We start from the raw sequence: 72,089 nt of genomic DNA, 5'->3' as shown, positions 1-72,089 counted from the left end.
GCCTCTACCGTCTAACCTCAAGCCACCGAAGCTTGACCTAAAACCTTTGCCCTCTAATTTGAAATACGTATATTTAGGTCAAGATGAGACATACCCAATGGTGATCTCTGCCCACCTGGAGAAAGAACAGGAGAGTATGCTCATTTCTACTCTCATTGAGCATAAAGGAGCCTTAGGATGGACGATAGCGGACCTCAAGGGAATCGACCCCTCGATTTGTACTCACCACATATATCTTGAGGATAATACGAAGACCACTCGGCAATCATAATGTAGACTAAATCCAAACATGAGGGAAGTGGTTAAGGCCGAGATTCTTAAACTATTAGATGTGGGTATCATATACCCCATATCTGATAGTCAATGGGTGAGTCCAACTCAGGTGGTTTCTAAGAAGTTCGGGATCACCATCATAGCCAATGCCAATAATGAACTCGTGTCAATTAGAGTTACTACTGGTTGGAGAATGTGCATTAACTACAGGAAGCTGAATATCGTCACGAGGAAGGACTACTTTCCTTTACCCTTCATTGATCAAATCTTGAAAAGGCTAGCAGGTCATTCCTATTACTGTTTCCTTGACGGGTATTCAGGCTACAATCAGATTGAAATCGCCCCTGAAGATTAGGAAAAGACCACATTTACATGTCCCTACGGCACCTTTGCCTACAGAAGAATGCCATTCGGATTATGTAATGCCCCTGCCACCTTTCAGCGATGTATGATGAGTATCTTTTCTGACATGGTGGGGAAATATCTAGAGGTCTTCTGGACGATTTCTCTGTTTTCGGTTCATCTTTCAGCGAGTGCTTAGAGAGTCTTAAATGTGTGCTAAAAAGATGTGAAGAAAAGAACTTGGTACTTAATTGGGAGAAGTGTCATTTCATGGTTCATAAGGAAATTGTCCTTGGACATATTATCTCGTCCAAAGGAATTGAGGTGGATAAGGCAAAAATCGATCTTATCTCTAACCTACCTCCACCCAAGAACATTAGAGACGTGCGATCCTTCTTAGGACACGCAGGATTTTACAGGCACTTCATAAAGGACTTTAGTCTCCTCTCTCGTCCTTTATATAATCTACTTCAAAAGGATGCACCATACGAGTGGACTGAACCATGTCAGGAACCTTTCACTGAGCTTAAGGGCATGTTGACTAGTACACCCATCAAACAACCACCCGACTGAGGCATTCCTTTTGAACTTATGTGCGACGCGTCTGATTATGCTCTTGGGGCGGTTCTAAGCCAGCGAAAAGATAAGAAACCCTACATTATTCATTATGCGAGTAAGACTCTAAATCCTGCCCAAGTGAACTACTCGACTACGGAAAAGGAACTCTTAGCCGTAGTGTTCGCTTTGGACAAATTTCGGTCTGACTTGATTGGATCCAAGATCATTATTTACACTGATCACGCAGCGCTCAAGTATCTTCTGTCTAAGAATGATGCTAAGCCCCGTCTGATACGATGGATCCTCCTACTCCAAGAATTTGACCTAAAAATAAAAGATAAAAAGGGAGTAGAGAACGTAGTGGCTGACCATCTTTCTCGCCTTAATCCCTCTGATTCCCTTGAAACGATACATATCAATGATATGTTCCCTGATGAATAATTGTTCAGAGTCTCCCATTCACCTTGGTTCGCTGATATTGCTAATTATCTTGCCACAGGTTCCATACCGACACATTGGACTGCGTAAGATAAGAAGAAATTTTTCACCGAGGTGCACAACTTTTTCTGGGATGATCCATATTAATTTAAATATTGCCCAGACCAAATCTTAAGAAGATGTGTGCCAGACATTGAGCATCAGAGTGTCATCTCTTTTTATCATTCATAGGCCTGTGGTGGTCACTTTTCTGCCAAAAAGACCACAGCCAAGATTTTGCAGTGTGGCTTTTACTGGCCCACTATGTTCAGGGATACTCATGAGTTTTGCAAAGCTTGTGAGTGTTGTCAGAAATTGGGAGCGTTGTCCCGTCGAAATATAATGCCCTTGAATCTCATTCTTTTCATCGAGGCATTTGATTGCTGGGGCATTGATTTCATGGGACCATTCCCCAAATCTTTTGGAAATCTATATATTTTGCTCGCTGTAGACTATGTCACTAAATGGGTTGAAGCAATTCCATGTTAGATAATGATCATCGCACGGTCATTAAATTTCTAAAAGAGAACATCATTTCCCGATTCGGAACGCCTCGAGCTATCATTAGTGATGGGAGCTCACACTTTTGTAATAGACCATTCGAAAGCTTAATGAAGAAATACAGTATCTCTCACAAGGTGAGCACCCCATACCATCCACAGACAAGCAGACAAGCTGAGATTTCCATTAGGGAGATCAAACATATCGTAGAGAAAACGGTTAACCCTGATCGTAAGGATTGGTCAACCCGATTGACCGATGCCTTATGGGCATTCCGTACTGCATTTAAAACCCCTATTGGAACGTCTCCCTTTAGACTTGTCTATGGGAAGGCTTGTCACTTGCCTGTGGAGTTGGAACATAAAGCGTACTGGGCGATCAAAAATCTGAATTTCAATCTGGACAACGCTGGCTCGCTATGCAAACTTCAGTTGAATAAACTCGAAGAAATCCGGAACGATACATACGAGAACTCGAGAATTTATAAGGATAGAATGAAGGCGTTTCATGACCAACGTATTCTACGGAAATCATTCACACCTAGTCAGAAAGTTCTTTTATATAATTCTCGATTACATCTCTTTCCAGGTAAGCTTCGATCTCGTTGGACTAGCCCTTACATTGTGGTCACTGCGTATCCTCATGGGGCCGTTGAGATAAGAGATCCTGACAATGGCAAGGAGTTTAAAGCAAATGGACATCGCTTAAAGCCATTTGTCAAGAAATTTGATTCAGAGAACATGTCCATACCTCTGACTCATCCTGTTTACCATGATTGATTTCCTAGTCTGATGGAGGTATAGGTAGGTTTTCTGTTTTCATAAGATTAGAGTAGTTTGCTTTATGCTGTTCTAGGCTAATTTGCTTTCTACATTGTTTTAGGATAGTTTTCTTTTGTTGGTTTCTCTCTTGTGTTGACTTGCTTTCATACTAAGATCTTTGTGTAAAAGCTTCTTGAATCCCTCGTCCAGGTATAATCTTCCCATCACTTCTCATTTACTTTCATTGTCGCATGTACATGGCGAGCATATCTTTTATATTGAGGGCAATGTAGATTTTTAGTTAGGGGTGGGAGATTAGGTTACCTAATCAGTGTTTTCTTGGTCTTAAGCAGAAATTGTGAAAATTTTTAAATTTTTCTGGAATTTCGTATGAATTCGAAGTGATTTTTGACGACCATCTTTGATTTAGACTTACAAGATACAGGATGTTGGTGATTTATGTCTCTTGGATTTAGTTGTTTGATAGATTTCACGGTTGAGAGCGACTTATCAATCCATGATTAGAAGTTTTAAACATTGATTGAATCATAATTTTACATGTCACATCTCGCTTACACATTAAGATTTCAGTCGATATTGAAGGATTAACTTGATAATCATTAAACATGAAAGGAACCAACCTGAGAAAATTGAATGGATTGGGTGTACGATCTTCACCATAGGTTTACTCCCTATAAGTGAGGATTCGATTCCCCATGGATGATATGTGAAAAGGGTTGGGTGTACAGTCTTCACCATAGGTTTGATCCCTATAAGTAAGGATTTGATTTCCCTTCTCGGCGTTACTTTTAATGGAAAAATCAAAAGCTGGAAGAATGAAAAGAAGAACTGTAAGGCAAGTTCTGGTTTAGGCTTTGATTGTCCTGAATGCTCTCTTGATCATCAATGTTATCATGGAACTTGACGATTGGATCTCTTAATGATGGTAAGTCGGGTTTACACTATACACCCATGGAACTCAATGTTTAGAATAGTTTCTAATTAATGGATTAATACTCTGAGCCTGACTATGGAATCTACCATGCGCTTAAGTCCAGGAGAAGGTAAGGCTCAACATTCATGAATCTTATACCTCTAGGATCTGAATTGTTTTTCAAAAATCACTCGAGTTCATAGGAATTGTCCTGTAATTCTCAACTTATTTTTCGCATAATTTGCTCGGGACTAGCAAAATGCTGGTTGGGGGTTGTGTTGAGGGTCAAATATTGCATATCAGACCCCAGTTATTGCCAGATTTTATGAACATGGTACTGTTTAACGGTCCAATTTAATCGTGTTTGTGATGCAAGGTACATTTGCAAGCTTGGATCGAAAAAGGATGCAAAAAGCATGGACTTAATGCTCAAGCATCACCAAGGCAATGGACCAGACTCCAGGGACCGAGATTGAAGAGTTTACACACCAGGAATCTAAGAAAGTCAAGCTGTTCACGTTAAAGAGGCCTGAAAAGTGTCCTAAATGTAAGATCATAGGGTTCTCACCATCCGTTCGGCTCAAGATTTTATATATGGCCTGAGGACCATAAATTAACCATAAATGTCAAATTTTAACCGTTGGATCCTTGCATAAATGGCCCAACGGACAGATCAGCCCCTAAAATCCTGAATTGGGGCCCACCTGATATCTGGATATGCCACAAAGTTGGTCTCAACCCCTTATATACAATGGGAAAGTGGATGGACGGAGCAGATGCCTCACAAACATCTCCGGGGGACCCACATGTACAGTGCGTGTGCAAGGTGTACACGTGCACCAGCCGTGCACCATTACAGCCATAGTCGGTCAGCGCACCCTGACCGACTCCTTCCAAATTAGAAAACGCAACAGCGTTTACGCTGTCCGACGTCGGGTCTGCCCACTGGGCCCCACTCATCATGTAAAGTAAAGATCTGGACCGTCCATTAGATTTATAAAATCCATATGATTCAATCCTAGGTGACAGAATTTTAGAAAATAGCGTGGATCGGATTTCAACCGTCCAAACGTAAGACGGATGGCAGCGTAAAAAACCTCATGGTCCACACTGAAATCATTTAGGTCTTGGCCTGTCTGGAGGGTTTTCCGTCCTAAAGACAATGGATGACATGGATTTTCCATGAAATGTTTTCATGGGGTCCACCAAACATTACAGGGCGAACGTGGAACCTCTGTTTTCACGACAGAGGCTGCGGGTGAGCGCTGTGGGCCCCGCTCATCATCCGTATAGTTAATCAGAGCCGACTATCGTGTATAGGGTCTCGATCTTAGTCAAATGTTATTGATCTTGTGCATTCATGCACGCACACGTGCTAATTTTAACGGTCACAAACGGACAGCCCTGCGCCAATTGCAGCGTTATTACTACCTTTGGCTGCGTCAATAACATTACAAAATCAGCCATCTCTGGTCGAAATTTCGAGGGGAAGCGGGTGAACGGAGTGAATCTCCTGTCTGAGCTCAAGAATTGTCCCCACCAAGGTTCAGTGCAAGAATGACTTGCGTAAGAAGGTTCTGCTGCGTAAAACTTCCACATGGAATGCAGAAATTCCAGCCACCGCCTCTGGTACTTGACCGCCCCTGCTGCTTATAAGAGAGAGAAGGAGAGAACGTGGGAGGCATTCAATTTGCGGGGATTTAATCCATCAGTCGACTGGGGAACGTCAGTAACAAAGAGAGAGACAGGGAGTAGTTTCGTTTATTTGTTTTATTTGTAGTTTTTTCTATCATGGTTTTCCTGAGATCTGGTCCAATCATGTTAGGCTAGACCTCTTAGCTAGGGCTAAGAGGTGAAGCTTGTAGCGTGATGGGAGAATTTATGTGTGTGCCTTTTGTTTAGATTGAATGGATTTTGATTTAGTTTTATTATGGGAATATTTTTAGTTTTTAATGGTCTGTTGTGACTGAAATTACAATAGGTCTGCGATGGCTTTAAGTATTTGTTTTTCCTTATTTTGATTATGACGTCAGGAAGCCCTGTTGTTCGCTATCGTCTCCTGGGTATGGTTGGATGTCGGTACCCTTCCTAACCTTCATATCATGTTATTTGGTTGGTAATTAGTTTAAGTTCTGTTGTTGCCATCGTCTCCTGGGCATGGTTTGGTGATGGAATCTATTCTAATTCATATAACTTTCATCTTTTTAAAAACTATATCGACGGAAGTTCAGTCTAATTTTCATGGTTACACCCTTCAACTGGACGAAGATGGACTCCAAGTCCAGTTGAGTTTCTGATGCAGGCAGAAGATCTCCCTGATCTCTACAAGTGGATTCTCTGAATCCCTAGTTTCCTTCCTCTGAATTTCTTAAGTTTTAGATCAGTATTTCACTATTATTCCTCAAAATCATTCGATTTAGATTTCATCTTAATCTAGTTCTAGTTCTAGTGAGTTTCAGATTACGTACAGGTTTCAGTCCCTTGGGATTCGACCTCGGTCTTACCGAGTTTATTACTAAATCACAACCCTATACTTGGGGAGTGAACAGCTACTAAAAAATTATATCAAACACTTTAACTTCGAATCGCTTTAAGTCCGAAAACATTCGAACGAAATCACACTTAACTTAATCATACAAAGCGTTAGAGATAAGCCGTTTCTGGCATCCTTGGATAAGAACTCGCCTACTATTCTGAAAGAATTCATGGATCGGTTGGATAAGTATGCGGACGTCGAAGAAACCCGAATCCTGCTTGAGGCCGCTCAAAACGTGAAGATTCCGGCTAAAGAGTTAGCCAAGAAAGAAGTTGACTCGACTAGTGGAAAGAAGCGTAAAGAGGATCGGTCTCACGATGAATGTAGATTGGGTAAGCAACCTGACCACAAATTCTCAGTGTACACCCTGCTCAATAAATCAAAGGAGCAGGTTTTGATGTAGATCAAGGGCGAAAGGTTCGTCAACTAGCCAGATAGACTCCGAAGCAATCCGAACTGACGAAATAAGAACAAATACTACCATTACCATCGCGATCATGGGTATAATACGAGTGACTGCTATCACTTGAAGGAAGAAATCGAGAGACTCATCCGAGAAGGTCATCTCAGAGAGCATGTCAAGAGAACCGGGACAATGGAAGAACGTTCAGGTGACAACTGACCAACGGAGGAAATCCGGACCTTTATCAATGGTCCCCAAGGCGGGGGTTAATCAAACAATGCTCGGAAAAATCACGCCAGGAACATCAGCCGACCTGAGTCTGAAATCCTGATTTTAGCTCGGCCTTCGAAAGAGAGGAAAAAGGAAAGGTACTGTATATCATTTACCGATGAAGATGCTCAGGGTATTCATCATCCGCATGATGACGCATTAGTCGTCACCGTCACTATAGCAAACCGCAAGGTGTTCCGCATTCTCGTTGATACGGGTTGTCCGTAGATGTACTATTTACTCAAGCACTCGATAAAATGGGCCCCGAACGATCGGCACTACGGCCAGTTCACATCCCATTAATCGGATTCTCGGGTGGACAAATCCTTCTTGAAGGAGTCATCTCATTACCACTCACTGTTGGAAATTCTGCACATCAGGCAACAGTAATGATCGACTTTCTGATAGTCGACCAAACATCCGTCTACAACGCTATACTCGGTCGACCCTCTCTATGCCTTCTCTAAGCTGTAGTGTCGACGTACCATCTCTCCATGAAATTTTCGACTAAGTCGGGAGTAAGAGTCGTCAAAGGTGACCAACAGGACGCAAGGTGCTGCTATGCGACGGTCGTAAAAGCTCCAGCCGAGGTAACCACGATTAAATCGTAGGACCCTCTGGCCGACACCCACGAGCGAGGACAACCAGTAGAAGACCTAATCCCAATACCTTTGGTCGAGACAGACGAATCCAAGACAATTCAGATTGGCTCGTCCCTACAGTCACCCCTGAAAGATAAGTTGATATCCCTACTCCGACGATACGCTGATGTATTTGCATGGAGCCATGAAGATATGCCTGGGATTGATCCCTCAGTGATGACTCATCGCCTCAACATCGATCCGACCTACTGACTGATCTGACAGAAGTGACGACCACTCGGCCCCGAAAGGTACGCTATCATCGAAAAAGAGGTTAGCAAGCTCCTAAAGGCTAAATTCATCGAGGAGATATACTATCCGGAGTGAGTAGTTAATGTCGTACTCGTTAAGAAAGCCAACGGGAAGTGGCGAGTCTGTATTGACTATACCGACTTAAACAAAGCCTGCCCGAAGGACAACTTCCCTCTTCCAAGGATCGATCAATTGGTGGATAGCACGACAGGACATGAACTTCTTAGTTTATAGATGCTTATTCTGGATACAATCAAATTGTAATGCATCAGTCAGATAAATCTAAGACTACCTTTATCACTGACAAAGGTCTTTACTGTTACCGTGTGATGCCATTTGATCTAAAAAATGTAGGAGCGACCTACTAACGATTAATAAATAAAATATTTGCTCGGCAGATTGGCGGGACCATTGAAGTATACATTGATGGCATGCTCGTTAAAAGTATACATGCGGCCGATCATATTGTCGACTTAGAAGAGATGTTTCTTATCCTTCGTAAATACAAGATGAAGTTAAACTCGAGCAAGTGTACCTTTGGGGTAAGCTCAGGTAAATTTTCTGGATTCCTGGTCAGCCAGCGAGGGATAGAAGCAAATCCGGAGAAAATCAAAGTATGACTAGACATGAAATCCCCGAAAATGATCAAAGACGTACAAAGACTAATTGGATGAGTAGCCGTACTCAACCACTTCCTTTTCCGAGCTACCGATAAGTGTCTTCCGTTCTTCAAACAACTGAAGGGAAGACAAACGGTAGATTGGACGGAAGTGTATGAAGCAGTGTTCCATCAGTTGAAGTCGTATCTTGGATCTCCACCTCTCTTATCAAAACCCGAGCCTGGGGAAGCCTTACTGTTGTACCTGATGGTCTCTGACGCAGCCGTAAGCTCGGCTTTGATACGCGAGCATGAAGGAAAGCAGTTGCTGGTGTATTACGTCAGTAAAGCATTACTACCAGCAGAAATCAGATATCCGCCTCCGGAGAAGGTGGCCCTAGTCTTAGTAGTCTCCTCACGATGACTTCAGCCTTACTTTCAAGCTTACACTATCATCGTCGTGATTGACCTCCCACTGTGTCAGATCTTACATAAACCGAAAGCTTTCAGTCGACTAATTAAATGGGTGATCGAGCTTAGTGAATTCGACATTCAATACAAGCCGAGTATGGCAGTTAAAGGACAGGTTGTGGCCGACTTCGTCGCTGAAGTTACACTACAAATCGATTCACCTACCGAGCTTGCAGATGAGCCAACCAACCAGTTGACGACTGCTTCTCCCAAATCATCGCCCGACCCAACCCCCTAAAAGCTTTATATTGATAGCTCATCCAACTCTAAAGCAAGTGGGGCAAGAGTCACCTGGAAACTCCTGATTAAACCTACATGCAATATGCCTTAAGACTTGGATTTCAAACCTCGAACAATATAGCAGAATACGAAGCCTTGTTGCTCGGCCTCTGACTAACAGCCAGTCTGGGTGTTACTCATCTCAACGTATTCAGCAACTCGCAGTTGGTCGTCAATCAGGTTACTAGCGTGTATCAAACACGTAAAGAGCAACTAAAAGCATACATGAAGAAAGTTAAAGAGTTGATCAACGGTTTTTAACTATATATTTTCATTCAGATCCCTCGAACAGAAAACGTTAAAGCTGACTTATTGGCGAAACCTGCCTCTGCCGACGAAGATGATATAGCCAGGTTCATTCCAATCGAGTACGTCGCTAAGCTGAGTATCGACGACCCGCTTAGCTCAACCGTACACTCAATCGATTCAGAACCCACTTAGCTCAACCCGATCGTCTAATATCTTGACATTAGAAAGTTGTCCGAGGATCATACCAAGGCCCGACGGTTGAAGATCTGCGCCTCTTGCTACACCATACTTAACGGGGTGTTGTATAAGAAAGGATTTTTCACTCCTTTGTTACGCTGCCTAAATCATGATGAGGCTAATTATGTACTGTGAGAGATCCATAAAGGGATTTGCGAAAATCACTTGGGAGGATGATCGCTCACACATAAGGTCTTACGACAAGGGTATTACTGGCCGACCATTCAGCATGACGCACGCAAGCTCGTCCAAAGTTACGACAAATGCCAACGATTCACGGCCGTTCCAAGGTAGCCACCCTATGAGTTGACTCCTATGGCGGGTCCTTGGCCCTTCACGCAGTGGGGAATCGACATCATTGGACCACTCCCTTTGGAGAAAGGTCAAACCAAGTTTACCGTTGTTGCGGTGGATTACTTCACAAAGTGGGCCGAAGCCGAGCCATTGGCTAGGATAACCGAACAAAAGATCATAAATTTCATCTGGAAAAACATCATCTGCCGATTCGGGATACCTCGAACCATTATTACTGACAACGAGAAGCAGTTCGACAACAGACAGTATTGAGAGATGTGCGACAATCTCAGAATAAGGAATGTCTACTCGTATCCCCATCATCCTCAAATGAATGGGCAGGTCGAGGCAGTCAACAAAATCATCAAACAGCATCTCTGAACCAAACTCGATCGAGCTAAGGGAGCGTGGGCCGACGAACTTCCTAAAATACTATGGGCGTACCGAACTACCGCTGGAACGGCTACGGGAGAGACTCCTTTCTCCCTTGCATATGGATCAAAAGTCGTCACTTCGGTCGAGATCGGACTACGCTCGGGTCAGTTCGTTTAACGAACAAGACAACGTAGAACTGCTAGCTCTCCGACTTGACTTCTTTGAAGAGCAAAGGGAAAGGGCTCAGCTACAAACGATGGCTCGGCAACGATAAGTAGCTCAATTCTATAATGCCCGAGTCAAGGTTAGACGCTCTCGAGTGGGAGACATGATCCTCCGAAAAACGTTCCTGAACACTAAGGAAGTTAGCGCGGGCACATTGGGACCCAATTGGGAAGGACCCTGTGTTGTCTCATGCAACATCTGACCCGGAACGTATCGGCTAGAAGATCTAACAGGGCAATTACTCCCCCATCCTTGGAATGTTAAGCATCTAAAACTCTATTATCCCTAGGTTTGCCATTAAGCAATTGAAAAAATTCGATTGAGCAAAGAATGAAAAACATGTAAACTGAGTCAAATAATGAGAAAACCAAGTATATTCATTCATCAGTATGAGTTTTACATCGGATTATATTAGTTTCTACTTTTGAATTACATTGACAAAGTGATAAGGATAATGCAGAAAAGGGTCGGGGAAAATAAGCGATGTCCCCCCTCCCTTAGTTGCAGATGCTCTCGAGCCCCGCTTGAAGCTTGGTGTACTTAAAGTGCCTGAAACTTGGTGTGCTTAAAGTTCTTGACACGCTTTGCAATCCAAAATTAGCTTCAAGGTTCACCAAGAGCTAACACAAGAGGTGGCTCGGGTTTAACTGCCGCCGCCACTCGGAGCAGCCTCAGAAGCACCCTCAGGATCAGCCGCCGCCACATAAGCAGACCCAGCTGCCTCGGCCTCCAGACCTTCATACCCAGAGTCAATTTCATCAAATCCCAAAAGATCAAGGTCGGGGAAAGACTGCTTCATCAGGTCCATGCACTTGATGTAATCATCCTGATACAAGTGGTCCCGCTCCTCCAAATACTCTCGAGACTCGAGAAAGGCCCCTACGGCTGGACCTTGGCCTGCTCGATGATAGCCTTAGTTTAGGTCTTGAGCTGAGATAACTTCTCCTCGAAAGAAGCCAGGGCCTGGCGATTCCGCCGACTCTCTTCCTAGGCCTCTTGCAATTGTGAGGCCAAGCGAGCACCCTCGGCTCTGGCTTCATCAACAACCTTCCTAGCGAGCCCTAAGTCGCCAGTCATTATATTGAGTCGAGTCACGGCAGCAGCAAGTTGTGCTTCCGCCTCCCCTGCCCGTTTCTGAGCATCAGTCAGATCTGAGCTAGCCCTGAGCGTAGAAGGAGCGAACTACAAAAGGAAAACGTAAGGTCAGATCAAGTTTGAGGAAATCGACAGAACAAGCGTGAAGTTCAATTCTTACCTCGAGAAGCATCTTCGCTATATGAGAGAGAGTCTGCCTCGGGGAAGCTTTAAAGAGGGCAGCGAAGTCATTTTCGCTCCCATGGAAAATTGCCTAGGGGATCATGTTATTCACAGCTCGTTGGAAGACCGACATCTCCTGTTGAATCATCTCCCCTGCTCCCCTCTCTACTCCAGAACCTACTCGGCAACAGGTCCTGGCTCAAGAGCCATATGAGACTCGGGAGCCACTGCATTCGCCACTTCCGCCCCTTCCTCCGAGTCAAGGACTATCACGGTCGGGATGGCCGGGGCGGCTTGCCCCTTAGCCTTCGAAACCGTCTTCAGCCTCTTTGGGTGTAACGTCTCGAAAAAATCCGAACAAGGACCGGAGTACCACCTCAGGCAGAAATCACCCGGGACCAAAACCTTTAGAAATTAGGCTAGTATTAACAAGTGTTAAACTAGTGTGCTTGTGAAATTAACACTAATCACTTTAAATATGATCTGCATGACCCAAACCGTGCAGTATCATCGACGCTACATTACCCTGAAATCTAGAATCCATCTCAAAACCCAGTTGCTCTCGGGAGCATCTTGAAACTTCGTATCGGACCTGGACTACACGTCGAAAGTTCGATAACCGCAAAACTGTACAGTTATGACCACATAACTGGACTTGACAACCCTCTTGGAAATCAAGTCTTAATTGTGTCTATAAATACACAACTTGAGCCCGGAGCGAAGTGTGTGAGAAACGTGAAAATATTTAGAAATAAAATCTGAATTTAAGTAATCTGAGTCGTGTCGCTTGCGGGCCAAATATAAGGATTTAGACCGTCAGAATCTGACCCAAATACACCCTCGGATCAGGAGAAATGTCCCACACATGTCAGTATACTTGTGACCCTGATCGAGTGACCATGACCGTTAACTGACACGGGTCCGCCACGGTCGATCTGAAAACCCGATCGGAACGAAAACTCAGCCTGACTTAGATCCATGGTCAGGGCGCTTAAGTCCGACCGCACGTGGAAAAGAGGCCACCAGAAGTGCTCCGTTAGGCTGAAACAGACGCCCTTTGGATATAACCTAAGTATACCTTAGCCTTGGGGCCATTCCCATCAAACCTGGGCCTATATAAGGACCTTAAACACTCTCTCCCATATTCCATACGAATTTGAGAAACCCTAGGAGAGAGAGGAGAGAAAAGAGAAGGGAAAAGAAAGAAAGTGAGAGTGAGAGTTGGAGATTCTTCTTGGGATTCGATCCCGCTACTCCACACACTCAACCGTCATTCCTGTATCGCTATAGGCGATTCCGACTCCGTACTTAGGTAAGAAAACCTAACCCTAACTTGTCTTAGGATTTTTGATTAGCGTAATAGATGAATTAGCTAACCTATTCCCTGTTATAGGTTATTGTGGTGCCGTAGACAAGACTTAGGTTTTAAAATTGAGTTCGCTATGAGTCTACCGGCGAAAGGTGCAGACTATAAACGTATAGGTTATGGTTTTCAAGGCTTTCAATGTCAATTAATGATTTATGACTTACTTGAATTGCTACCACATGCTTAGACACAATGTTTCCCGCACTTTACACATATATATGAACTGTTGGATATAGTGTATTCTTGTGTTTGTTTAAATGTCTGAATGAATATGGAATTATGACTAGTATTTGTTATGATGAATATTTGGTAATACATGATCGTTGTATGTGTTGCACCTCCTATGCGAAAGGATTTGCTATAATATACGTTTTAAGTAAATTAATCTAGGTATGTTGTAATATGTAGTAGTCTAAGTGTTTGTAGAATATCTGAATGATCAGGCATGTAGTAATTGTACTTTACATGGGTGTTGAGATGAAATTCTCAACTACATTAATGATGTATATGATTTCCTCCATGTAACTCATATTCTTTGTCTGTTTTATTTAGGGACTGCATATGTTTGAATTTATGTTTAAGTTGAGATCCATCAAATGCTCACATACTTGTATGATTAGAATTAGGCATTCATTACCGCTCTGATTATCTTATATGATTATCTGTTAAAATTGAATGTGTTTGGGACTACGGTATAGTCCACGCAATCGGTAACAAGCACTAAATAGGTGGCTTATGTTGTTTCGTCACATAGGACGTGATCGATGAATCCGAGCCGTACTTGGGATGTCGGTAGTGGTTAGGCCACACGGAGTGCTTATGCACTTCATGTCGATCAACTCAACGTGCGCTCGTACTAGTCGAGCTCATCAAGTAACCCGATTGACCGATGTATGTTCACCATATATGGACGCTACTGCTTGAATCTAAGGTACCAAACTCACCAGTAAAAATTCCTTTAATCTTGGTACCTCAATCCGCTAAGACTCATGAGCCGGGCATGGTGGTATGGGACATCGTGGTCGAGCTGTCGGCCTACGCTGGTCTGATTATCCTCCCCGTAGTGTCCAGTGAGCAACACAGCCTCGTGAGCCGAATACGGTGGTATAGGACACTGTATTCGAGCTGTCGCCCTGCACTGATAAGGTGACGAGCCCTTTGTAGTGACCTCGAGCGTATCCTAAGACTGCGTAGAGACGTCGAGCCCTTATATAGCAACAAGAGTACATACTAGACCTGCACTGATAAGGTGACGAGCCCTTTGTAGCGACCTAGAACAGTAACATCGTATGAGATTTACTAGGATTAACGACCCTAGAATGGATCATCGTTTGGGAATTGATATAAGGGAGGTCCCTTAGCTTCCCAATCCTGCTGTATGAAAAGGACTAATAAGAACTTGGTAATCACGATCATGCACCGCACTGCATGTGCCGTTTGGCGTTGGGCAGAGCACTGAGGAAGTGACTGACATACGCGACCGTTAAATGAAGATCGCAGAGGAAGTGCAGACGAGGGCATGCATCATTTATACATACCATTCCTGCATTAATCAGAGTACTTAGGGATGTTTGATTGTATTGCTTTATCATTACTGCTTGACTGAATTGATAACACGTTAACATTTGCTTTATTGTTCCACTGAGTTGATCACTCACTCCCACGTTACGGGATGGTATTTTAAACACCAACCAGACTCTGTCTTAGATGTAGATGGAGACCCGACTGATGAGGCAGAGGCAGACTCCGCAGACAATGAGGATGCTTTCTCATATATGCAATATTCTGGCGGGTTTACATAGACCGATCTGATTGGCGGGGCTTCAGGGTTATACTTGTAGTGGACTATTACATTTTGACATTTTGTATTTTGAAACAATACATGTAATTATTGACCTGGTAATGTATACATACTTTGGGGACTTATACTGATTTGTAAAGTTATACATATTTAAATCAGTCTTCTGCTTACGTATTATAACTGTCCATGGATTATGTTTTGCTGATTTGTCTTAATCTTATTCATGTTTTATGCACTACTACAGACAACATTTAATCATCATTAAATATGTTGCATAAGTGATGCGTTGGAACTCGGGAGTTGGACTTCTACTCGACCCCCGATTTTCAGGGCGTTACATTGGGGGCCGAGGCTCTGACCTCGGAGGGGCCTTCTTGGAATGTGGACGAAAGAAAGGCCGGGCCTTAGCCATCTCTGCACCAAAAGCAGGACGAGTTAAACAAAATTCAAAGGGAATACGACAGGATAGCCAGAAATTACCTGTTAAGGCCGAGTCCAAACCCGAATAAAAAATATGCTCCGGTTGGAGAAGTCTCTTCCAAGACCGTTGCTCCGGACTCAGCGCCTTCAAATCTTTAATCCGAGCTAAAGCACCGACTCCGAGTTTCGGCCTTCGGTTGGGGATATTTGCAAAACGCATTCAGTCAGACTCAAAGACATAGTAGTGTGAGAAGATAAAGAAAAGAGCATACACCGAGTCACCTGCTTGGGAGAACACCCGAAGAACATGAGATTCGATGGGCCCTGGCTCGGAAGTCTCCCAACGGTCACACACCCAGAACCATCTATCTCTTCAGTGCTTGTTGGAGGTAGGATGGTCGGTTATCAAAGGTTCACTCTTATTATGCCAAGCACACATGAAGTACTAGCTAGGCTGCTGTGGGTTCGGCCATACTTGAAACAGATGGAGAAATTCTTCGACAGTCAGTGGGGGCTGCTCTGTCTCAACTCACAACACCGAGCATCCAAACAAGTTCCTCCACCCGTTCGGAACTATCTGCCCGGGTGCTATCCAGAGTTGGGAAAGCAGATCCCGAGCTATCCCCTGAAGGAGCAAACGCAAGCCACACTGCAAAGCGACTTGAAAAATAGCAATCATCCCAATAGGAGGGCGATCGGGTAACTCACTCGAAAGAGGGAGGCGAATAATGACCGAGTCCGGGACATGGTACCCGGCCTTAATTTTGTCCAGATCCGCCTCAGTTAAAACTGAGGGAACATGACCCTTTCGCTCATCTCCAACCTCCCCTCCCTCGGCCGTCAACTCAACAGCCTTTGCCAATCTCTAGGTAGAGATCAACTCACTGACCCCTTCGGCCGCCTCATCCGCTTCCTCTGTTTCTTTCCCAGGAGGATTAGGCCTGCTAGGGGCAGTCGCCAACGATGCCCCTCCGTGAGAGGGACCAACAGAGACAGGACGCTCTGCCGAAAATCCAGCCATCCTTTTGGAATGCTGGAAAGCTGCATTGGCGCCTACAGTCATCTCCGTCAGCAACGAAGGTGATTCCAAAACGTCCCAAAGACGTCTCGTTTCACCTTCATCAATGGAAGCTCCCTCCCGGGGGCTCTGAGAACCTTGCACTGCTGCTGTAATTGAAAGCAAAAGGGAGGGAGAGAGTTAAAAACTCACCAGAGACAGCGAGAAAGAGGAGGACGTGGAAGCAGAAATCGAAAACGGAAGGCGAAAATGGCGGAGAATGCGAAAATAGTGAAAATGAAAATCGAGGAAGAGGAAAACATGCGTGCAAAAATGGGAGAAGAGCGTCCTGCTCCCCCTTTTATAGCCCTGCCACGTGGCAGGGGCATTTAAGGAGGAGTCGAATCGACGGCCGCTTCGACTCCCCCGCCCGACACGTGGCGCGCTTCGAATGACGCGAGCGCCGCCCTCACCACATGTCTGGCGCTCATAAGCAGGAAAGGCGTTCCGACGACTGCCCGTTTGTGTGGCCTCGATCAATAAATCGGCGCGTGTTCTGGATGATACAGGACTACTGCGAGCATTAAATGATCCATCATAAAGTCGGTCCCAGCTCAAGCCAACTCAACGACTCTCTACTCCTTAGCGTCAACAAAGTTGATGCAAGGAGTAGGAGGTTTACTATTGAGGAAAAATAGGACAAGTCTAGGGACTCGGTTATGGAATGGACCAACTCTACTGACATCACCCAGGATCCCGAGGCAACAAGCCTGACCAAGGCAAGTATACCAAATGCCTAAAGGAGAGACTTAGCTCGGATTGTAGAAAAGTGAATCTCAACCGAGACTTACAAAGTCTAGAGCCATAAGGTAAAATATACGAGATACATAAAGTTGACTCGGCAAACGAGGCAGCGACATCCAAAGAGGCCGATTAAGGCCCAAAGCTCAGAAGCCATCCGATTGACCATAAAACTGACCCATCTTTAGGTCAGTTATAGAGTCGGCTATCGAATTAAGAGAGTACTCTGATTACGAATCAATTTCATCTCATCCGACAGAAGGCAAGAAGCTCTACCCTTTATGGCCAGTCCGAGACTCACACATCAGTAGAGTCAGCCCAGCCCGATCTAAACAAGGTAGAAACAGTGCGAAGTGTAATACCTTCTCAGAATATCTTCCTGAAAATTTAGTAAATGGATCCCCGATCTCGAAGATCTCGGAATCGGCTGGAATCTAAAACGGATTGACACCAAATCTCCAAGATATCAGGAGAAGAATCCTGACATGATGGGATCCTCCCCTTCCTATAAATACAGGAGATCTTCAAGGTGAAAGGTATGCAAAAACTCTCTCAAAAATCCTCTTATACGATCCAGTTCCTGACTTTACCATTGGAGGGTCTCCGGTTCTAGTTAGGGTCTCATTTATCTCCTCCTTGTGCAGGTGAAGAGATGGAAGAGGACTTACCAGTTTTTTGCATATATATATATATATATATATATATATATATATATATATATATATTGCTGAAATCGGATGGCTGAATTCCAAGTTCTAAGGCAGCGTCAATTTAGTACTATCAGGTCTCATTCAAAGGTAAGACTGACCATAAGATCTCTGATCCATAGGGTTCCTTCGGATCCACAGTCAGATCCCAACCTGTGGGCCCCACACGACTTTCTTGTAATATAGTCCGGCAGTACACCGGACTGAAGCTTGGCCCAACTCAGCTCAGTTTGGCTAGCTTACTACCCAGATCGAAATCTGCTCAGCTCGGTTCCTGGGTCTAACTGGGCAGCTCAGCTCGGCCCGGCACTATCAGTGTCTCTAGCCAATTCAAAACAACTTTGAACCAGGCTTGGGTTATATCTTTGGAGTCGACTTCAAATTCAAGCCTGTAAGCTGTGTTGGAGTTTGGGTTTTATAATTTTTAATATATAATTTATAATTTAGTTAAATATATATAAAATATTTATACTTGTTGAACTCGATCAAAGTTGAATGGATTCGAACCAAGACAAGTTTGAGTCAAGTTTTGAGATAAGTCAAGTCCAGTTTAGTCTAGTTCCGACTTGGCTTGAAATGTTCCCAGGCTTAAAAATCATCTTAACTTGGCTCGAACCCAATTCCAAGCCGAGTCGAGTTAAGCATTTTCAGCCCAAGTTGAGCGAGTTAACTTAGTTCGTATACATATCTAGTAGGCAATAACCACCGACATTTTCCAACGTAGAAATGATGGGAAGTTGGACCTTTTCCTTTCTGGAGTTCAACGGTGGCTATTTCATATTTCCAAGTCAAGCCACGGTTATGAGCACTTTCCTATAATCCTCCAGCTCATACGACCGAGAAATGCTATTGATTTTCTGATCAACGGCAAATGATCTAACCAGCTTTTTCCTCATGTGTGCGTCAAAACCATGCCATTTATCAGGTGGGACCCTCTGGAAACATGTTCTGTTTCAAAAATCACGTTGGTTCACTGGTCAATTGAGACGAGTGTTCGAGAAGAATGGACGGTTAGTAAAACACCGTTGGTATGTTTCACCAAAACATGTGGCTTACCTGATCACTTAAAAGAAAGAATTTTTTCCTGTGGAGTTTTATTTGTGAGTCGCACATGATGAATGGTCCAGATCTTGCATGTATGTGAAAGGTTATCTCTTGCGTGGCATCTTTAGTCTTTCCTCGTGCAAATGGCATTTGCATTTCTTTGCAAAACATTCAAACAGGTACTGGAATTTTTCTTCATGTTATCATCTCTAGAAGAATATGACAGAGTACTAATTCTCTGTACATTATCATGATGTAAATTCCTATGTGGGGCCCAAGTTAGCCAGACTACGATCAATCAGACCTCTTCTTAAGAAGAATCCACCGTAGATTTCACATAACCTGAAAACAAGCATCATTAGATGATCACAACCATACAAATAATGGCATGTAAAATGGACGGTAAGCTTAGAAACCTTCTTACCATTCACTTTGCAGTCGATTATCTGAATGGCGTTGATTTCCATTTCAGGCTGATCTTAGGGCCATGAGCAATCCAAGGTGGATCCATCCAATCAACGGTCGATAATGGTAATAGATGGGCCCCACTAGGGCCCCACGTGTAAATTCCCATTGAAATTACGTGCTGAGTATTCGTACCGAATCAGACATCTCATATTCAGGTTGGAAAAGGGATAGCGCACTTTTGGAACTCTTGATTTCTCTTTCTAAGCATTTGGACCAAACCAACTAAACAAATCTCAACATACACGCAGCCATGTAGGACGATCAGAACCGTACATTTTCCTTAGCCCTCTTCATTAGACAAAAATCCCATTAATGGAACCATCCTAACCGTTTAACTAACGAACCGCAATTGCATGATTAAAACGCAAGGAATGCTACCTGCAGGTGAGCATTTTCAAGCGTGTAATAATTTTTGTTTTAAAAGCGTCTGTAATCCATGATGTTAATCAGGTGGGGCCCATGGCAAGTGCTTTTTATCCGAAAAAAAGACGGTCCACTCATTTATTTTTTACACATCTCGACTTCTAATAATTTTACTGGCCATAATTTTAATTATTACCACATTTTATTTATGGGCCCATCTGATGAACGGACTTGATCTTACATAAGCATGACAAGTTGATATCTGTATGGCGCTTGTATTTTGCTCTGGTTATAATGCGCATTCCACTCGGAATAAAGAAAGATAGTTTTCGTCGGTCGCTGATTTCAATGATGCGTTACGTAGGCCACGGACAAACGGAAGCGGATTAGGTGCGGCCCCGGCCTAACCCAAGACGGTGCGGCCCTTACAGTGGGGCCCACCTTGATGTATTTATGATAAATCCATGTCGTCCATCCTCTTTTACATATCACTTTATAGTATTATCCAAAAAATGAAGCAGATAGAAATCTCAGGTGTACCATATTATAGGAAAAGGTGTTTATTAAATTACTACCATTGAAACTTCCTAGGCCCATCTAATGTTTCCATAATTTTTATTTACCATATAATCTTTTGATGAGGTTTTAAAAAAAAAAAAAAAAGCTGGATGAAGGATATAGAAAAAAATTTCAGCTTGATCCAAAAAATCTGTGGTCCATGAAATTTTTTTAACGTAAATCACCACTTTTTCCTATGGTACGGTCCACCTGAGATTTAAATCTGTCTAGGTTTTGAGCTGATCCCTTAAAATGATCTATAAAAAATGGATGGACGGCGTAGATGTAGAATACACACACCAAGGTGGGCCCTATGGTAAAGGCCCCACCGTGTCAAGTGAGTCTGGGTCACACATAATCCGCTTCCAGACAAACACCGGCATCTCCAGGGCTGAAAGTCGGGCGGGTTCAACCGACCAACCCACTTACCGACATGACATTGCACTGGGCTCTGGCAGGACTGAGCTCTGGCAAGATGTATTAGTACAGTCTCGAACTTGGCCTGTACAAACACCAACTCCATAAAACTTGGGTTGGGCTCAGGTTGAGGCCTTGAGTTGCCCGGCCTAGCCGAACCCCTTTGATATATAAGTTATATATTATAATTGAGTGTGGATTGTCTACGTTGGCCGGCATAGGAAATTTTAGTGCCATTAATTAAGTATTATTAGTCAATGTCATTTTCAACGACTCAAGGTAACAAGATATGTTGAATTTCTCTCTCAAAATAGATTGGGTGCTACATAACACACGGCTTTTAAAGGAGGAGTTGTCTTATAAAGTTTTTTATAATCAATAAAATCATAGATATAAAAAATAAAACGTGTATTGAAAATATAATAAACCAATATAATAACAAAAATATTAGTATATATATATATATATTCACCCAACCGAGCCCGCTTGGGTTTGGCTTGGGTTGAGAATTCCCAACCCAAGGTCAGGCCGGGTTGAGTTAAGGTTGAGGTATATGAATCTTGGGTTGGGCTAGGGTTGAGCACCAACTTGACCTAACCTGCCCGACTTTCAACCCTAGGCATATCTTGGACGCCACCTACTGGTGCAATACCCGAGCACTCTTGTTTACGTGTCCGATGGACATAGCCCACTCACAAATTTACACACATACTTTTGGTTTTTGGTTTCTTTTTCTAAATTTGAACCCTAAGTTTTAAAACTTAATAATAAAATAAAATTTTACATTAGTAGAACCCAACAACGTTAGAAAAGAGAGTCTAAGTGAAACTTAATTACTAAAAAGATATGCAAGATTTAGGCATAAAATTATTTTTTCCATATATGTGTGTGTGTGTGTGTGGCAAATTCAATGTGTTGGTGTGCTACAATTGAATGTGCGTCTCAATTCAAACTGAACAATTATGATCCCAAGCCCCAAGATAGATAGATACAATGAAAATTAATCATATATGACTAATTTATAATAAGATGAGTCGCATATGAAGCCACTTGCATAGTGTTATGTAAGATAATTAGGCGGTAGTCAAAGAATGGGGCATCTTCTGAAAATGGGCCACACATTTGCCTTCTGTACAAAAGGATTTTTTCTCTTCAGTACAGACAAAACAAAAAAAAAAATCTTACAATCGGTTGTAGAGAACAACTACAAAACACCTTTCTAAAAAAGAAAACTTTACTTGATACTTGAACTAAATCCATCGTATGAGTGTAGACTTAGATTACAACTAAAGTTAACGACTACTTGATTATTGTTACGAATTATACTAAGGAATGTAAATGATAGGTAAAGGTAAATGATTACACTGCAGAATATAAATGGGGATAAAGGTAAAGGATTACACTAAGAAATGTAAATGACTGATAATTGAAAGATAGATTTGATTTGGTTTGGTTGGTATGAGATGATTTCTTCTATTGAATTTCCTTGCTATTTATAGCCTTAAACCGATCATCTGAATGCTTCCCACGTTCTGACAATTACTATAATTGTTTCAGCACTACTGACATTCTGAATAGTTCTCACATTTTAATAGTTGTTATAACCATTTTAGCACCACTGACCTTTTGAAGCCTTCCCTCTAAATCTGTCACATGTCCTAGTAACCGCTTCAGGCTTCCTTACTGACTCCATCGCATTCCACTTGGTTGCTCGGTCGACCTCCTTGATGACTCTCAATCGCTTGATTTTCTTTTGAATTCATTTTAACTATTTTATGTCTTGTTATCCTATTAGGCATAATTCCGTAAAAAACACTCAAAGTATCCTTAAAGATCTTTAGCATGTCATATCTTTCTCTTACTATAACATGTGTCATTTCCATTTGAATTTCCCAAGAATCGTTAAGAATAGAGTATAACATTTTCCTCTACAACGTTTCACCTTGTGTAAAAGGTGAACGTGATATTAATTCATTGTTTGACACAATAAATGTGATTGTTCGGTCTTGTAAAAACATCAATTTTGGCCATCTTGGTCGAACTCAATCATCCTGATCGAAAAATATCAAAGTCAGCCAACTTGACCGAACTTGGCCATCTTAGTTGAAAAACAGTAAATTCGGTCATTCAATCTTAGTCGAAAAATGGCAAATTCGGTCGTCTTGGTCGAATTTGGCCATCATGATCGAGAAACGACAAATTTGGCTATCTTAGTTGAACTCGACCATCAGGATCGAAAAACAGAAATTCGGTCATCCTAGTCGAACTCGACCATTTTGATCGAGAAACGACAAATTCAGTTATCTTGCTCGAACTTAGTCGTCATGATCGACGAACGAAAAAATCAGTTGTCCTGTTCAAACTCGGTTATCTTGATCGAGAAACAGCAAATTCGATTGTCTAGGTCACACTCGATCATCCTGTTCGAAAAATGAAAAATTCGGTTGAAACAATGGAGATTGTCGATCAGTCCATTCCGAATATAGCTTATGGTAGATTAGGATAATAATACGTTTAAGGACTTGGCCTATTACTTCCTAAATCATTTGAATAATTTGGTCACAATTCAAATAACGTAATTCAGCCATTGGCGGTGGTTAAAGGCTTCTCTAGTTTTGTCTTGCATGATACGGTGGATTCTCAAGGAGGGGTTGTTCCTGGGTATATCCTGGTTTCCCTCTTCGGGAACAACATTCCTGACCTCCCTCTTTGGTCACTTGAACTTGGCAGATAATAGAGCATTCCGTCCATCCTAAATTAAAATAGGAGGTGTGTTCTACTGTAAGGGAGGTATCAATGGTGGTTGAGCCATGTTATCGACAAAACTTTCTTCGGCATTATATTGTGTTGTTGTGGGTGCTCTTCCGGTAATGATGGTTATCAATCGATGCATGGCCTCGGTCTGGTTAGTCATTCATCTATTAACATTCTCAATTTGAACATGAAATTTCTCCTCTTAAGCATATACCAACTCTACTTGTGCTCTCCCATATTCCTGAACATGATGAATACTCGGTTGCACATCCCAAAGTCTGACCGTTTTTTCTTTAAGAGATGGGGTCTGAAAAGTCGATGCCCCTTCCTGATTGACGAGAGTGAGTGTTAGACTAGTGTTCAGATTCAATGATTTGTGAGCCACTTGAACTAGCACGTCCTCGATCGGAGGTGGTGCGATTGGTGTTGAGGGTTCAGCCTCAACAATTCAATTGCTTCTTCTATTCATATTTTTAGTCGATAAATTGGTAATGTCACACCGATAAGTAAACTAGAGAAAGGGTCCTATCGGACGTGCCAAGAAATATGTTGTGTCAACTCTTGCCCAAATTACTGCACGGCCGGTGTTCAATGAATATTTTTGATATCCAAATAGTTTTTTAATGTCCCATCAGGCGTGTCAAGAAATATGTTGTGTCGGCTCTTACCCAAATTGTTGCACGACTGATGTTCAATGAATATTTCTAACAACCAAGTAATTTTTTTTATGTCCCACCCGATGTGCCAAGAAATATATTGTTGTTATTTTAATCTTAGTCACGTGATTAGTATTGGCGTGTTAAAATTGAATGTGCGGCTCAATTCAAACCGAACAACTATGACCCCAAGCACCAAGATAAGCAACTACGTCAAAAATCAATCGTATATAGTCGAGTTCTAATAAGATTAGTCGCCAATTTAGCCACTTATACATCGTTGCTTAAGATGATCAGGCGATAGTCAAATGGTGGGGTTTGTCCTCTGAAAATAAGTCACATTTCCTTTCCGTATGAAAGTACTTTTTCTCTTCAGTACAAAAAAAAAAAGAAGAAATTCTTACAGTCGGTCGTGGAGAACAACTGCAGAGCACATTTCTTAATAGATAACTTTACTTGATACTTGAACTGAATCCAGCATATGAGCGTAGACTTGGATTACAGCTCAAGTTAACAACTATTTAATTACTGTTACAGATGACACTAAGGAATATTAATGACAGGTAAAGGTAAAGGTTTACACTACCGAATGTAAATGACAGATAAAGGTACATGATTACATTAAGGAATATAAATTACTAATAATTGAAATGATAATTAAAAGATAGATATGGTTTGGTTTGGTTAATATTAGACGATTTCTTCTATTGAATTTCCTTGCTATTTATAATCTTAAACCAATCATCTCAATGCTTCTCACGTTCTGACGGTTACTATAACCATTTCAGCATTACTGACCTTTTAGATGCTTCCCACATTTTCACGGTTGTTATAACTGTTTTAGCATTACTGACTTTCTGGAGCATTCCTTCTAAGCATGCCACCTATCCTAGTTACCACTCCAGGCTTCCTTACCAACTCCACATTCCAACTGGTCGTTCGATCAACCTCCTAGATGACTCCTAGCCGCTTGCTTTGTTTTTGAATTCCTTTCAATTGCTATATGTCTTGGCATCCTGTCAGCCATAATTTCGTAAAAAGCACTATATGTATCAATGAATATCTTTAGCATGTCATATATTTTTCCTAATATAACACGTGTCCTTTTCAATTAGATTTTCCATGAACAATCAGAAATATGGTACAACATGTGTGTATGTGTATGTGTGTGTGTGTGTATAATTGAATTAATAGGTCTCTTAATCTATTAGGATGTCTCGACTACATCTGCCAAAAGGAGTAGTGCTACTATAAACAAAAAGAAATATACTCGTAGAATGATATGAGCAAATATAGTTTTGCACATTTTTATTAATCCATGAACAAAATTTATACAAATATTAACACTTAAAATGCAAGAGTAATGATCGAAATTGTTCATCATGGCTCAAAATACAAGAGGAGTATCGCACATCGTTGATTAAGCATAGTTCAAAATATGTGGCTAATTTCACTTATAGTTTCTTCTTTTCTAAATGATGTCATTGTGTATTTATACAACCTAGTACAAATGTATTAAGTTTTTATCATCACAAACTATTGTAATTTTTGATGAATTATGGTCAAATACTTAAATAACAATTTTTTTATTGATAGGTGTGCCTTTGCACCATGTTCTAAAGAGGCCTATAACCAAATGGTACAAAAGCACAATTTCTATCTTCTCTATTTGTAAACCCCTGTGTTTTGCATATTTCTCTAAAATGGTGCATATAGTTGTCTAATCCTAAAAGGGAGCAGATTAAGTGTGGCAGCGGCCTCACCCAAGACGGTGTGGCCCTTACCATGGGGCCCACCTTGATGTATATGTTTTATATCCAAATTATTCATCCATTTTTTCATATTATTTTAGGGCCCGAGAGTAAAAATGAAGCATATCCAATTCTAAGTGGTAGGCCATACCATATGAAACAGTGATGGTTGACCATTAATGGGCCACACAAATTTTAGATCAAGCTCATATTTGTTTTTTTTTCCTTCATCCAAGTTTATGTTACCTTATCAACAAGTCGGATGCCAAAACAACATTATGGTGGGCCCTAAGAAGTTTTTAATGGTAGGGATTCAATCACCATCGTTTCATATAGTATGGTTTGCTTGAGATTTAGATCTTCTTTATTTTTGGGCTCATTTCCTAAAATGATTTGAAAAAACGAATGGAAAAAATGGATATATAACACATACATCAAGGTGAGCCCCATAGTAAGGCACACATAATCTTAGGTGAGGGTAGGGTCGCACCTAATTTGTTCCAATCCAATACGCCTAAATGAACTCATAGATATACTAGGAATGGGTGTCATAGCTCTCCACATTTTGTATACAACAGTATACATGGTGATACACATATTGTCCTTGGGATACTTTTTTATTAGATGTAAACTGTTAGTCTCACTAGATGATTGATGACCAAAAAAATAAGATAATCTATATTTCTGGCAACTGGTATTGATTGGATTTGAGCTGATGATCTAAGACGATCCCTTCACCCTATCATCATACATGTTAGCTAGGAAAACTTGAGTTCTTATTTATTTGAACTATTAAAAAACTCGGGCATTTTTCTCTAGGTCATTGACATTGATTGGATCATTTCCGAACTATTCATGATCTAAATGTATGACAGGCAACCTTGACCCATTCATCTTGGTGCCTTATGTACTAATTAGTCCATACTCATGTCTTTCATTGGATAAACATCTAATCATACAAAGACCTTACCAATTTATGTTGTGTTCCAATATGTGATAGACATAGAATTCAAATAGTCCATATGACAGATGCATTAATAAGACATCATATATGAGTCATCTATTCTATTTATACTGGTATGCCAAATTTATATTGTCCACACTATGAAGGATGCACATCAAATATAGGTTTTCCATCTTATGAATGCTAACCGTCTAATATGAATGATTTTCTTAATGAATGGAATTAATGGTTAGAAAAAATTGACGACACTTGCATTGACAACCATGTGCACGGTATAGTTGACAGCCAGATGATATAAACCATGTTATGACAGTTGGATGGACAAGTCATTATGGCCTATGTATTTACACGATTGAACTTGTGGATAATAATTCACGTGTATAATAATCTTTTAGTGGTGCGATTGTTGTAAAGAGATAAAAATCATTAATAGCAAGTGATTATATTGAAAGAATATAAATTCTTAATCGAAGCATTAGTGCACATTATCATATATCTTGAAAAATAATGATATGGATAGTTCTAATCATATCAACGGTGTTTCAAAAATTTAAAGTTTGATTATTAATATAGTAGTTACCAAAGTAGCCTAATCAATATCAAATCAAGAGTTTTGTAAATCACATTAAAGTGTTCCTAGTAAGTAATGATGATATTAGAATGCTTCCAGCCACCTTTCATGAAAAGTATAGATTTGCTCAAAAGTATGATCACCATATTTTCAAAAAGGTGATTGACAAATAGGTTGTTTCGGCATGCAATTTAATCTAAACCAGCTTATGGGTCAAGGATTCATAGTTATTAGCTCTAAGGTGCTATCGAGACAACTTTATAAGGCAATACAACTTATCATGAGTAAACAATTAGTGTGTCACAATTTCGACTTAAATAAAGAATTACAATAACATACTAAGTCACTCTTTAAAGCCATTAGTACTGGCACTCTAATTATAGCTCCAAATTTTAAAACACTAAATCATGTAAGTTTTTTACTTCAATTTATGTACTCACTTCACTACATGTGTATGCATCAAACGTCTCAATCCTTAAGTTAATTTTTTCTTAATTATTAGTTTAAATATATTTAGTTTATATTATAAGTTTTGGATATAGTTCTTACTTTTAAAATTGATATACTCTGTATACTATCTCATTTAAAGATGTATTTGGAAGATGGAAAGGAATGCTTACATTCCACTGTAAAATCAATAGTGGGCACCTTAATGGCCCAACTTACCACCACAATATATAATGTGACTCATGATATTCACGATTACATTTTGGAGATGATAGACATTGCTCCCAAACTAAAGGCATTAGATATGGGCATAAGTGACAAATTCATGGTCCAATTCACCATAACCCCTTTGCCTTCACATTTTTGTCTATTCAAAATTCATTACAATGCGCACAAAGATAAATAAATCCTCATTAAGCTAACCAACATATGTGTGAAAAATGAACTTCTATATGTTTTAATTTTAAATTTACTAGTGTACATTTTAATACCTGATTGATTGACTCTAGTACTATCTATGTTTCCAAATCCATATGTTGTACTAGAAGTCCAAACAAAGCTTACCGAATTATTAAGACACGAAACTGGATAAAAGTGAAAATATAAGCAGTAAGAACCTACCAATTAGTTTTAAGCATCGGACATCATTTAGGTTTAGTTAATATATTTTATGTTCGAGTGATTTCACATAATTTATTTTCTATTCCTAAACTTCATGCACAAGGTTATATTGTTGGATTTGGTGATCATATATTTAATCTCTTTAAGTATTAGCTAATATATTGGTTTTAGTGATTTATGTGATGATTTGTATAAATTGAATATGGATATCCAATTTTCTTAATCCCTACTTACCCTATATGTAAATTAGGAATTAAAATGCAGTATATCAAATAAGACATTTTTCATATTATAAATACATGAGCTTGAGACATATTTTTAGAGAAATGATTAAGAAGTTGGTAAATAATGAATTTTATGTATCTTTGGACTTAAATAATTTCATGTGTGGTGTGTGGGTTACTTTAAGGAAAAACAAACTAAGTACACAGAGAGGTGCCCAAATAAGTTATTGACATATCAAAGTAACATGCATGGATATGGTACTTTTTTTACATCATGTTATGACGTCAATGAAAATTACTTTCTTACTTTCATATATAATAGTTCTTGATATAAAATATTTACTTGTTGTACGAAAAAATCAATGCTTTTAAAACTTTCAAAATATACAAAACTGGAGTTGAAATTTAGCTTATCGAAATATCAAATTTGTAAAATTGAATAGATGTAGAAAATTCTATAGTAGATATAATGAGAATAGTCGTCATCTAGGGTCATTCCCTATATTCTAAGAACATAGAATTATTGCTCAATATGCAGTGCCAAAATGTTGGAACAAAATGATGTGGTTAAAAAAATATTAATATGCATTAATAGATATTTTTAGGAGAATGATTAGTAATTCCAACTTAGCCGAATCAATATAATATCAAGTGCACTTGATAATTTTGTATATCTTAAACTGTTTTTTTTTTTCCAGGCAAGTTGTGTTTAAGACTCATTTTGAGTCGTGAAACAAGTAGAAAATTTAGCCTAATAAATTTGTATGTTTAGGGATGCTTGGCTAAAACAATCGCTTAACGTATATAAAAGAAAATTGAATTTCAAAATTGTAAGTGAAAAATTTATTAGGTATCCACAAAATTCAAAGGATATAAATTTTACTGCATGCCCTATTTATACTACGATAATCGTGAAAATTGACAAAAAATATTTATTAAAGATAGAAAAATTAATGGGAGTGTAGGACCAAATCAAGTGATGTTTAAGGAAATGTAAGCATTAGTGTCTTACTCCAAATGTGAATAATTGAAATGCCCCACAACTAGTTGATTTTTACGACCACGTGAAACATTAAGAATTTGTCATTCTGCACTTAAATGGTATTGATGTGCTTAATTAAGAGACATCATTATTAAAAATTCACAAAATATCTCAAAGGGTAAGAAAAATTGCTAATATAGACAATTATACGGTATATGTATAAGAACATGATATTAGCATTAATTATAATGATCCAATCATATTTTCACAAGCTATAGAGTGTTAAGATTCTTCTAAGTGGATTGATTCTATAAAGGATGAGTTAAAATCTGAGTAAGAATGAAATTTAAGACATTATTAAGTTGTCAAAATGATCACAAGATCATTGGATGTGAATGGGTGTATAAAATTAAACATGGTTCCAATGACTGTTGAACGATTCAAAATTCAAATACTAGGAAAAATCTACACTAAATATCTAAGCATTGATCATAAAGATATATTTTCTCATCTTTAAAAGGAATTCACTTAAAATATCATAACATTAGTTGCTTAATTTAATCTCAATATACATCATATAGATGTGAAAATGTCGTTCTTAAATGAGAATCTAAAGACTAAGTCTACATGAAATAACTCAAAGTTTCGTGATAAACTTAAAAAATTTATATATCAAACTTAAACAAGTTTTTCGCCAGTGGTATATGAAGTTTGATGATATTATTACTTCGATTTTTTATTTTTTTTTATTGATTGATGTATATACCCAAAGGTAGGAGTAAATTTATATTCCTGATCTTGTATGCAGATGATATTTTATTAGAGAATAATGATATGACATTATTATACAAGACCAAATTATTTCTCGCTAAGAACTTTAGATGAAAGATGTAGTTGGGACAATATTTTGTGATTGACATTAAGATACAGGTAATAGATCTCATGGTATAATTAATTAGAATACTCAAATACCTATATTTGAGAGAGTTTTACAAATATATACTATGTATCATTGCTAATTTATTAATGCGTCAAACATGAAAGGTGATGAGTTTATCCTATTATAATGTTTTAAAATTAACCTAAAATATAAAGGAATATAAAAGATTATACCTGCTTCTGCAATTAATGATTTGGAATATATCTAAGTATGTACACGCCTTGACATTAGTTTTGCAGTATGTATATTAGGAATATACTAAAATGATCCAAGCATGAACTAATGGAAAGATATAAAGAAAGTGATGTGATACTTAAGAGAAATAAAAATTACAAACTCATATATAAAAGAATCAATCAATTAGAGGTGATCGAATATTTGGATTCAAATTTTACCCCACATAAAGATAGTAAGAAGTTGACTGTAAATATGTATTCTTATTAACTGATTGAGCGATTTCATGGTCGAGCGTAAAATGATTGATTATTGATGCTTCTAATAATGAAACTGTATTCATAGCATGGTTTTAAATCATGACTCAAGGATTAGAGCTGTGAAACTTTATTTTAAGACTTAGAGTTATGGACATACTATTGGCAAGCCACTAAGAATTTGTTATGACAAAACCGTGGTAGTCTTCTTCTATAAAAAAATAATTACTTAAGTGTTGTAAAGCCCATAGAAATCAAATAGTACATCATAAAAGTGAACGTTACGAATTGTCATGTATCCATATAAGCTCGAAACTCATTATTGTGGATCCTTTGATAAATGGATTGACGTCAAAGTCTTATAAGGAGCATGTGAAAAAATCAATCTTATAAAATGCTTTTGATTTCATTATAAATACTATAATATATGATTGCTAGATGATTTTATTATTATTATTATTTTTTTCATTTATACACACATGAATTTATATGGATAAAAGATAATAAGAATAGCTTCTTACAACATTACAGCAAAACATTATATGTAATTAAACATAATTGGCCTATGATCCTTCCTATTAAGCGTGTCAGATAGAATTACTAGTGTCATAATAAATTAAAGGTAATATGTTAATATTAATATATAACTGTCACGATTTACATTAGTAATCTCATTTCATAAAAAATTATAAGCAATTATCATGAGAAAGTTGTGATTGTATGTAATTAAGCATGATTGGCCTATGATCCTTCTTATTAAGCGTGTCAGATAGAGTTACTAGTGTCATAATAAAATAAAGGTAATATATTAATATTAATATATAACTGTTATAATTTACATTAGTAATCTCATTTCATAAAAAATTATAAGTAATTACCAAGAGAAAGTTGTGATTGAATTAACCTTGGATTGCCAAACTTCAACATAAAGAGCTAACAAAGATGGATGCGGATTAGTTACTAACAAGTTGAGTAGCCAGACTCGCTGCTGAAGTAACATCACCATATTCTATGGGCCCCACCATGATGTACGTGTTATATCCACGTCATCCATCCATTTGGAGAGATCATTTTAGGGCATGATCCAAAGAATGAGGCAAATCCAAAGGTAAAGTGGACCCTACCATATAAAACAATGAGAAGAGTGATGCTCATCGTTAAAGCCTTCTTAAGGTCCATCATGATGTTTATTTAAGATCCAACCTGTTCATGTTTTAACCCACACATGAAAGAAGGGGAAACACAAATATCAGCTTGATCGAAAACTTTTGTGGCCCTTAGAAGTTTTTAATGGTGGGTGTCACTCTCCCTACTATTTTCTATGGTGAGGTCCACTCGAACTTTGGATCTGACTCATTCTTTAGCTTATATCTTAATATGATCTCTCTAAATGGATGGACGATATGGATACAAAACATACATCATGGTGGGGTCCACAAAACTTGGTGACGTCTGTTCAGGAGTAAGTCTCACCTATCAACCTGTTAGTAGCTAATCCGCGTCCAACAAAGATAGGGTAAAAGCCAGAGAGAAGTATTTAATCTGCATTATGTTGCATTATTTTAATTAAATAACCCTTTTCAGGCCATTCCATTCAAATACCTCCATAATAAGAAACAAATAGCAATGAGGAAGACAAAACTTGTCAGCTAAATTTCATGTGAAATCTTATTTCTAAAACTAAAATTTAAAAACTAAGCTTTCTACGTAAATTTAATTTGAGAATTTTTTTGATACACTTTTTAAATAAATTTGATTTCAAGAAAATAATTTTCATTTTGAAAAAAAGTATACTTTATAGAACGGTATAAAAAAATGTTAGAATTTTTACCACAAAATTCTTGAGGAATATATATTTTATCAAATAAAATAATGCCTATACGATTGGAAATGAGATTTAGATGCTTTTTGAAAATGCAACTTGGCGGTGACCGAACCAACAATGTGAGTGTGAGCCTGACCTTAAGACCCACCTTAATGTATGCATTGTATATCCACTATGTCCATCGGCTTTGCCATTTTATTTTAAGGCATGGTCTGAAAAATGAAGTAGATAAAAATTTTAGGTGGACCGTACAACAAGAAACATTTGTTATTAATCATTAAAAACCTTATGTACGTGGGTCACAAAAGTTTTGGATCAAACTGATATTTTTTTTTTCTTTTTTATCTAGGTCCATGTGTCAGCTTTAACAAGTTAGATGGTCAATAAACATCATGGAGGACCCTAGGAAGTTTTTAACCGTGAGTGTTCAATGACCATTGTTTCATGTGCCTTGGTCCGCTAGATGTTTTTATCCGCTTCATTTTTGAAACAATGCCCTTAAACAACCTAAAATAATTGATGGATAATGTGGATACACAATGCATACATTGAGGTGGACCCTACTATGGGGGTCACACCCATGTTGTTGGTTCCTACCAAGTTCTGCTTTTTGTACGAAGAAAATTATAAAATACACTTATTTAGCCTTTTCTTTGAAAAGGTAGCGAAAGTCAAGAGTTGCGGGGCCTATATGGCATGTGTATAATGTCTAACCAGTCCAACGTATGCATTCCATGGGCATAATACAAACAAAACATCAAGTATCAAATACCCTACACTTAAATTGAGATATTTTGAACAGTGTATATTACTTTTTATAGATTGGCCCACCTTATTACAGGATCCATTTTATTTTTGGTTCTTCTCGTGATATTGTTAGCGTGCATCTAATCGACAAGTTAGAAGGAGACACATAGCATGTGGGCTCCAGAACCTCTATTCCCTACTCTATGGTGTGCATCGGCTGGACAGGCTGGATAGAAGACACATCGTGGCTTGGCTGACATAATTTTATTCTTCATGAGAAAAATACAAGACGGCAGTAACATAACTTTTCTTCCGGACAAGCCCCGTCTGGAAATATCAATTACACCAGCCACATTGGTAAAATCCAAATATTGGAGGTACTTCCGGTAAAAATTCCAAAAATGTTTTCAGAAAAACCAATGCAACCATTGTAGACATCACCCATGACAATTCACATGAAAGCATACTTGCTAGTGTCACACATGTCTGTAAGATCTTAACCTTCCATTAGGTGGACCACACGGTTTAAAGGTGCTGGCCTAAAATTCAGGCTGCTCCACTGCTCTGGTGTGCCGCAACCAACGATGCAAATGAACGGTTAGAAAATTTGTTCGGCCGTCCGTTTGTTTTGTAATATGGCAGATCATCTTATCTTTAGTGAAGAGATGTACCGAAAGAGTACGGCCAACGGCCAACCCAATAGGACGCGGATTCGTTACTACCCCCACCCTCCTTAGCTAGGAACGGACAGATTCTCTGAGGGGTCACCGTGATGCATGGGTCTTATCCACACCGTCCATTCATTTTTTCCATATAATTTTAGGGAATAAGACCAAAATTGAGGCAGTTCTAAGGTATAAGTGGACCACACAGTGGGGATTAAACACTTACCGTTTGAAAATTTTTTGGGGCTTCAGAAGTTTTGGATCAAGCTGATATTTGTCTTTTCCTTTTATCCAGGTCTATGTGACCTTATGAACAGGTTGGATGGCAATAAACCATCACGCTGGGCGCTAGGAAGGTTTCAAAGGTGGGTTTCATTATCACCACTGCTTCTGTGGTACGGTCCATTTGAGTCTTGGATCGGTTTCATTTTATGTATTTGTACCTAAAATGATATGGAAAAATAGTTGAACGGTGTGGATGAAACCCATACATAACAGTGCCCCCTCGGAGCCCCTGTCCGTTCCTAGCTAGGGACTTGAGGGGTTGTACCCAATCCGCGTGCAACAGAATTTCTGTCCGGATCTAGCACACGTGCCACATTAACATTTATTTTGGAACGTGTGGGAATGGCAGTGCTCAGCACGCGTGTGGGCTCATCATACCCGTGTATGGTCCTGAGGTTTGCCGTAATACATCCCGATTGCAATAAGATTCGTTATGAGTTTTAGCCGTTTGATTAGAATCCTTTGTATTGACGGGCCTCTCTCTCTGGAGATATAGGAACTTCAGAAAACTCTATGATTAAACTGTTTCAACTCTTTTGATTTAAAGGTTGAAAATCGTTCGTATTCAAATGAAAAGAGTATCAACGGTCAAAGGTTTGAAATTATTCCAATCCAAGGTAGGACTCATCGTATCAACGGTTTTGATAATCGAAAGATGACCCTAGATCCAACGGCTAAAGCCCTGCTGTACCCTATTGCAATTCGTCGGGATGTACTGTAGCAATACCTCTCCGCTTTGCAGGCCAACCTTCTTTACATTGGACTCGGATTGCGTAGTGCATAACACAGCAAGGAAGTGGGTACTGTGTATACGTAGAAAAGGTCTGTGAACCCCACAATGATTATGTGTTCTATCCACACCGTCCATCATTTTTTAAGGATCATTTTACACTATAAGGATGAAAATTAGGCTGGTAGAAACCTCAATTTGACCACACCACGGGAAAGAGTAAGCCTTAGGAAGGTTTCAACGGTGGGATTATTATCTCCATTTATTCCTTCGGTGTGATCCATTTTAGACTTAGATATTCCTAATTTTGGTCTTCATTCTCTAAAATGATATGGAGAAATGAATATACGGCATGGATAAAATACATACATTACAGTGGTGTCCACGGAGCTTCTCAGCGTACATGAAGTACGATGTGGGTGCTGTGTTTCCCTTTTGCCCTTACCTCCCGTTGCCCGAAGAGGTCGAAAGTCGCGGTTCGTACGTCGTAATTCTCCAAAAAGACAAGGGTATTAATGTAAAAATGCGCTCCATTCCAGATACAGACAATTCCGGCGTCCCTAGATCCTGGAAGTTTGTCTTCTGTTCCCCTCCCGTCGGAGCAGTAAGACGGCGGTTTTCATTTGCCACGATTCGTCTAAACTGTGGCAACTCATCCACCATACACGTGAAATATAGATACGTCACGATCTTAACCATCGGATCTCGCCATTGAAATTCTGCTACTGACATTTCATTTTAACTGTCTACTGGATTGCTTCTAATTGGACGGTTAGGATCTTCATATCATTGTGATTGTCTGCCTATGGTCCATTGATAAGGATAATCCATAATTTGGACAGTCTGGATTAACTTATAGGTATTCCACGTGGAAACCGTTGATAACGATAATCCATAATTTGGACTACTGCTTACTGAGTAAACTCCGTGGGGCCCATCATGACGTATGTGTCTTATCTACGATGCTCATCCGTTTTATCAGCTCATTTTAATGCACGGGCTCAAAATGAAAGCATATACAAAGCTTAAGTGGACCACACCACAGGAAACAGCGGGAATAATACCATCAGCTTAAATCTTCCTATGGTCAGTAATGCTTATTTGTCATCCAACCTGTTTATAAGGCCACGTACACATTGATCAAGGAAAAACACAAATATCAGCTTGATTCAAATTTTCTATAGCCATAAGCAGTTTTCAACCGTAAGTAAGCAATCGATTCCATTATTTCTTATGGAGTGGTCCACTTGAGCTTTGGATCTGCTTTTATTTTGGGATCATGCCCTAAAATGAGCGGATAATATGGTGGACGGCGTGGATAAATTAAGCTGATAACATTGTGGACGGCGTGGATAAGATACATACATCACGGTGGGCCCCACAGAGTTTACTGGGGTAACGAGTTAATACGTGGCTAGATAACTGTAACCGTGCATGCGTGAGTCCACTCACACGTACGTATGCAATTACGCGTTCGGGGGTATATGTAACATCCTCTGTATTCAGTATCCTCGAGATTTCAGTAAGTGCAAATGGGGTCCATGTTTTCAATCATCCAGACCGTTGATTTGACGGGACATACTCCCGATTAACCTCTCCCAAATCCAGAGAAGATTAAAAGATCTGAGCCATCTAATCATTGGATTTTAAAACGTGGGTTTATCCTCTTGCCTATCACTTCCATTAATCAATGGGGTTATGATTGTTTCATCTAGGTCCTGATCCATTCACTGTGGGGCCCAAAGATAACACGTTTGCTGATCACGGAAGCATGGGCCCCACTTGTTAAAAATGAAGGCCCCAGGATGGTGTTCATTTCCTCAGATCTAAGAACGCATAATTCCTAATTTGTCTTGATGGTGGAATTATGTCCTAGGGTTTAGGTTTTTCCAATTGGAACCCATTTTTCAGAAATCCAGACCATTGATATTTTGGGGTCCAAAGTAGATAGATTATTCCAAAAATCCCTAGATCAGAAGATCATGTAGTGAACTTCTTCTTTAGTTATTTTTCTGACCATTGATTTTCAGTCAATAATTTAAAAGGATATAGCTAGTTCAACAAATAAATTTTTGAATATTTGTACATATACAGTATTTTCCATCAGATAAACGGTTTGGATCATAAGTTACAGGTTCTACTCATACAAAATCAAAGACCAAGGACACTACTTCAAACATGAATGCAATTTGGGAAAGGCTTACATCTAACCGGTTTGAGAAAATAGTACCGTCCATCAGCGGAGTAACATTCAATATACAATGTATATTAAAATCCAATCCGTAGAATAGGTTAGTCCTACCATGAGGAACATTTATTTTGTAAAAAATCATCCCTAAGCACTGATCATCCAGACAATAATTTTATTTTTTAGTTACCAGCAGCTATATATTATTTCTATGGTGTGGTCCACCTAATGAGTGGATGAGCCGTATTTATATTTAATCTGATCCTTATGGTGGGGAAACCTATTGGACAGCGTAGATTTCGCACGTTGGAAGTTATTCGCTGGGCGGATGGTAATTTATCGTCCAACCAGTTGGATGTGAGCATTTCTCATACAGTTCCTCAAGTTTGTAATGCTGTGGGGCGCTCACCGTCCGATCTCTCTCGCTGCTGCTCCTCAGACTTTTTTATAATTTCTCAGAGCTGTGGTTATTTTTATTTTTATTTTTTTAAAAAAATTCAAATTCATTTCTTCCAAGAAAAAAAAAAACGTAAAAAATTGAAGAAACAAAATCCCAACGACTCCTGGCATTTGTTTGCTGCTGTTGAAAATCGTCTTTGGATTGCTTGAAGAGTAAGACACGCTCCTCTATTCTTTTTTTATTTTTATTTTACTTTTTTATTCTTTGATTTTTCATCTTCTTTTGATTAGAGGAAAGAAAATGGTAGATAGATAGATTCCTTGCGTTGTATTGCTTTATATTTTTGCAAGATGGGACAAATCTTGGATCTTTGTTGTTGTTGTTGTTGTTGTTTTTTGGGGGGGATTGTGAGGTTTTGGGTGTTGTTTTGATTTGTTTGAAAGTTTTGGGACTTGGGTTTTGGTTTTGATGTTGTGATTTTTGGATTTGATAAATGTTTTTTTTTTTTTTTCTTTTTTGTTTGCATGTATTTTGATTTTGTGTATTTGGTCTTTTCTTCTTTCTTTTTTTAAATTTTGGCTTTTGGTTATTGGAATGGAATTGAAGGATTTAGTGTTTCTTTTTTTATTTTTTTATTTTTTTATTTTTGGATTTTAAAATTGGGTTTTGATTTTGAGTCTGGAAGTATTGGGTTGAATTTTAATTTTCTTGAGGCTAGAGTTTTAAGAATTGGGTGTTGGTTTTGAATTTTCTTGTTAGGATGGAATTTCTTCATTTTTTTTGAAAAGGTTTATCCTTTTGTGGGGATTTTGAAATTGGGTTTTTGATTTGGATTCTTATGAAGTCTAGGATTGGGATGGTTTCTTGTTTATGGTTAAGTGTTTGGTGTGGGATTTTGTGCATTTGGTTTTGATTTTTGAGAGAATTGGGTTTTATTTTGAATTTTAAAATTGTGTTTTGATTTTGTGACTGGAATTCAGGACTTCGATTCGTTTTTGAATCTATTTGGATGATTCTATTTTCAAGTCTTTTTCTTCTACTTTACTTTGGAATTTTATGATGGGGATGATTGGATTCTGGGTTTTCTGAATCCGGTGTTGACTTTTGGGTCTGGAATTTTGTGATTTTCTATGGCATTTGCATCTTGCTGATGGGCATCAAGTGATTGATTCTTTCATTATGTCATTGTTACATGCCAAACAAGTAGGAATTGGGATTTAATATTGTGCTTTTGTTGCTTTGACTTTACTGAGGAATTTGAGGCTGTGATCTCGATCTAGACTGACTGAATTGTGAACTTCCATGGGATTCCAATGTGTGAAATGTGTCATCTTTGAGGGTCTGAATTAACAGAATTGGTCAGGGTTGTCGTTGTTGAACTTGCAATTGGCCTTTTGTGTGGAATGCAGGAAGAAAGAGATCTCTTCAGTATGTGATGGTGAGGAATTCCCTTCTTTGTACTGTAAATTTTGCTTGCAGAACAACAGGAAAGAAGCTTCACTACAGGACGGTATGAGTCCTTATGCAACACCTTTGATCAGTCCAGCAATTTCAACAACTACCTTTGAAAGCTGCGGTATAACTTCCCATTTGTCTTGTCATATTTTCAGATCTTTTTAATATATATTGGATTGAGATTACAACATTGTTGAAAGGTTAACATGATTCACTAGCGCCAAAAAAGCAAGTGAGATATATTTGGAAAATTTCTGTACCTCACTTGAGATTTTTAGTGGAAAAGGCATGAAACATGAGCATGCTTCATGCAACTTCCAAATTCTCACCGCTCAAATGCAAACTGCACCTTGTTGACTTTAAAGTCCTTCTAACTGCTATTTGATGCATCACCCAAATGTCACCTAAGCTTGTCAGATGGTAATGCTGCTGATTTCTACCTTTTTTTTGTCCCATTTCAGGTGAGTTTTCTGCTGATCTGAACTTGCAGAGAAGGTAGGTGGTGGTTATGCAACACAGTCATGTATGCTATGCGACGATCTAATCTTATAAATTCATTTTCATAATTTGCATGCTTGTGGCTACTGACGATTATGCAATTTACTTTTTCTTGGCTGATTGGGTAGGGATCATGGAGATGGAGCTTTGGATACCGGTCAAGGGACTGGGCATTTAGAAGATGGGTGCAATGTTGTGAAAAGGTCTGGCAACTTTACTCTGTCTTTCCCACCAATGGGGGGAATTCATAAATCCAGTTCAATAACAGTGGGAAATCTTGAGGACAGTAACGGTGAGAAGGCTAAGTTGAGCCTTCAAGACTACACATCAAAAGATGTTCAAGTTACAGGAGTTGATGATGATTCATCAGGAGTAAACAATGTGACTGAAAAATCAATTCGATCGCTTACATCATTTATGGAAAGGGTTGAACTTCCTGAGCTGTTTAGTATCGAAACAGATCCCCACATCTGGCAACTTCCCGAACCAGAAGACAAAGAAGACGACATTGGGTGCAGCGTGGCTAATAATGATGATGATGACGAATATACAGACGGTACCAAATGGGTTCAATCAAGCTCTTTGGGTAGCATTGACGATGAATTTGGCAGTAGTTATAGGTTTAAGGAGGAACGGCAGAAGGCAATGGTGGAGGTAATGAATGGCTATTTCAAGGCTGTCGTAGGCCAGCTTCTTAGATCTGAGGGAATAGATTTCTCAGAGGAGGCTGGTGAGAGTTGGCTTGATATCATTGTTTCTTTATCATGGGAAGCTGCTACACTTGTCAAGCCTGATGCTACTGAGGGCAGACAGATGGATCCTGGATCATATGTGAAAGTAAAATGCAGTGCATCTGGTTCGCACAGTCAGAGGTATTTTAGGGCATGTTTGGCTGTCTTCTTGAACTGTATTGTAATAATTCAATTACGTATAGAGGATATGGCTAGAGATTGAGGCGGCAAACACTGTAATTCATGAGGATGGCCGACCCTTCGTTGCAATTCCATGAATCTCTAGTTGGAGTTGAACTGATTGAAATTGCTATTTGGGCTTATTGTTATGAATCAATTGGGGCAAGCTGCATTATATTAATTCCTACTATTGAATTGTCAACTCAATGGAACATGTAGTTGAAGCCTTAATGATAGCAATCATGCCACTATGGGTCTGGTTTGGGTTGAATACTAGTGAACCCATTTCTGAACCTGTTGAGGTGAATTGTATTTGGATCTTGTTGGGTTGGGAGATGGGTCCTGTATATGGGATACCAGATCGGATCAGGTATTCCATTGGTCCTGTCACATTCAATTTCGAGCATGAATTAGGATGGAATGTGGTAGGAACTGATGGATACCTGAATTAGATCTTATTTGGACCATGAATGGGGACTTCAGTTGGGCTGGATTCGGGTTTGGATCTGGTTACAATTTTGATCCATAATGGAAAGAGCCATTTCTGTAAGGTTCTTAAATAATGTATAGCTAATGGACACAAAGTTCAACAAAAGAAAAAAAAAATCAGGTACCTGACCTGACCATCTTTTGATCTGGATCATCTGATCCAATTACTAATTGGGACCAAAATGTGGACCCAGATCTGATTAAATCTGATATTACCGGTATCTGTAGATTTGGGCATCCCAATGACAGCCCTAACTGCTAGGTAATGGGTTACTGTTTCATAAACTGTTATTGTTAGATTTCTCTTCTCTAGCATAAAAAAGGATGCAGTCTTTTAACTTTGAAATACTTGGGTTTTGTAGCCAAGTTATCAGGGGTTTGGTGTTTAAGAAGAATGCTGCACACAAGCATATGCCAACCAAGTACAAGAAACCTCGGTTATTACTGCTTCCGGGGGTGCTCGGGCAACGTGCAGATGGATTGTCATCATTTAATTCAATGGAACAGGTAGGTCTCTCTGATGAGTTCTGCTAAGGAGATTCGTGCAAAGATGATTGATGAGCATATTCCTTTCATGTGTGTGCGAGACTAAAGCTTTAATTGGCGGGGCCAATTCAACATGCCCTGGCGTGAAGCAGGTCGTCCTACTCATCAAATGGGCCAAGTACTTTGAATATAGAGTGTTGGTCACTTTTCTTATCTCATCTTCCCCACCTGCTGACTGGATTGGCCTAATTTCTAGATCAGGACAGTTCATGGTGGGCCCTGTCTGATGGATGGCCTAGATCTCACACATGCATCACATTTTCGTGCCTGTTTGGATTGCGAATTGTGACTGTATTGTATTGTAAATTTGTAATGATTACAAATTACAACACATCTCCTATTTTACATAGGTAATTTGACTGTCAATTCCTGTTTTTGGATAAGCATGGTAAAATCGTAATGATTATAGTTTTACATTACTGAAATGTCAAATCAATGGGAAAAATGCATTGATGGGCATGTTTGGATAGGAGATTTCCATTGCAATACAATGTAAAAGTGAAATGATCTCAAATTCCTTTACCTCTCCTATTACATTTGCATTTGACCACCGAATTACGTGCCAAGTTACATGTTTAAACGAACGTAGTAAAATTGTAATGATGATGCTTTTACATTACAATACTGATGTAATTGGCAATCCAAACAAATCCTTAGCAAACAAATCCTAAGCATGGTGTGCCGTAAAGGCCGTTACGTAAAGGTAATGGTGGAAATTGTTATATGTTACGGGGTCGTAACGGCCGTAACAACGGTTATGGAAAAAAATGACCTGTAATTGCCGTTAAGGGCACGTTACATCCCCTATAAAGGCCATAATAGCCCCTTAATGGTCTATTATACGACATATATAGGTTTTTCATACTTTTTAATTAACATTACGAGGTAGATACAGGTTTTTTAGGAGTTTTTTCAATAAATAAAAAATAAAAAAGAGAGTCTGTAACGGCCGTTACGGGGCCGTAACAGCCGTTATGCTCCGTATCGTAAAGGTAACGGTGGTGGCTGTTACGGGCACCGTTACCGTTACGGAACACCTTGATCCTTAGGGCCTGTTTGAAATAATGTAATTCATGTGATTTTTAGGATATTTTATCCTTTTAAGCATTAATTACTTACCACACCAGTTTTTAGGGGAAAGGATACTGTATGACGTGACAGAAACAACTTTTAGATGGGGAAAACGAGACTGGACTTTGTGGGTCCTACCATGATGTGTGTTTTATCCATGCCATTCATTCATTTGGCCAGATCATTCTAAGGTATGCCCCAAAAAATGAGGTAGATCTAAAACTGAAGTGGACCACACCATAGGAAGAACGTTTAAATGGTTAGCGTTCAATCTCCATTGTTTTTTGTAGTGTGGTCCACTTGAGCTTTGAATCTGCCTCATTTTTGGGCCCATACCCTAAAATGATTTTTACTAATGAAAGGATGGTGTGGATATAGCATATATATCATGGTGGAGCCCACAAAGTTTTGGCTTTCAATAACATGAAATATCATGAGGGGCAACTCCTCACTTTCAAACACCTGTGGTAATTACAATTCCCCACATTTAATGCTGATTTAAGAGAAATTGCATGAAAATTCATGTAAATACATCCAAACAAACAGGCCCTTAACGTTCTGCCATGAATATCCTTTTCAGTCATCTTCACCTAAATCTCGTTTGCATTTCTTTTCAAAGAAGTTCATTGATTCTTCATATGGATTTGAAGTGTGTGCAGTCATTGGTCAGTCTTGATTTTTCAGCTGTTGTGAATAGGAAATGGATTATCTGAGGACTTTCACAGAGATGATAGAAATGTGCAAACCAAATGTAGTTCTGGTGGAGAAAAATGTTTCCCGTGACATACAAGAGTCCCTTCTGGTGAAAGAAATAACATTAGTCTTTGACATGAAGCTTCCACGCTTGGAGAGAATTTCTCGGTGTACTGGTTCAAATATTGTTCCCTTTGACGATAGTTCATTGGATCCAAAGCTGAAACAATGTGATTCATTCCATATTGAAAAATTTGTGGAGGAACACAATAGTTCTGGTGAAGGTGGAAAGCGCCAAAGTAAAACTTTAATGTTCTTTGAGGGTTTTCCAAAACCTTTGGGTTGTACGGTGAGTCTATCCTTTTCATGTAAGAGTTGGTACTGATTTTTTAGCCTTTTCCCATTTGTTAGTTAGGTTTGATTTTTCTTGTATATGCTTGGTTGAATATCTAGTAGAAATAGAGCAGCTTTGATCTCTCTTTTTTGTGTGTTACTAAGGGGTCATTTGGCAACCTGGAATTTGCCCTTTTGGAGTTGGAATCCAATTGCAGGGTCAATTTTCATGTTTGGCCCCGGAATTCAGTTCCTGATTTTGAGCCATCTATGATTCTTTCTGAAAAGTTGGCTTGCAAATTTCTGCAGATTGAATTTCAATTCCAGGTTGCCAAAATGATTGATAGAATGAACTTCTCAGGAATACAATTCCTAGAATTTTATTGTCAATCTCAAGTAGTTTTCAAGTTCCAGGTTGACGATGACCCCAAAATGACCTAGTCATATTGCTAATTATTCTCATGTGGCAACTTATATACAATCTTATTGTGCAATCAACTTTTTATTGGCGTGAGGTGGAAAAGTTGAAAATTCCTTTACTTGTCATTTGGCTTCACAAAACGCATGATAGCTTCAGTCGGTATTTTGACTTCCACAAACGTGTGGTAACTTGAGCTTGCATCTGGATGTCTTATGTTTTGTAATTAGTCACAAGCGCATTGCATTATCTTTCATAGACTTCTATCTAAAAATCAAATGCATATCTACAAAAATGATGCCAAAGTTCCATTGAAACAAGACAATTTTAACACAAAAATATTACTCATGTTAGCTTTCTGGTGATCAGATCAATGGTAGTTTAGTTGATCCAAGGATCAGTTCTGATGTAGAGCGGGTCGCGGACACTTTCATGGCCAAGATGGATCAGAAAAGGCCCGGTCGACGACAGAAGTGATCTGGACCGTCAGAACTTAAAACGGGCGTATCTCGCAAACTGGAATGAGCTATCGGACGTACCATATATGATTTTGGGGTAGGATGAGCTACTTTAGCTACCCAACCCTGCTACACTGGGTTGCCCCACACCGAATTTGCGAAATACCAACAGATCGACGATCGAATTCTTGTTTTAATTTCGTTTTTACTATTTATAGTAAGTTTTAGTTTGGTTATATCTCTTCATCCGTTGGGCTTTAGGAGTTGTGTCCAACATGAAAAGTGCGTAGAATAATTAGGAGTATGGCATGATTGAGCTAAATAGGACACTTACTATTTTTGGCCGAAAACCATGAGGTCTAGTGGAAATCACGACCATCTATAAATAGTAAGTTGCTATTTCTAGGAGTTTTAGTTATAGTATGATTCTGAAACTTGTCCCTAGGGTTCGTAGCCTTATTTAAAGAGTTGTAATCTCGTTTTTTTTTTTTTTTTTTAAAATAATTATTATCAATAAAATTTATTTTCTAATTTTCTCATTTTCCTTGTTGATTCGAGGTATCTATGTGAGGAGTCCAGAGAAGTTCCGTGGATTCGGAACAGTTATCCCTTGAGGAAGACAGCGCTCGACCTCAACACATCCTTCCCCGCATTAAGTTCATACATGAATTATGTTCTTGATGCACAGATTGTAAAGTCTAGATAGGTTATATACCTATGTTGATGATTAAGGGGTAGAAGATCTCTCTCTTCATCCGTTATAAACCCTACACCATATTTTTGATGCAGGACATGAAATTAAATATGACATGCACGATTTCAAGCTTTAAATCATACCAATTTTAAACAATCACAAAATTCCACGTCCCACATACGATCAAACATTCAACAAGGGGAATCTACGGGGGTCCAAGCCTACACATGTTTAGGGTTAGATCAAATAAAATTATAAACCAAATAATGCCTAAAGGAGCGTAAGATTCATCCACTCTTGCAAAAGAGTTCCTCAATTCAAGAGATTCACCATGTTTCAATTCAGGGAAAGTCTAGGGTTTGTAAAAGTTGGAAAAAGTTGGAATTTGGGATTATCTAGGGTTAGGGATTTAAGGCGAGAGAGGAGTGAAATAGGGGAGAGAGGTTTCTGTCCACACGTGTGTGGGGCCCACGAAATTGGAAACGGTCAGCTAGGAGTTAGTTAGCCAGGGGAAGTCCACCCTCACGCCAAGTTTCATGTCGATCCACTGTCCGGTGTGTGCATGGTGCTCTGTCGAAGTTTTGGCCTCTTGGTGGGCCAGAATCTGAAAATCTACTATAATGGAGAATTTGGGTGCAAAGAAAAGATAAATCTGAAGATGGAACGGCTGTGGAAGATGATGGATGTGGGGTGTAGGAGGTGGGGACGATTTGGGATGATCATGGCTTTGCACCATGGTAGTTAGCCCTTCGAGGAAGGGAGGGTTTTGCACCCAATTAGCTTCTTCAACTCCAAGGAATAGAGAAGAAATAACGCAGAATTTTATTCATAAACTTCATTGAAAAAAACCTATATGGGGTTGCCTATTTATAAGAAAACTCTAAATCCCAAAAGCCGCGCTATGTGCGTACACTATTACTTAGAGATGAAGTAACAAAAAATAGCAAGTAATCAATGCAATCAAAACCATTCATGAGGTTTCGAATAACGATAATAACCAAAACTCAAAATCCTAGATCATCTAGGGTAGTGGACACGATTATGAGATTTAATGGTGGAATCTACATGATGATTGGGTCCACTCCAATACTCTATAGCACGGCTCCCTAACTAAGAGGTCATCCATAGATGTCGTCATTGATCTAGATCGATAGTGGGACCATCCTCCTCCTTGAGTATATGGGTAAGGTGGGGGGCGTGCGCGTGCGCATGATGTCCCCATCAACTTTCCCCGGTTGCGAAGATTTCGCCACTGGCGAAACAAAACTCCTGAATCGCTCCAAGATGTCAGCATCAAGTCTCTAAAGCTCCTCCTCAGTGAGCCACGCACTGTCTGAAGTTGGGCGTAACTTTCACTTGACCAGGAACTTATGAAATCGGCCATTCGACGTCGATATTATCTGATGGTCCAAAATATCCTCTTTCTCCTCTCTGGGTGTCACTAGGGTAGGTATGAGAGGTAGAGGCTGGGAAGATGGGTCGGGAAGAGGCCATGAATCAAGGGAAAGGTCTGGAGAATCAGGATGGTTCGATGCAAGGCTGGACAATGTATTAGTGGTCTCCTGAAATGCAATTAGATCCTCCACATTAAATGTGGAACTAATTCCCATGGAAGGTGGAAGATCTACCACATACTCATTGAGACCGTTTCGTTTTATAATTTTAAATGGTTCAGCGTTACGGGCGTGTAATTTATGAACTACTCCCTGTGGGTACCGCTCTGGCCTGATGCGAACCATCACAGAGTCCGCTACATTGAGTTCTTTGAATCATTTATGTTGGTCTGCAGAAATTTTGTAGTGTTCATTACTAGTATTGATCTTTTGCCTGATTTCTTGGTGCAATGAATGAATGTAATGTGCAAAGGACTCTGCAGACTCTGATGACCTATGGGACGGACATAGGGACAAGATCAATAGGCTGCCTAATCTAAACTGAATAGGAACAAGACAACAGTGCGAGACTGGACTGAGAGTTTCATTAACCCAAGGCACTCTATAGGGTTGAGGATGGGCTTCAAGCTTCATGCCCAAACGGCTCACAGTGCTAGTTGATGCCACGTTGGTACAACTACCACTATCCATGATTATCTTGTAGCTCTCATCAGCACATTTTGCGTGAGTATAGAGGGTCGTGTTGCGGTGCCAATCGTCGGTATTGTTTGCTTGTGCAAAGGCGCGACGCACAACTGCAAGGGTCGCAGACTCTTGCACTCACCAGGGGTTTCTGTTGGTTCATATTCTTCACCACCGTTATTTTCTGGGTGTACTACTTCTACTTGCCCATCAATAAGGAACACTTTGGTGCCCTCTCTCGTGCCACACTGGTGGACAAAGTGACTAAACCTCTGACATCTAAAACACCCAATCGCATTACTTTTGCGTGAGCTAGACTCGACAACTCCTTTACCCTTATCATCCTTGGGCCCAAATTGAACACTACTGGAAGGCTTGTATTAATATCCAGTGCTAGGCTTAGCCCCAAAAGGGTTGGCCTTAGTGCCAGAATCGCGAGGCTCAAACCGCATTTTCATAAGTGTTTTGAGGTATTGCTCGACCTCCAACACTACTTGATACATCTGTTCAAGAGTGTCTATGTCTTTGGCGAGCAACTCTCTCTTAATGTAAGAACGGAGGCCCGTTTTAAATCGAGTAAGAGTGAGTACGGGATCCTCATCAACTTCACACCGGGTCAAGTACTCTTCGAACTTCTCAATGTATTCAGCTACACTCATGGAACCTTGTCGAAGAGACTGACATTCTTCAACCAACCTTAAGTGATAGAAGAAAGGGAGGTATTTTTCCTTAAGACTTTCTTTCATTTCTCCCCAATGGACTATTTGGGGCTCCTTCAACCTTTCTTTCTTTCGCTCCATAGTTGCCCAAAACCTCTTTGCTTGGCCTACAAGCTTCATCTTGGCAAATCGGACTCGACAAGCATCCAATATGTCGTACCACTCAAAATAGTGGTCCATATCCGCCAACCAATCTAAAAAAGCTTTAGGGTCCAAGTGGCTATCAAACATAGAGGCTTCTATTCTAACTCCTTGGAGGAGTTGCGCATCTGGGTCATAGTGATCATGATGCCCCTCGCGGGGTGGTGCACGGGTGCGCACCCATGACCGTTTCTTTGGCCACCCCCATTCCCTTGTTTATCATCTGGCCACCTGCCTGAGATTGGGCATCTTCCCCAATGACGGGGTTTGCCCGGGCGGAGGTCTCTAGTTGGGTAACGCGCACATAAGCTGATCCAAGCGTTGATCAATACGTTGTTCTAAGTGCCTACCTAAAGACTCAAACTGCCGGGTTATGTTGTTCATTGACTCTTGCAATTGCCCCATGTTTAGCGTAGGGTGCAAACTAAAACCACGACCAGTACGTGTGGGTATACAACCACACACTCAACTCAAAGACTCTCTAATACAACTATATGCGTCTAAATGAGACTAAATGATCCTATGAGACTCTATATGAGGGAAACTACACAACGCTACTAAAATTCCAGCAATATAACTGCCCAAATAATTTGTTAACAGAAAATTCATCCATGAAATTCGGGGATTTTCTGAAAACAGAAAATTCAGCAGCCCATATTGTGAATTATGGGTTCTAGACAATCCTATATGAGAAGACTTGATGCATAATGGACATAAATAAACTGAACCCTAATCACGCAATGCATTCCCTTATAAAAAACTTAAGCTTTGATACCAAATTTGATGCAGGACATGAAACTAAATATGACATGCAAGATTTCAAGCTTTAGATCATACCAATTTTAAACAATTATAAAATTCCATGTCCCACATATGATCAAACATTCAACAAGGGGAATCTACGAGGGTCCAAGCCTATATATGTTTAGGGCTGGATCAAATAAAATTATAAACCAAACAATATCCAAAGGAGTGTAAGATTCATCCACTCTTGCAAAAAAGTTCCCTAATTCAAGAGATTCACCATGTTTCAATTCGGGGAAAGTCTAGGTTTTGCAAAAGTTGGAAAAACTTGAAATTTGGGATTATCTAGGGTTAGGGTTAGGGATTTAAGGCGAGAGAGGAGTGAAATAGGGGAGAGAGGTTCCTGTCCACACGTGTGTGGGGCCCACGAAACTGGAAACGGTCAGTTAGGGGTTGGTTGGCCAGGAGAGGTTCACTCTCACGCCAAGTTTCACGTCAATCCATGGTCCGGTGTTTGCGTGGTGCTCCATCGAAGTTTTGGCCCCTTGGTAGGCCAGAATCTGAAAATCTATTATAATGGAGAATTTGGGTGCAAAGAAAAGATAAATCTGAAGATGGGAAGACTATGAAAGATGATGGATGTGGGGTGTACGAGGTGGGGATAATTTGAGATGGTTGTGGCTTCGCACCAGGGTAGTTAGCCCTTCGAGGAAGGGAGGGTTTCGCACCCAATTAGCTTCTTCAACTCTGAGGAATAGAGAAGAAAAAACTCAGAATTTTATTCGTAAACTTCAATGAAAAAAAAACCTACATGAGGTTGCCTATTTATAAGAAAACCCTAAATCCCAAAAGCCGCGCCATATGTGCACACTATTACTTAGATACGAAGTAACAAAAAATAGCAACTAATCAACGCAATCAAAACCGTTCATGGGGTTTCTAATAACGATAATAATCAAAACTCAAAATCCTATATCATCTAGGGTAGTGGGCCATGATCATGAGATCCAATAGTGGAATCCACATGATGATCGGGTCCGCTCCAATGCTTCATAGCACGCCCCCCTAACTAAGAGGTCTTCCATAGATGTCGTTGTCGATCCAAATCGATAGTGGGGTTATCCTCCTCCTTGAGTACGTGCGTAGGGTGGGGGGCGTGCCCATGCGCATGATGTCCCCATCTATTTTCCTATCATAAAGGAAATAAAATGTTATTCTGTTTTGGTCTACAATACCTAATTGGGCACCACTGAAAGTCCAAAAAGGCCTAGACTCTATATAATAACTGACAAAATATGAATTTGTTAGCAATCATGATCCAAATGAACAACACGACAATTCAATGCACTCACCTGAAGCATTTTCTGTACAGATTATCATTAGAAAGCATCACTAATCCTGTCTTGGGAATCTCCATCACCCGAGTTTGTAAAGCACATGAATTTCTACATCAATCTCAAGCACGATCCTTACTTCCCTAAGACACTTCTAGCATCAGTAATGCCAAACACATTTATTTATTTCCTCTCTATGTCCAGTTAAAACAAAATCCTTTGAACACCTAGAACTAGGAGCTAATGTCTATGTCTGTGCCACTTGTGTGGGTGTACTTGATTTTCCTTCTTCTAGAGTTGCTTCCTAGTTCAGCTAATTGTAGTCCACACACACTCTCTCTTTATTTTATTTATATTTACTTTACATGGAATGTGTTAAGGTCATTTTATGCCAAAAAGAAAAAGAAAAAGAAGAAGTATGAATAAACAATTAGTTCGGATAAAACTTAGAAGATGATGATAAAATGATGCTGGAATGTTATCCGGAGAAATTTGTATGACTTAACAGAATCCAGCCTGCAGGCATATTGGCATGATTCAGTAGAAGAAAATGCTTGCCCAATGGATGGACTTCTTGAATTGCTTTTGGAGCTCTGCTTGTGTACTCATTTCACTCTCAGAGAATGTGTTGCACAAACCCTGCGATGTAATTTGTATGAACTGTCATATTGAGCTCTGCTAAATGCATGTGTCCAATAAAGTTCATGTACACGCCACAGACAAGCCCGCATGGCACATATCTGCAAAATCCAATCCTTTCATTGGCTTTGTCCAACCTTCCACATGTTTTCCCCAAAATAAAATTGGTCCACTCAGCATGTGGCTCCCAATATTAGAAACAGGGGTGTGGGTTTGAAAACTTCAGCAAAGTTTTTCAGAGCTGTACATTTGTTTTGCAAACTGTTTTCCACATGACTGGTGGATCGACCTGATTCTTGGGCTAAGGCATCAATATAATGGTTCCTTTCTTATGGATGGATTGGATCTCGGACCTCTCTTGCCATGCTGGCACATATTATGGTGTGTGCATGAGCATTATTGCACATGCGTGTGCACTTAGCAAAGCACGTCATATATATTGATTTGGTGCCATATATGCAACTGTAGCCAGTATAAACCTTTAGATACAAGACCATTCCATCTTGTTTGTTTACATGTTTGGTATAATAATCCTTTCACGTCACAAATTTTGTGGAATTTCTAAATTCTATATGCTTAATTGGTATCTTATGGGTTAAATTATTCCATCTTGTTCAGATTTTGCTACGTGGAGCCCACAGTGATGAATTGAAGAGAGTTAAATGTGTGGTTCAGAACGCTGTCTTTTTGGCATATCATTTAATCCTGGAAACTTCATTTCTGGTAGACCAAAGAGCAATCTTTTCTACCGTCCAAACTGTCGGAATAGGAAATGGTTTTCCAACAGATAAAGAATCACCGTTTGTCAGATGTGCTAGTTCATTTAATTCAACTATGGCTATTGTCGACGGGTATTCTGATGGTGTTTCTTCATCACATACTTCAGACATTACCACTTCTAATGGTTACCAAGAAAAATCTGCTAATGAAGGATCATACCACAGTTTCGATTTGGATTCCGCAGCAAATTCTATATCATCTGTAGCTAGCCCTCATGTTGATTCTTTTGAAGGTGGTGTTAGGCAAAGTGCTTCATTTGACAATGCATTGAACAACAGAGAAATTCACCATCTGGAGACATCTCATGAGCCACTACCCACACCAGTTCTTCCTGGGCAGTTATTCTCATCATTGTCGGCTTCTCTTAAAAGGGTTCTTGGAGAAAGCTTCCCTCATGTCCCTTCTGCTTCCTACCAGTCCATTTCTGCATATTTCAGCTTGAAGGAAAATGATCAAGACAATCAGAATTTGGGCCTTTTCTCTGTTTCTCCATCTCTTGAACCACTTGATGATGAGACAGAAGCAAATGGTGGAGTTGACAAAGAGAAGTCTCCTGATGGCATTTTTGATAGAGAAGAAGCTGTGTCTGTGCCATCTTCTCCTGAACTCTCTGTGGGACACTGCAACGCTGATATTCGTAAAGAAGCCCAACTGTCAGATAAGGATGAAGGCTTAAACGTGTTGGATCTTCAGTGCATTTTGGTTTATCTGTCGAGCCGGCGTGGCTTGAAAGGGACTGTTTGTAAGCAACACCAGCTTTTCCGTATAAAGTACTATGGGGACAACGACATGTCCCTGGGACGTTTCTTTCTCCGCTACTTACTGAATCAGGTATTTTGGGGATCGTTGATCTCAAAATGCCCATGCTCTTGTTGAAGTTATCGGGTCATGCCTCAGGGCATGATAATGTCCTAATATGTCTAGTCAGCACAGGTGGATTCCATGGTCCAGTGATCAAGAATGCTAATCTGATTGGCTCACTATCTGTGGGGGATGTGCTGAAGATCTTGCCATATTGGCTGGATGATCAGCTATCCATTCTTTTGCCCTTTTTCCAGAATGTTTCCTTTTTCTTTTTTATTTTGCCCTCAACCATCTATTTCCATTCAATCAAATGGCTGGGAGATGCTGGGGGCCATCATATCATCTGTCTGGACTCTGGATCAGTGAATCATGGGGCCCACCTGTACAGCTGGGCACATCAGGACTTGATAATCCCTTCTCATGCAGATTTGACACTCCTTGCTGCAAATCTTTTCTTACCTGAGAAAATATTGTGTTTATGGCAGCAACACTGTTGCTCCGAATGTCTTGAACCACCAGAAGCACATGTGTACTCATACACTCATCAGAATGGGAAGCTCACAGTACATGTCAAACGACTTCCTCCTGGGACGCTTTTGCCTGGTGAAGCAGAAGGGAGGCTTTGGATGTGGACCCTTTGCTTAAAGTGCAAGCAAGAGAATGGTATGCTGAAACCTACACGGAGAGTGGTGATGTCTAGTGCAGCGCGTGGTCTATCACTTGGAAAGTTCTTAGAACTTAGCTTTTCAGATCAGTCAGTTTCTAGTAGATTATCCAGCTGTGGGCATTCACTGCACCGTGATTGCCTTCATTTCTACGGGTATGGGCATTTTGACCTTATTTCCTGTTTGTTCTATTACAGGCTTGCCGATTGCCATGGTTTCAATTAGAAAAATGTGAGCAGGACTTGCATGATTGCACTTGCCAGTGAACTCGGTACACGTGTGAGATCCTAGATGCTCATCAGGAGTGCCCCCACTGAGTACATGCCATGGTCAAAGTGTTGGATTGGTCCACCCATCTGGTGTGTCACACATGACACATGTATGCTGAATGTGATTGATGGCCATTGTCTCTTTAACCATCCATTTCTTTTGTACCCATGTGGATCCACCCAATGAGCAGATTGACCTGATGTTTGGGCCAGGGCATGTAAATGGTGAAACCCACCTGAGAGTAGTTTGGATCTCTGATAAGCATGCACTTGCATGCGAGTTATATGGGCACAGCTCTTTATATTATCATACCTTCTGATATCTTTGAGCAATGAGCAGATTGGGCTCCTTAGTTGCAGTGTTCAGCTATTCCTCTGTCGACATCTACACAGCATGTATGCCACCACCAGTTTTGGAGTTTAGTAATCCGAATGGACAGGACTGGCTATATAGTGAGGCTAAAGATGTATGTTGTCATTGCATTTGTTTTTTTTTTTTTTTAAACCTTTCAATATAACTCTTCTTCTTGCCATTTCATGACAACTAATTTTTATTATTTATTTTTCAAGGTTCTTGAAAAAGGACATTTACTGTTCATGGAGGTTATGAACTCACTGCAAAAGATAGTCTCCAGAATCTCGCTTTCAAAGCAACCTACGAACCTTGCAGGTTCTTTGAAAGAACTATCCGAGATTGAAGAGATGTTGAGACAAGAAAAGTCTGACTTTGAGGTTAGTGTTGTCTTCATTGGATTTTGATATCTTGTCTATCTCATAAAGCATTGAAGTAATATTTCCTTCTCTTCTGTTGTGTTGTTTAACTAAATAGGCATCTTTGCAAAAGGCTATAAATAAGAAAGGAAAGCTGGGACAAACCGTGCATCAGATTCTTGGTTTGAATCGTTTAAGCCACGAACTTCTACTAGAATTGTATGTTTGGGATCGCCGCTTGCATGCTCTTGGGTTGTCTACCGGAGCTAACAATGGCACTCAAAACTCAGTGCATGAAGAGCAATTACAATTGCATGAGGATGCTGCTGCTGGTAGAGGAATTGAAAATACAAATACAGTGGAGTACAGTGAAAAAAAACTTGAAGATCCCATTCATATTGCTTCCATGAAAAATGAAGGATCCTTATCTTTTGATGATTGCTCCCACATTGGAAACCTTAGCAATGTAGAAGTGGAGGTCAAACCCAAGATGGTGGAACCATCTCTTTCAGAGGAAAATGCAGCTAAACATATTCAAGTTTCATACCCCTTTTCAGCTGATATGGTTTTAGAATCTGCGGATTCGAGCAGCGGAATCCATAATTCTATTGATGCCAATGCTGCTGAGAAGCTTTCAGTGGAACGAGTTCTAGACCTGTCTGCTAGACTGTGCGATCAAGCTCACTCACTCATCTATGATCATTCACAGACAAGCGAGGCTATCCCAATTATGGCACGCTCTGTATCTGTCACTGATGTAAATCAGAAAGCTGAGACAGCTAACATCTCAGCATCAGGCGAGGCGTCTGCTAACTCGTCATTCAAGGAATCACATCTAAGTTCTTTGCCGCCCGACTTAGAGGACTCGGAAGGCTGGGTGTGGACACCTTTCTCAGAAACTCGCAAGGCATACCGGAAGGATCTCCAGAGAGGATACTCACAGAAGTTTGAATTTATCAATAGCTATACTCCTGCGTACCTTTCAACTGCGAATCAGCTGATTACCCAAGAAAAGTCGAGGTTACAATTCCCAGTCGATTCAGAAGACAATGTTGTGTCCGTTTATGAGGATGAATTTTCAAGCATAATTGCCTGTGCTGTAGCGTTACTGCAGGACCGGTATAGTTCAGGTGAAAACATAGCTGAAAGAAGTAGTAGGAAAGAGAAAGAAGGAGAGATGGAAAAATCAATTGAGAGTCCATATGGATCAGTCTCTGACTTTTCTATGAGTTACCGTCAATGGTCCTCAAGTGGGTCTTTAGATCTAGAAGGAATAATTTCGTCGCAGAGTGTTTCTTCTGATGAGTCTGTCTCGGGTTCTGATGGATTTTTCATGGCAGACACTTTGCTATCTTCAAAGTCTCTCCACCCAGAAATCCCTTTAGGGGTTGGAAAGTTACCGGGTAAAAGTAAATATTCAGTAGTTTGCATATTCGCAAAACAGTTCTACGCTCTTCGGAGGAGGTGCTGTCCATCGGAACTCGATTACATCTCTTCCCTCAGCCGTTGTAAGAAGTGGGATGCTCAAGGTGGGAAGAGTGGAGTTTACTTTGCAAAGACATTGGATGATCGGTTTATTGTAAAGCAAGTCAAGAAGACTGAACTTGATTCGTTTTTGAAGTTCGGCCCAGAGTATTTCAAGCACATTTCTCATTCGTTGAGTTCAGGGAGCCAATCGTGCCTCGCGAAGATTCTTGGGATATATCAGGTTTGTGGTCCTTTATATCCTTTACTTATAGCTTTCCTACTAGACCTTATTGCAGAGGAGGTATATGATCCTAGGGGCAAGGATATGCATAACATCCTTAAGGCTGGAGTTCATACAAGTGTACTCATGGATTGGCTACCTACTGCTGATCTGATTGGGCCTACCATGAGTGTGGGGTGCTCCAAAAGTCTGCCAGATTGGATTATCCTATCCGTCATTGTTGGCTTGTTTTCCTTTAAATGTGGACCATTTTTGTATATTTTTCCTTAATTGTGTATTTGCAGATGAATTTAAGGATTAAGATTGTTCCATCAGCATGATGTTTGGGGCATCCTTCTTGAAGGTGAGTCCCATCACGTCAATGCTCTAGATCATTGAGCCATGACCCTGCTTGTAAAACTCAAGGCTTGAGGATACCGTGCATATCCCTTTCTCAAGGACTGACAGTTGTTCCTCTTTTCTGACTCTATACTCATCCATTCTTTGACTTGGTCTCTCACTGCAGGTCATTATTAGACAATCTAAAAGTGGCAAAGAAGTGAAAATCGATCTCATGGTGATGGAGAATCTTTTCTTCGGTCGAAATGTTTCACGCGTGTATGATCTTAAAGGTGCTCATCATCGATGTGCTTCAGATGCAAAAGGCGCTAAAAAAGTTCTTCTAGATCAGAACTTTGTTGATGACATGCTTCTCTCTCCTTTTTATGTCGGTGGAAAAACTAAGCATCTCTTGCAAAGGGCAATTTGGAATGACACATCCTTCCTTACTGTGAGTGTGTAGTGAAAGGTTTTTCTTCCACATCTTCTTTTCTTGAAAGGGATAGACTTTAACTTGCATTACCCACAATTAACGTAATTGTTGCAACTCCTCCAGGATACACGAGACATGCATACAGACCAATCCTAACCATCTCTACTATATATAAAGTGTGTAGCTTTTGGCTAATTTTCGTCATTGCAATTAGTCATGGGGAGGGACGCAAACAAGTAGTTTTGGGATGTCTGGCCCTTCAACCAAGGGTATTATGTGTTTTGAATTTGTTCATGCGAGTAGCTTGTTCGGCTTCTCTTTGCATATAGCCCGCATGGAAGTGTAGTATTAGGGAGACCATGAAACAAAGGCTTTGTCCTGCTCCCATGATAACAATGTGACATGTGTACCGTACATCTATTGCACTAGCTCATATTAAGATGTCTGCCCAAAAACAAGGCAGATATAAAGCTCAAGTGGACCGCAACATTGGAAAAGTGGGGATGGGAAACCACTCTGGCGCCCATTGTTGTCAAATGCGATTGCATATGCGCATATGCACATACTATGGACCAGATCGCATATGCCATGATGGCAATGTGATCATAGCAGTATGCCATGGCATACTTTGTTATGCGACCAATATGCGATTGCATACTACATATGCGATCACATATTTCCCAATTGTCAGAAATATGAGTGCCTATTTATAAGCAAAAAGGCTTTGTCCTGCTCCCATGATGACAATGTGACATGCGTACCATACATCTGTTGCACTGGCTCATATTAAGATGTCTGTCCAAAAACAAGGTAGATATAAAGCTCAAGTGGACCACAAAATTGGAAAAGTGGGGATGGGAAACCACTCTGGCGCCCATTGTTGTCAAATGCGATTGCATATGCGCATATGCACATACTATAGACCAGATCGCATATGCCATGATGGCAATGCGATCATAGCAGTATGCCATGGCATACTTTGTTATGCGACCAATATGCGATTGCATACTGCATATGCGATCACATATTTCCCAATGGTCGGAAATATGACTGTTAAGAGCATTTTTTTTTTTTTTTTCATATTTTTTCAATTTGGGGCACTTTTGCTTATAAATAGGCACTCATATCCCCTCATTTTCACTATTTCTCTCTTACTGTCTTACACCTCTCTCTCTTACTCTAATCTCTCTACAACTATTTCAAGTTTTTTTTTTTTTGGTAAGTCGTGCTTGGTTTTTGTAAATTAAGTTGTAAATTGTAACTTGTAAGTTGTTTCAAGTTATCCATTTATCAATTACTTTTATATGTTTGAAGTTTTTAATAATTAATTCTCTTAATGTAGCTTGTTGATTGTTTTGTTAAAATTTATGTATCTATAATATAAGTAAATATATAACTCAATGAAACACTCAAGCTACAATGAAATAAGTAAAATATCCCAATCCAATCATTTGTACTAATTAGGAAAGTTTTCCCTAATTTTTAAAGATTTTTTTATTTATTTTTATTTTTATTTATTTAATTTTCAATTTTCCCTTTTTTTTCAAAAAGAAAAAGAAAAAGCGATGGCATATGTGAATAGCATATGCGATTTGACAACATTGCTAGCAACCTTCTTTTTCTTTCTTTTGGCGTGCAGTCCACGCCTATGAATAGCTGCACCCTTTTACTTCGCCTCTCCCTTTTTTCTATTCCCTACTTCTTCACATGTGGTGCACATGCCTTACCTTACCCCCTAGTTTGAATGATAGGGCCCATTGTAGGAGCATACCCTGAATATCACACTGATTGGATGAGCTTAGGAATCGTATTTTGCCACATGAGTTAGGACCACTTACCATTTTCTTTTCAAATTTCCATTTGCTTGCCATAAATTAGAGGGTTAGGATTATTTGATCAGTGTGAATTTTGGGCTATGCTCCTACACTATGGGTCACAACAGTGTTTCAAATAGCACTTGTAGCATATGCTACGTAGCATAGCATAGCTGTAGCACTACTTAGCATAGTTGTGGCGCTACTTAGTGTAGCTAACTGCGTAAATCCCCTGTAGCATATGCTGCAGCTACGTAGCCTGTAGTGTTTTGTTTGTTAAAAATGGTGTAAAGTCAAATTATGAAAAGAAATTTAAATGTAAAGTTAAAATCAAACGTGTCTTTGTTTACTTTCACTTAAAATGGCAGTGATCCTTTGTTAAAGTTGGTGTGAAACTCACACATTGAAAAACGTTTAAAGCTATAAACTTAAAAGAAAAAGGGTTTCGAAAACCCCTTTTTGTATTGATGACATCTTTACTGTACTTAATACTCTTAACCTGTAGGATTTCTATTTCTTTTTCATACCTGCGAGTTGTGCCTTGTGGTTTCAATTAGACATTATTAATTAAAGTGGTTTTCTTAGAAAGTTGTTAATGTGATAATTATTTGATTTGGTTTATAACTTTATGTATGTGGATTGGCCTTTGGTAAGTGATAATTAACAACTTGTTTGAACACCCTTATACTTGAAAAATGAATCTTTTAGGAGTGTTTATATTTTTTGCTTTTATGTTACTATTTATCATGTTTTCCTATTTTTAAATTAAAAAATAGAAGTATCATGTAGCTTATGCTACACGCTATGCTATTTATACTACACACTATAGAGGGCTGAACGCTACACAACACGCTACCGCTATTTAAAATACTGGTCACAACATTGGATAGTCTGCATTGGTGTGCGTGTATGCTATGCTGCCTCGGATGAGTTGCCAATTTAGTGAATTTTGGTAAACATATTTTTGTTTGGCTCTTCTTGAAATATATACTCAGTATCCGAATTTTACATGCTTATTGCTAACGAATTGCAGTCGATCAATGTCATGGATTACTCTTTACTTCTCGGAGTGGACAAGCAGCGCCAGGAGATCGTATTTGGCATCATTGATTATCTGAGGCAGTATACCTGGGACAAACATCTTGAAACATGGGTGAAGGCTTTTCCGAAAAATGAATTGCCGACAGTTGTTTCCCCAAAAGAATACAAAAAGAGATTCAGAAACTTCATGTCCAATCACTTCTTGACAGTTCCGGACCGTTGGGGCTCCGACCCATTTTCAGGCCCTTGCAAGTCTTGTCGCAATGGCAGTGATGGATTGTTCTCAACTAAATAAATAAGATAAATGTGCTTGAATCCATGCAGCCAATGCGTCATCTGTTAAATGTTTATATATATATTTTTTGGTTCTGTTGGTTTTGGAAAGACTGTCCATAGATGTTCTTCACAGATTATTTGTCCCCATTTTTTGCGATTTTTTAGCAATATGCCTGGGGTAAAGGTCTTATATATAGGTCCACGAAATCAGTGTCCATCCGTATTTTTATTATCGTCGAGTTGTTCAACAGAGGTTGTAAAACATTGAAAATTATAATGATACGTATGTTTCTTTGGAAACAAATCTTTTGGTACAAAATGTGTGGCCCGAGGATTGTTTGGATGGCTTTATTTCAGAAGATGTGTTGGATTCTGTTCGTGATTTTTCTGTGATCGCCATTGCACATTGAAATCAAGGCCAGGTTTGTTCTTGTAATTATTTTATTAAAGATCAAATTGAGTTAAAAGAGCATTTGTTTAATACAGAATGCTTATTCAATTACGATTGCATGGACAGGACATTTTTATTTTATTTTAATAATTCATGTCTCATATTACAACAGCTTGAGAACTCATTTACTCAATAGAGCGTCCTTTTGGATTGATTAACAATGCTACATTTCTGTTCTTGAATTGTCTAAATTTCTTCACTTCTTTCTGTTCACTGATAGTTGCTTCATCCTGTCTGATAAAAAGATGACGTACTTTGTTTGAATATTGAAATCTTTTTGTCTTGTTATGTTTATTGTTATTGCATCTCTAAAATTATCTTTAATTCCAAGGCTGTATATCTCAGAAATCATATCCTGTTTCATGTATTTGGATCCGATGATTTATATGCACCTATCAAGCAGGCAAGTACAGTCATCTTTTCACATTGGGTATAGTCATCTTCCCACATTGGGTATTCTTCATGCTGTTGACACACCCATGAGTGGGAGGAACTTTTTCATTCTAGTCTTTCACATGCTAGTGAGTTGACATGAACAACTTGAAATTTGAGCTTTGAGACGGTAGGCAATGCTAAACACTTATATCTGAGTTGAATACCAACCGCCCAATCTCCCTACACATGGCACACTTGGTTGCTTACAAAACCCAGACTGTTTATCTATCATTCCCTATCATGGACAGGTCAAACACCAAAATTGCTCTAGTCAAGTGATCTTAGTCATTGTTCTGAGGATTTTTTCCCAGTGAATTTTGGCATTCTTTTTATTTTATTTTATTTTATTTTATATATTTTTTTTAATTTTATTTTTTAGTAATAACTAACCATTTGTAATCCTCGAAAGTATTTCTCCAATCAATGGCCAAGATCATTGGACTGTGTGATTTTTGTGACTTCCTGTCCATGCATGGGCCCAACAAGGGAAATTTGTGAATTGCGTACACATGTACCACATTGATGGATATTGAATGCTTGATAACTTGTCATCATCTAAGCCTTATCCCAAACTAATTGGGGTCGGCTACATGTCTACTCTATCAAGGACGAATGCTTGATAATTGACTGGTGCAACGGGGTTTTTGGTCAATGAGTTCTCGAAATCTGAATCGCAAAGAAATGGACGAGTGCACACAAGAATATTTAAGTAGAGTGGGAACAATAACTTTATTGATATTCAAACTTCTTCTCTTACAATACTTGAGAAAACTCGCAAACTTAGAAAATGTGGAATGCCCCCACTAATAAGTTTTGGCCTAAAATAGCAAAGGCAAATCTACTAAATATCCCCAAAATCTTTAATCATATCTTCCACATCAGCCCCCCAATATTCCACAAATGGCGAATGTGATCTTTGACATTTAGGCCCTAAACTAGGCCACAAATAGCTCAAAATCACCTCATTTCGGCCCATAGTGAGCTATGGGCCTACACCATTCCCCTCCTCCGGCTTGGAAGGAACTTACTCTGGCGAGTTGGACGCTTCATACATGTAGTAGGGGTCCAAATCCAATATTTTCAATTCGTCGTCCATGAACCATGTGTAATTAGTGTAGGGCTTGTTCTTACATTTCACCAAGTATTGCTTGTATAGTTCACGTTGAGTGTTAGTAATCTTTAGGTGCAGCACTTGTTCAACTTCTTCGTTCTTTTTCTTTAGAAGTTGTTTATCAATATTGAAAATGACTTCATTTTGCATGTAAGACACCATGACATGATAATCGAACAAATCTGCCACTTTGAAAGTTAGCGAGATATCTAAATTGTCTAGCAACTCGATTTCATGGGCATTGTCACCTAACTTCATCTTGACTTAGTATGGACTAATCTTCTTAGACTTGAGCTTGTTATAAGGTCCCTCGGAAACCTTTCTTTGTGGAGATAAATGATAAACAAGCCATGTTCTTTATATATCTTCTTCCAACTATGTTCATTCGCAACTTCTCGGTGGCAGGCATTACCCTTTTCGATCTTCTTCTTCATTTGAGTTTACAAGTCTTGGATGTGCTTGGTGAAAGCATCTGCAGCTTTGCTCACTTGATCATATATTGGTAACAATATAAGTCAAGTAAATGACGCGAACTTCTCCCATTTACAAATATTAAATGGAGACCAGTCTATGATTTATCGAGTTGTTGCAGGCAAATTTCACTTGGGATAAAGCCAAGTCCTACTGAGATATGTTATCCCCCTCGATACTCAAGAGGTTATTGAGGCTTCTGTTGACTATCTAGCTTTGGTTGTCTGTTTGAGGATAATATGCAATAGAGAATTGAAGATTAGAACCCAAACCACTTCCATAAAGTGCACTAGAAGTGCACCGTAAATTTTGAATCGTAGCGTGAAGTTTTTGTTTTTGGTACCTACTAAGTCCCACAACGTTTGTGAAAAATATGTTGGTGATATGCGTGGGGTCCATTGCTTTTTGCATGGAATGAAGTGAATCATTAAAAAAATGTCTACAACAAAAATCAAATTTGCTCTCTTTTAAATCATGGAAAGATCCAGAACGAAGTTCACAGAAATATCCCTCCATGGTCAAGGTGTGCCATGTCAGTTATGTAACAACCATTATGTAACAATAACGACATGTTCTATTACTCTTTGCGTGGTCGATTGGACTGTGACGGTCTGCTACAGCCTAGTACGCACATGTTTGGGAAAAAAATCTTGGACTTTCTTCTTCTTCTTCTTCCTTCTTTCTTCTCCTCTTGCATGCTCTCTCTCTCTCTCTCTCTCTCTCTCTCTCTCTCTCTCTCTCTCTCTCGTCTTTTCAAATAAAGGTGACTTTTCATTGAAAAGTCACTTTTTTAAAAGTTGATATGGACCACCATATGGTACTATGGTGGTGTATGACGCTTGATATACTTTCACTCACAAAATTGTACACGTGGCGTGTATTAATTCAAAATAGTCCAACTAAATTGTGAAACCCACTGTCGATAAGTCACGGTCCCAAAATTAGGTTGTTTGAATGATTTAAACCATCGATATGCGGACACTAGTTTGCAACAGGGCCAATGAATATTTTTAATTCTTCACCGTCTAAACCGATCTAATAGTCGGTCGATGAAATAAACATAATTTGCAGCTGATTGTGTCATTGCACTGCTCATCTGAATTTAATTTATTTATTTTTAATTAAATTTTCTTAGGGGAATGATGGCAAATGCTTAGAGATATGCATTAGTGGGACGAGTGTTATAGATTGTATGAATTTGGGGTTGGTTTGGAGGCATCGAGTAATCCCCCAAATCGGCGTCACTATTCATCCAAATTTATTTGTAAAAAATTCTTATAATTACTTGAGGGAAATGGTGATAAATCCTTAAAAATATAAATACGTGGGATGAGTGCCATGGATTGCATGAATTTCGAGCCAATTTAGGGGCATTTGAGTGGTCCCCTAAATTGGTGACACTATTCATCCGAATTTTATTTTATTTTTAAAAAAATTTACTTCGGGGAATGATATCCAATGCTTATGAATGTGATTAGTGGGATGAGTGCTATAGCTTCTATGAGTTTTGGCTCAATCTAAGACTGTTAGGTCAGTATAACACCGGACATGCAGAGACAATATTCTTATCAAAATGTTGATTGTTACCCCATCATAAACATGTTTAAAACCACAAAGGAATACACATTTGGAATATTCTCAATTTTTTTTTTCACATTTTTTGATTTTTTTTTTCTTATTTTTTAAAATCATTACGAGGTCGTAGCGGCCGTAACATTATGCATAACGACAATGATGCAAGCCATTACGCCCACCATTACTGTTACGACACACCTTGCCTATGGTGCAGTTAGAACATGAAGCAACATATAAAGGTCATTGTTCTACACATGATCTTTGGAGATTGAGCATCTTTGATATTGTGCTATGAGCTGTTTAGTGTCAGAAGAGGCTAGTAATATTTTTTCTTCATCACGGCCAATGTTTTATCTCTTTCGAAGTGTCCATCCAATTCTCTTCCGTGTAGCTCAAATAAGATCTTTTCTATAACGATTCTTTGGGAATGCGTAAGCGAGAACCCTTGGATAAATATCCATTTTGTGAGATGAATTCACGCTTTGGATTTTGATCATCCACACATTTGTCGAGTACCTTGCCAGAAATGGGGTTCTCTTTATATTGTTCTTTTAATGGCTCGAATCCCATGACCTCCACGGTGAATGTTCCTAATAGGACAACCCTCCTCAAAGCATCTATTGCTTTATTTTGACTTCTAGCTTTATGGTGTAAAATGAAAGTATGTTCTTGTAGAAAAGCCATCCAGTTCGGATGTTAAGCATTTAGCTTTTTTAGGAGTCGAGATATATCAATGACTCATGGTCTGATTATAGAATGAATTCTTGATGAATCAGTAATTCCTTCAATGTTGTAGTACTTAGATCACTGCATACAACTCAAGGCATACATGGAGCAGTTCTTTTGCGTATCATTATGCTTCCTAGTTCTTACTAAAGAAATTGATATGCTTTTCTTATTGACCGCAACATTTGAAGCGTCACTTTCCACTTTAAAGACTTTGTTGAAGTCGAGAAGTGTAAGAACTTGGAGCCTTTCTGATATTCCTTTTGATAATACCAAAGCTTCGGTCCACCGCTTTAGTCCATTTGGATTTCCATCTACACATGCAATTGGTAACAGGTGACGATACTGAAATTTCATGTAATATCCGATAAAATGTTTCCTAGTCGTGGAAAGGGTGGGCCTTCGGATATGTGGAGAGAGCCACTCTGCAATGGCTTTGATTTTTTTACTAGTAAACCTTGATCCTTCTATAAACACAATACACTCTAAAAACACAACACTATTGATAAGGAAGGAGTATTGTTTCAAGTTAACAAATACTGACTCCTTCCACAGTACGTAAAATATTGCAAACAAATGAATCAGAACTAGTAATAAGAACATCATCAAAATAAACAATTAAGAACTTCCCTATGAAGCGGTAGAGTACCTTCGTCATTAATCTTATAAAAGTGCTTGGCACATTTGAAAGGCTGAATGGTATGATGAGCCACTCGTATATCCCGTCTCGAGTCTTAAACGTTTTCTTCCACTTGTCCTCAGGCCATATAGGAATATGATGATATTTTCTCTTGAGGTTGATCTTTGAAAAGACCTTTGCTCCATGCTTCATGTTCAACATATCGTCCAAGTGAGGAATATAAAACTGGTACTAAATAGTAAGTCGATTGGTCGCACAACTATCCATGCACATCCTCAGATCTATCTTTCTTAGAAGTTCACAATGCATGAACAATATATGATTGATTGCATGACTATCCATGCACATTCTCCAAGATCCATCTTTCTTAAAAGTTCATAATGCGTGAACAACATATGGTGACATGCTTTCCCATTTTAACCCATTCTGTTGTAGCTCAATAACCTGTCGGTGGAGCTCAGCATGTTTGGTTGAACTCATTCGGTAGTGTGCAAGATTCTGTAAGGCCCAAACCTGACAGAAAATGAAAGTGTTGTTGAATATTCCTCATCGAAGTAAGTCCAACTAGGAGTTCTTCAGGCACAAAGTCTTCATATTTATGAAGGAGCTCTTGTATAGGAGGCAAAACATCTGATTGTTTTGTGTCTTCTTTAACAACTAAGACATAAATGGTGCCAATCTCCTTACTTTTCTCTTCAAAATTTTCTACACGAAGTATTTCCAACCCTCGTCTTTATCAAATTTGGGTGTTAGAACATCTTTCATTGGGTACTATGTGATATGAATATCGTCCTCGATGAATGAATGGGTACTAGGCCTTATCAAATGCACCGTATTTCAATCCTACAACCATAGTCTCCCCAACAAAATATGTCATGCATCCATTAGACACCACACGACATCCTTATACATAGATTCAATAGAAAGGGAAACTCTTAAACTGACAAATCTTGCATGGATGCAGATGCTTAATGTGCTTTGAGTTTTAATTTATCCACATTTTTTACGAGAAAATGTTGTCACTACTCTCCCGTATAGCAAAATCGTATATATCTTTCCCCTAAAAGTGCAAGTGGTGCAAAAGATAGTGTCACAACCATCACCCCTCATCAATCAACCGACTATCCATGCACATTCTCCAAGATCCATCTTTCTTAAAAGTTCATAATGCATGAACAACATATGGTGACATGCTTTCCCATATTAACCCATTCTGTTGCAGCCCAATAACCTGTCGGTGGAGCTCAACATGTTTGGTTGAACTCATTCGGTAGTGTGCAACATTCTCCAAGATCCATCTTTCTTCAAAGTTCATAATGCATGAACAACATATGGTGACATGCTTTCCCATATTAACCCATTCTGTTGCAGCCCAATAACCTGTCGGTGGAGCTCAACATGTTTGGTTGAACTCATTCGGTAGTGTGCAAGATTCTGTGAGGCCCGAACCTGACAGAAAATGAATGTGTTGTTGAATATTCCTCATTGAAGGAAGTCCAACTAGGAGTTCTTCAGGCACAAAGTCTTCATATTTATGAAGGAGCTCTTGTATAGGAGGCAAAACATCTGATTGTTTTGTTTCTTCTTTAACAACTAAGACATAAATGGTGCCAATCTCCTTACTTTTCTCTTCAAAATTTTCTTCACCAGGCATTTCCGACCCTCGTCTTTATCAAATTTGGGTGTTGGAAGATGTTTCATTGGGTACTATGTGATATTAATATCGTCCTTGATAAATGAATGGGTGCTAGGCCTTAGTAAATGCACCATACTTCAATCCTACAACCAGTCTCCCCAACAAAATATGTCATGCATCCAACTTGTTCCCTTAACATAGATTGTGACATTTTACATAAATATCACGAGCATAAGTTGGAGGTAGAAACTTCTTTTTCATCTTTTCTCAAGAGTTTACTCTCTTTACCTTGATAGATTTGATCGGCTTGTAGATCGTCCCGCTATTCTAATGGCTTGAACCTTTTCCACCTTCCTTAGCCAATCAATGAAGTCATCAATATGCAAAAAAAAAAACATGGAATTCTAAAATTTATACCTTAATTTTCAGCTCTCTGTCACATTCCAACAATCGAAGGATTCAATCATTGATGTCTTCCCCTAGGTGTCCATGTGCTCCAACTTCGGTCTCCCGATTCCCTCCATGTTAGAACTCTCCTACTTGATTAGTGAGATTGCCTACCGTATGTGTGAGTTGATCTACTCGCTCTATATGTGCGGAGATCAATTGAGTTACTTGCGCAAACTCTTCCTCTGTCACCTCCTTTGAAGCCATTAGGAGATGATAGAGAGTTAAAAATCCCCAAAGATGACTCGCTCTAATACCAACATGGTGCAATGCAGTTATCAAGTCAATGAGTTCTTGAAACCCAAATCACAAAGAAAAGGATGAGTACACACACAAGAATGTTTTGAGCAGAGAGAGATGAATCACTTTATTGATATTCAAACTTCTTCTTTTACAGTACTTGAGAAAATTAGAAACTCAAAAAAAAAAAAAGTCGAATATTCTCCTACACACCACCCCCCATTTTATAGAACTTAAAGACAATCCCTATGATTCTTTAATGAAAATCCCCTCAACTATTGATTTCAAATCAATCTATCTATCTGTCTCTCTCTCTCTCTCTCTCTCTATATATATATATAATAAAAATCCCTCGAATAAGATTTTGCCTAAAATAGCAAAAACAAAACCACTAAAATACCCCCAAAATCCCCCTCCCCCTCTTCCACAAATGACAAATATGATCTTTGACATTTAGGTCCTAAATCTTGCCACATAGAGCCCAAATCAACAGATGTTGGGCCCTATAGTGGGCCATGGGCCTACATTACTGACTTAGATAATATTGCTAATATCATAGTATCCTCTTTTAAACTATGCAAATCTGGTTCATTTTTAGTCTAGAAGGAATTTTTAGATAAAGAAGCCAAGATTTCAAGAAAATCATTTATGTTGGAGTCTGGAAGCTAGTTCTTATTTGCTAGATATGTTTGAGGCAACCCTTAAACTGCCACATGCATGAGTAGTTTTTTGCTACTTGCCAAATTGCTATACACATGGCAACCCCTTGAACCGCCATGTAAGCAATGCATTCATATTTAAATAGGTTATTTACTACACACCAAACTAATAAAATCGCCCTTGAGGAGGGATATTTGGCAACTAGTTGTGTAATGTCTTCACATATTCTTTAAAGAAATGTGATTTCAAAATTGTCTTCTACAATTTCTTTTGGTGTTATTTAGTATGATGGAAGAAATTTCTTCTTTCGTTTCATCATATTCATATGAGTTCCTGTATTGTGGCATGCCCATTTATTCCATTCTGCTACAAAAGCATTGCTAACATTTGGTATCTTTGTCCATGCATTGAGATTCTTCTGCTGATCATTTGAATGTATTTTTATTCCTCTACGATATAATGTTTATGTATTATGTGAATATCATGTTAGTGTCTAGAAACTGGTTGAGTCAATCAGCAACCTGGGATCTTAAAAAAACCTGACTCCATGTAATGCAGGGTTAAAATGATTGAGATGGCCTGCTGGCTTGAATTTGACTTTGGTGGGTTTTTCTTCGACTCTTGAGTTTTCCAACATTAGGCAATGTGTTCATTGCTTTCCATTGCTTCCAAATAGGGTTGGAGTTGCTGGACTACCATGTGCACTTTTCACCATTTCTTAAATGGTGGGGACATAACCATTCTACACATGGCGTACGTGTTCCATGGTCCCATTGTTTTTGGAGGAATTATAAGATACAAGACCCAAGGCTTTGCACATTATACATGGGTTTTCATCTGAAAACTGGGGCACATTCTATGGTAATGCAAACCATTGTTCTGTTGGATCCCAGTGGATGGACCATTCCCGAACAACTCCCTAATTCGAAGATCCTAGAGGAATGTTTTGTTAACTGTCTATTTGTAGGCCAAAAATCAAAAGTTAACGATTCTTCTATCGAGGAGGATTTTTGGAAATGGTCCATCAACAATAGGATGCAATAGATCAGCGGTCTAGATTACTGAAGCATGGGTGCCACTTGTCAGAATGATAACCAACATACCGTGCAAACCCTCAGTTTCCATGTATAAATCCTCTACGGATGGAGTCACCGTAGTTCAGGCCCATATTGGAGCAATACACCTGTATTGCCCATGGATGATACCGGTACTTAGCAGGCAATACGTACTGGTTTCGGATGCTTCGACCATGGGATGGAGCATGACTGAAAATTCACACTGGTCAGACAATTATAAGAATCTGATATTGGCCGTTGAATTTGGAGAACTGACGATCTTTTCTCTATTTGTCCATTTGCTAGCCACCACTAACAGTGTGATTTTTGGGATATTCCATCCACAATAGGGCCAACCCTTTGGACTGTCTCGATTGATATACATTTATGAAACTTTTATTGTAATCAACCTATGTCATATACTATTAGATAATGCTTGATTTTAATCAGCCTATTTAATAGTCTATTACATAGCACCTTCGGGAGTTTTGTGCTCTCATTGCAGGTTCCAAGCCTGGATAAAGGAGTGTTTCATCAGGTCGGCAGCCGGCATCAAACTTTTTCCATTACTTACATCATGAATCTGGACAACATGGCATTCCAAAACTGAAGTTGTGGCCCTTGATAGAGTTGAATGGTGGAAAATGATTCATGTGGCTGACCCCAATTTGTTGGGATAAGGCTTAGATGATGATGATGGCAGTGGATGAGACATCACATAGTAGTGTAGCCCTGGCATCTATTATATATAATCTGGTAACTAGCTTCCTTTGCATGATGTTTCATCTTAGATGTTAAATCCAGATTGTGGCAATTTTTAACATTTCATAAGTTTGCAGGAGTAACTGCCTTCCGCCTGACATCTCTTTTTTTCTAAGAGAATTCACCGTACAAGTCAGCATGACCTGATGTTTACTGTACCTTATGTTCAATTTCAGAGGAGATTTGCAGCCTGTATGTACCTTGTCCACATGCAATCCATTCATCGATCTGGCAAGTGCATGGGTCATGTGAGAAATGCACAAGGCGAACCTCACCATGAAGACAACTGTCTGCAAAAGTCAGGCTGGTCCATTCATCAGATGGGTGACTCCTATGAAAAGAACAGAAGGATTAAGGAAAAGATAAGAAGAAAAAGAACTTGCTGATGGTCCAAATTCAGATGTCTGTGGCTTGTCTGATGAGTGGGCCAACCTGATTGTTGCATAAGGTAATGTTCATAGAGAGGTCCACATTATGCACTGCACATGTCTCCACAGTTGTACGTGGCAAGCCTGGATTCAGAGATATGGATGTTATCTGTTGACTTGTTTGCTACATGTAAATTGCAGGCCGGCATATTCCTAGCCTTGGCTTCCTCCCACTAGTCATTTGGCAACCCCTGCTTTTGTGAACGTGAGTGGTGTAGTGAGGAGAAACCTGGTATGTGTTACTTCATCTCTTCTACTCGGTTCAATGCATTTCATGCAAAGTTCTCAGTTCAGGTTTCTATCAATTCACCTGCACTGAATCTGCGTTGAGTTGTACCCCAGAGTTTAGTAATACTTTTGGGATATCTAAAATACTGAAAAATTATTAATAATTGGAAACAATTAGTGAAGGAACATTATATGTATGTAGCCCCCCATGCACCCTACTCCAGATGGGTTCCAACCCATGTCCCAGTGGTAGATAGAGTGCATTCCAACACCGAGGTCATGGGTTCGAGTGCCATTGTGGCGTGTGTAAGAAAAGGAAAAAAGAAAAAAGGAAAAAAAAGAAAAGAAAAGAAAAGAAAAGAAAAAGCACCCTACTCTGGATCAACCTTTGTGCGCAGCATGCTTACCAAACTTGCAAGTGTGTGGGACATCAGTGAGTGGTGCATGAGATAGCCCAACAATATGAAAAAATCAGATCAGCCCACTCAGCAGATGGTCCGCCCTATATGTAAAGAGAAAAATGGCCTACCCCACTGTGTTGTCAAGTTTTTCCTTTTAAACCGCTGGTTCTTTCCAAATAGTGGTGCACCTAGCCTATTTGTGTATGCTTATTTCATGGTGGGGGCCACCTTATGCACTGCTTTAGATGTCCCACGTACTGGCTAGGGTGGCCACAGGTGATATGTAAAAAGACACATGTGGGGCTAGCTGGGCTCCATATCTGTATCATCTATATGTTGCCACATAGGATTGAAGTACGAATCTTTGATTTTACAATAGTTCCTGTGTTTGTTTGTTTGTTTTCCTACACCTAATATCTCTCTCATTTTATAGAAGTATACTAGGGCTACCAACCACAGAGATAATGGTAAGCTCAGGGCTTCGTTCTCTGAATCCTATTTTTTCCCCTGAAATCTTGGTAAGAAAAAAAAAAAAGTGCTTCAACCTCCTGTTTCTCCTCTCTTTGCCCTTCTCCACGATAAGAAAAATTGGGGGAAACAGTCACTATTCCTCTACGTATCAAGGGATAGGGGAATCCCAAATGAGAGATATTCGTTGCATGGGACATCCATCACACTAACGGGTTGGATCACTGAAACGAGGGCCATTCATGTACAAACTGAAAACACT

At 39.4% G+C, this 72,089-nt stretch overlaps 1 protein-coding gene across 4 annotated transcripts; it reads left to right on the top strand.

Moving 5' to 3' along the window:
* The first annotated feature begins 38,138 nt into the window (after positions 1-38,138).
* Positions 38,139-71,266, top strand: LOC131237436 (1-phosphatidylinositol-3-phosphate 5-kinase FAB1B). 4 transcript variants are annotated; one of them, XM_058235191.1, is made up of 13 exons: positions 38,139-38,268; positions 39,310-39,632; positions 39,973-40,006; positions 40,138-40,881; positions 41,772-41,916; positions 43,724-44,068; positions 51,893-52,885; positions 53,344-53,678; positions 54,133-54,259; positions 54,363-54,524; positions 54,622-56,211; positions 56,717-56,980; positions 70,872-71,266. In XM_058235191.1, the coding sequence occupies exons 2-13, from the start codon at positions 39,569-39,571 to the stop codon at positions 70,905-70,907; spliced, it is 4,839 nt and encodes a 1,612-aa protein (XP_058091174.1). In that variant the 5' UTR covers positions 38,139-38,268; positions 39,310-39,568; the 3' UTR covers positions 70,908-71,266. The 4 variants fall into 4 exon arrangements, with proteins under 4 accessions (XP_058091174.1, XP_058091172.1, XP_058091171.1 ...); XM_058235189.1 differs by lacking the exon at positions 70,872-71,266 and adding an exon at positions 59,810-60,397 and having other exon boundaries at positions 39,466-39,632; XM_058235188.1 differs by lacking the exon at positions 70,872-71,266 and adding an exon at positions 59,810-60,397.
* Positions 71,267-72,089: the final 823 nt, after the last annotated feature.

Source organism: Magnolia sinica, chromosome 2, assembly GCF_029962835.1.
Source record: "Magnolia sinica isolate HGM2019 chromosome 2, MsV1, whole genome shotgun sequence".
NCBI lineage: Eukaryota > Viridiplantae > Streptophyta > Magnoliopsida > Magnoliales > Magnoliaceae > Magnolia > Magnolia sinica.
Note: the sequence above shows the minus strand (reverse complement) of the source record. Positions and strands in the feature narration are given on the sequence as shown.

Coding starts and splice junctions, on each gene's coding strand:
- LOC131237436 (XM_058235189.1), top strand. CDS start 39,569: ATGAGTCCTTATGCAACACCTTTGATCAGTCCAGCAATTTCAACAACT. Junction 40,007..40,137: donor GATCTGAACTTGCAGAGAAG/GTAGGTGGTGGT, acceptor CTGATTGGGTAG/GGATCATGGAGATGGAGCTT. Junction 54,260..54,362: donor TATATAGTGAGGCTAAAGAT/GTATGTTGTCAT, acceptor TTATTTTTCAAG/GTTCTTGAAAAAGGACATTT.